The sequence below is a fragment of the Lissotriton vulgaris genome, chromosome 2_1 (genome assembly GCF_964263255.1).
Source record: "Lissotriton vulgaris chromosome 2_1, aLisVul1.2, whole genome shotgun sequence".
NCBI lineage: Eukaryota > Metazoa > Chordata > Amphibia > Caudata > Salamandridae > Lissotriton > Lissotriton vulgaris.
This window is the reverse complement of record NC_141687.1, coordinates 345,020,334-345,092,422: the sequence shown is the minus strand read 5'-3', so window position 1 is coordinate 345,092,422 and position 72,089 is coordinate 345,020,334.

Here is a 72,089-nt window from a genome sequence, read left to right as displayed (position 1 = left end):
ATAATATGGTCTACACCTGCCTCACAATTCCAGTAGCCCTGCCTAGAGGTTTAGAAATTTTTGTCAGGAGGGGGTCCTTACGCCTGAAAATGTTGACAGGGGGGTCCCAGCATCCAAATGTTTGAAGACCTCTGGTCTAGACTGTTCCCTTGGGAACACAGGGTCAAGACTGATTTGCATATGGCTGGGTCCAAACTGGTATGAGGTAGTGGGCAAAAGAACGATGGATTTAACCCAGATCTTTTGCCTGGGGGAGAATGTTTGCATTGTCAGCATTCCGTTCATCATTTGTTTGCTGTAACTGGCATTTTATAGCATCCCACGGAAAATAGCTTGACCATTCCAAGCTTCAAAATTCTCCTTCAACTAAATCAGCCCCTCTTTCACATCTGAAGACATCACTACTTTATCCGCATACCAAATCTCTTTTGAAAGACACTCATTATTCAAATGCTATAAAGCTTTATAGTGTAATGGGCCTGGAAATATTGCCTGAATAAACAATGACAAAAGGCCAATTACACTGGCTAAGTTTCACAAAGTTAGCTCTTGCTGCTATAACATTTGTTTCACTTCCTGTTTTATCTTTTTGATTTTTTTCTTTGTAAGTTGTAATTCTATCTTCACAGTATCTATCATGAATCCTAAAAACTCCAACTTCTGTGTTGATTCTAAAATTGACTTCTCTATATTGACAATGAACCAGAAGGATTTCAACAATTCTTTCTTGAAAAACAACTGTGTCCTTAACACATCTACATCCTGATTCGTAATCAAGATATTGTCTAAATAAACTATCAATCATATTCCCCTCTTTCTCAAAAAGCCTACCATGAGTCTCAGCAAATTTGTAAAACACCAATGGGCTGCCGATAAACCAAAAGGAAGGTAGTGGAACTGCCTTTTGTATCTGAACTGTAAATAACACATACTTTCAAATGGTATTGGTACAGTAAAATATGTATCTTTCAAATCCAATTTCTGTAACACATCTCTCAGCCGATTAATCCCCCTCTATTTTTAAATGTTGTTAAGTCACAAAATAATGTTTTTGTCTCAAATTTATCACTGCTTCTATTCTTTATTTTTCTTTTCCACCAAAAACAAAGTACTCACAAAACTGATCCGACTGTCGCTCACCTTCACTATTGCACCCTTTGTTAACATCTAATCTTCTTCAATTGTAACAAAATTCTCTAATACTTTTTAAAAACTCAACTCCCTCAGTTCCTTTTCCTGCAGGTGTTCTGAATTGAACTTTATTACCTGTCATGTTACTGTTGCTATTACCCAAGGACCTTTCATTATACTCTTCCAATTTTCTTAGAAATGTTTTATTCTTCCTTCCAATTTTTCCTCAATAAAATCAGAATAGTCTTAATACTTACCTTATCCTAATCTGTTATTTTGAACTCTTGATCTTGAGGATCTAGCTCTGCCTTCTCTACCTCTCTGGGGAAAGAAAGAAGCTGGACCTTGTGTATACTGTCCTAGAGATTCAACTATTTTTTGTAAGAACAAAAGATCTCTAGCCTCGTTGCTAGATTATTTCTATCCAATTCATCCAATTTATGACTATTGCACATCAAAACATCCTTGCGTCTCTCAGATATTAGCCTAGCATTCAAGTTTTCCAGGAAACCATTAGCTCTCTGGCACCAACCTCTCAAGAGGTGTATGTCCAGGTCATATCTTTTTCGACCAAATCAAAGATTCTAGCTAATGAAGAAGAAGATCCTAAAGCTTGTCCTCACATTTCTTTAAGGGTCTCAGCAGACACTTATTAAGGTATTTCCTAACTTAAAAAGATATGGTATTAATTCGGGATCAAGGTCTGGGGTCATTGTCTCTTTCTCTTCAATTACAGGTCTGTAGCATTCAGCTCTGGTAATATACCTCCCCTCCTTCTCCAGAGGCCTTCTCATCTTGGATGTAACATACTCCACCACATGGTCAAGATAACACTGATCAAAGCTTCTGGGGGGGTGGGGGGGGCTAATATCCTTTGAATTGAATACTTTATGACCCATTTATCCTTTATGGATTTATTTACTACATCCTTAGCACTGCTACTCACACCAAACACATTTTCTAAATATAAATCGTAATCTAGCTCTAAAACGTATTCCTCATCATTGCTGTCAATGCTTCTTATGAATGAATGATTACGCATTTGTATCGCGCATGGCTACCCTTAGGCATCCCAGCGCATTAAGTACCTAGTCATTCCTCCAGCTCAAGGAAACAAAAAGGTTTTTAACTGTTTCCTGAAAGTAAAGTTATTAGGTTCCCCTCGGATGACATCGGGGAGCTGGTTCCAGAACTTTGCGCATGAAGAGAGAAACGACGGCCACCCATCCTAGTCCTTATAATCCTGGGGATTGTTAACAGCTTCTTATATTTTGATCTAAGGGTCCATGGAATATGGTGAAGTTGAAACATAGGATGAAGTATAGCAGGCCCAGAGTCAGAGTTAGATTTATGGACAGTGCACATAGCTTTGAACCAAATCCTTTGCTGAACTGGGAGCCAGTGCAGCTGCTGTAATGCGCATTTGGCCGAGCTACGTTTAGGCACCTCCATTAGCAGACGAGCGGCACAATTTTGTACTGTTTGCAAACCTTTAATAGTTCTCAATGGGGCGCCCAAATACACTGCGTTCGCGTAGTCGGGACGTGACAGGATGAGCGATTGGACCAACAGACGCCTGGCTACAAAAGGGAGAAGAATTAAAATCTTTCTAAGTAGCTTAATTATGCCATAACAGGTTGCCGCAACCTTGCGTGCCTGTGTCATAAAATTAAGGTTGGGGTCCAACCAGACACCCAGACTCTTAATTTGTTCCTTGGGAGGGGGCGGTAACCCAAGACAACTCGGCCACCAAGGATCTAAATTGGCGGGTGCCATGTGCCCTAGCATCATGATTTCGGTCTCAGAACCATTAAGCTTCAAAAATGATGCGTCCATCCATTCAAGGACTTTAGAAAGGCATGCAGAGAGGTTGGAGCCAGAGGTATTATGTCTGGAAAGGGCGTCTACCAACTGTGTGTCATCGGCGTAGGTGACTTCTTAGCTCTGTGGTATTAAAAAATATAAATAATCAACAGGTAGGGAGGAGGATTAGGAGTCCATTCGTTTCCCCAGTCTCAATCAAACAATCATCAAGGAGGAGAATGGACACTTGTAACTACTTAACCTTAGGTAAAGATGAAACACCCTCATAAACGCAGTGTCTAAAGTGCGGTGTATATCTTTTATCCGCCCCACACTCGCGTTACGGCATTATCATTGGATGTTCCAAAACGTGCTATATGCCAGCATCATCCAGAGGCAACCCCTGGTTTTGGTAGTAGTGTCCAGAGATAAAAATAGGGAGGCACCCCAGAATGGAAAGTAAAAAACAAAAACTTCACCACTAATGAAATTTAATAGAGAAGGTGAGGTTATGTTTTATTAAAATGTTGTCGGTATAACTTGAGGTCAAGTTATTGGATCTCCTTATACCTTAAGTTTAACAAAGTCAACATGTTTCTGCTCCATACTGCCCAGCCGGGTCTACGGAGCATTCGTCAGGACAAACATCACAAACAACAGATAAGTTACTTACACAACTTGTGTAGTAATTCAAAAAAACAAGTTTGTTTTTTGGTTTTATGCTTGTACAGGATTTCTCCGGGAGCTCACTTCCTGTTGCTAATTTCAAGCAAAACCTTGAAATTAGCAACAGGAAGTGAGCTCCCTGTATCCAGGGGCAGAGCTAGCACAAGACGCGGAATCTCTCCACGTGTTGCTCGGGACCAGTGAGTCCCAGTGTCCCCTGTTGAAGCTTCAGTTTTTCGGAATTGAGAAATCCTGTACAAGCATAAAACCAAAAAACAAACTCGTTTTTTTGAATTACTACACAAGTTGTGTAAGTAACTTATCTGTTGTTTGTGATGTTTGTCCTGACGAATGCTCCGTAGACCCGGCTGGGCCGTATGGAGCAGAAACATGTTGACTTTGTTAAACTTAAGGTATAAGGAGATCCAATAACTTGACCTCAAGTTATACCGACAACATTTTAATAAAACATAACCTCACCTTCTCTATTAAATTTCATTAGTGGTGAAGTTTTTGTTTTTTACTTTCCATTCTGGGGTGCCTCCCTATTTTTATCTCTGGACACTACTACCAAAACCAGGGGTTGCCTCTGGATGAGGCTGGCATATAGCACGTTTTGGAACATCCAATGATAATGCCGTAACGCGAGTGTGGGGCGGATAAAAGATATACCCTGCACTTTAGACACTGCGTTTATGAGGGTGTTTCATCTTAACCTAAGGTTAAGTAGTTACAAGTGTCCATTCTCCTCCTTGATGAATGTTTGTATTAAAAATATTTCTTCATTTGCAAGGACTTCCTGCCTTCTTTGCATGACATGTTGAGCCACCTTATCATGTGGGCCACCAGGGACTCGATTCAATCCTTGCTCTGAATCTACATATGCATTCTTTAATGCCTTTTTTCTTTCTACATTTCACATCTGGTCATCTATATTTCTGTCTTCTCCTTCTGAAATAACTCAGTATTCTACATCATTCACATTATTTCCTTTCCTCCTACCTTCCAAAAACAGACTTAACATTCTCCTGTACTGTTTCTTTTAATTCCCTGTTTTTAATTCTTCTGATCAAATCCTCCTGGGAAACCTCTTGGGAAATGTCAGTTTAATCCCCTTGATCTGCCATGGTTGTTTTCATCAAAGCAATATTTAATTTTAATTCTAAAATACTTTGCTTTTATAGTGATAAATTTCAGTCACAAATGATGAATGGAAAAACTATTTAATCCCGAATATAAACAAAACTAAAGTGGTGGCATTTTCAAAAAAAAGGAAAATTGTGAGGTACGAATGGAAGCTGGAAGGTGAGAAACTAGAGCAGGTAAAGGAATATACATATCTCGGCAGAATTTTCTCACACAATATGAGTAACATCAAACAAATTAATCATCTAAAGAGGAAATGCGAGCTGCATGCTGGGGCCCTGTCACGCCTATATACGGCCACTGGAAATAGACATTTCTCTGCACTAATACAGGTTTACAGAGCCAAGATACCACCAGTTCTGTCATACGCCTCGGAATATATCCCTCTAAAACAATGGACCTACATGGACCTAAATGAAGGCAAAATATTAAAGAAACTTATGAAAGTTTCCACATCTACACCAGTACAGGCGTTGAGACTGGAATGTACCATCACGAGTGCATACACCACAGCGGTAGCAAGTATCATCAGGTGGGCTCACAACCTTCTCCATTCAAAAGATGGCACCTTACGAAGTTTGCTAAAAGTTGAGACATTCAATAATGATCCCACCCATCTTATCTTTTCTAAAAATATGAGAGAGGCTTTTCAGCTTGCAAAAATCAGTTTGGAAATTTTGGCAACATGGTCACCAGCCCAACTCAAACTTTTCCTAAAAAACTTTACCCCCAAACTGAGTTACGAGCTTGACCATTTACATTGTAAAAAACTATCTGTGTATAAGACCTATGCAGATTCCCAGGAATACAAGCAAAAACAGCCGTATCTAGAATATACTCTTGTACATGGCGCAAGGCGAGCAATCATGATGCTGCGTTTGGGTATACTTCCTGTATTAACCTTTAGTTCTCCCTGGAGATCAGATAATGTTGAGTTATGTACTCTTTGTCAGGGGGGCAAACAGAATTTAGAACATCTTCTTTTTATATGTCCAAACATCAAAATTGTAAATGCAAGGTTAAAGTGTCTTGAGTCCATTTATCGGTCCTGTAGGATTGCTAACACAAACGATTTCTTATCATTATGTAAAAACCCACCTAATGAATATGTTTGCTACAGAATTTTTAAGTTTTTGAAAATTTCGTTGAATATGTATTAATTTCTATGGAATGTAAATGTATATATTTTTTATCAATTTTGTGGTCCTCAAAAGAGTACCGTTACAAAAATAAAATCTTTTGACTTTGACTTGACTTGAAGCATTTTCCTACATATATAAACTCAGTTATATTTTCTCTTGGTTTATGTTTGAAAAAAGCGCAACTGGCATTACAAATACAACACGTGACATATAAAGTTATCACGCAAAAACATGCAGCACATAGCAAAGTTGGCCCCCACTTCCAATTCTCAGGATTTGAAGCCGGCTGCCATTATTTTTCTCCCTGCATGAGGTAAGAGGGCTAGCATTGTATAAAACAGTCTGCCCATTATATATCCGTATTAAACGTGAGTGCTGATAAATATTAAAGCTCGCCTAAATTAAGATAAACAAAAATCCTTGCCTTGTTTGTATGCCTATGCCTTATATTGTTCAATCTAGAAACAATACAACTGAGGAATTTTTTATTCATAAATTGGGTTAATCAAACTGTACAAATCAAATCTAACAAAAAGAACAATATGAAATATCACCTAACTCAAAGAAAGTACTTATCTGCTCAGAAGTAGCAAACAAAAGAGAAAGAACATGGAGGACAGAGAGTTTTTCATTGGTGCGTCTGGTTATTGCTAACAGTAGACACATAACACAGCAAAAGATGAACAATGAAGGGCAAAAAACGAAAAGGCTTTGCAGTGGCAGTGATACAATGTCATGGGGTTCAGGTTTCCACAGAAACTGTAAACTCAACGACAAGATGTACAAATGTATAGCCACCCACCCCCTGCTCAGCAGAAAAACAAAAAACACCCCAGGTAGATATGCTGCTTCCAGAGGAACGTACCATAGAGCTAAGTGAACTGTAAGAGATAAAAAGAAGAAGAGGTATTGTACAATCTTAGGTACTGAAGGAAGGAAAGGTAAGGTATCTAAGATAGAGAAAATGACCCTGTGAAAATACTGGTGTCAGGGGTAAGCAATCATGTTGGATGGGTGTCAGACGTGGTGCATACTTTAAATGTTTCCATCAAGGTATCCTAAAGACTGGCTATAAAGTACTTCCATAGGCTGGAACGTTCTTCCCGGTGCACAAAAGTGCTCTGCTAGTGGAGCCAGAGTATTGCAATCCTGGCTCAGGTGGCACTAGCTAGTGAAATAGCAGTCGTCCAGTGAATCAAAACGTTGCGCTACGAAGGAGTGTTGTAGCGTAAACGTGTTGGGTCTCAAATTCATTTCTAATATTGAATAAAATTCCCCAGAATAACCTCAGCTACTATTTTCTCTTCCCCTTAGGTCCTCCAACGGATCTTGTTCTGTGCTGAAAGGGACTAGATTATTTAGGGGATGATATTATCACATGAGGACCTGGAATAAGATAATAGTTATCATGTATTCATAAACAAATGGACTTGTCTGGGCATAAAATGTTCAGATCAAATGAATTTGCAAACAGATAACATGAAACAACAAATGAATGAAACAGAATCAACAGAATTATTATCTCAGTTGGTATCTTTATCACATTTTTTAGTACTTTTCATGTCAATTTGATTTATGACTTATAGAGTTTTAATAAGCATTAATAAAGCTGTACGAATCCAGTTTAAAGGAAATCCTTCCTCCGCCGAGGAAGATTATATTGTGAGAAATGTGTCTTTTAAAGCATATAACCCTCACACAAACCCTATAGATGTAAGTTCAGTAATGGCCAAAATGGGCAGTTCCAAATCACTTACGGAAGCATACCAGCCAACAGCAAACACAGTAATTGTCCCAGTTGACGTTAGTCTGTGGAAGTCCAAATCATCAGTCTCTGTACCACAAGGTGAGTCAAGAAGGTGGGCAAGATAGGAACCAACTCTGTCTGTACTTTAGGTAATTATACTCCATCGATTTCTGTTACACCCCTTGACATCACCAATTTGATCGGGCCATTGTGTCCCATTAGTCAGTTTTGATAGGATGAGATGGTGCAGTAGGCAAAGCATACAAATCAGGAAGATTAAGTAATCCATTACTTTGCATTTTTCCATTAGCCCACTGATTTTTATTAATCCGATTGGTTATAACATCTAGGAAGTAGGCGAGTCCATTCCCTCATCCTTTGTCAGTACTTTCCCAAGCATGTACTCCAGAAAGTAACACATTTGTTGCAAGTCCGGTCAAGTAAGCTACAATCGTGAGAGGAATTCTTGAGTGTTAGAGCACAAGTAGAAACTTAACGAAACGTTCTCATGGACTTCAGACTATGCAGTTTATTAGTTCATGCTAGGAAGGAAAAGAAATTTGAGGCCTATATGGAATTCGCTTGTACATGCTGAGTTGTGCTAAAATATGAATTTCACATAATTGAATACAGTATATTAGTTCTTCATTTAGGAAGGTTACTGACTTGCGATTACATCATGTAAGTATAAAGTACCCATTATAAAAAATATATATATTTTCTAATTATTATTTCACATATTAGTTTTACTAACTTTTCCTCATGTTGCAAGTTTAATATATCATTCAGTATTTGGAAGCATACCTGAAGTAAACCTTTACGAAGCATAAACTATTATAGTTATTTGTTTTTCTCATCAATATCAGTGCTCACCTTACACATTCTAATGTTACTGTCCATTTTCATAATACCTTGAACAACTTTACTCATACAAGTATAAGGAAATTCATGTTATTGTTTCTCTGTTATTGTTAAAGTAAACATATACCAATAGCTTTATTAAACTTCTCATTACTTCATCTGTGGTTAGGTATCACCACAAATCTACGTCTAACATTCTGCATGCTTTTACGATGCAGTATCTAGATTAACTTAATTCTGTGCATGTTTTCGAAGCATGATAACTCGACACACATTTGTCATATCTGTAAATTATTGTCACAATCAATTTTTCCAGGGTGAATTCATAGAGATCAGATGAACAATAACATCCAGACTCTATCAGGAATAAAGTGAGTTCTATGAATTTAGTGGAAGCCCTACCAAGCTTAAATGAAGAAACATACCTAACAATACCACTTCCAGGAAGATTGTCAGGGTGCGCCCTGTCGTAACACGCAACAGAGGACAGAGAGTTTATATGGAATTGCAAGATTCTATTCCAATGTGTGTTTATTTACCTTTCTAATACATGGATCTTTAAATTGTGTTCTGCTCAGAAGGAGTGTATAAAAGTAAATGCATAATGCTAGCCTTCTGTCTTGCTAAAAATTGAGTATGGTACACTAATGTGTCGATTGATGTCCATGTCTATGAAGGTTTATAGACTACAGCTCCAACTGATACCCTAGAATGTGAGAGCATTAAATACTTCCCCAAAAGCTAGAAGGGTATTATCTTAATTAAAAAGGCATGAAATGCATGTTGCCGTCCTGAAAGAAACTCCCCTCTCCCAGATAGCTGAGAGAGATTTCACCAGGAGCTAGGGACCACACCGCTTCTCTCTTATAACACTTACTCTTCACACATCATTATCCTCACCCAAATCGGGAGTGCCCTTTTAAATATATTCAAAGTATTGTGGATCTAGGAGGGCGCTATCTCATAGTGCATGGCTATTTATATGACTCACATATAACACTTATGTCTTAGGGACCCGACAAGAATGACTGCTGCTTTTATGAAGAGCTGACTTCCCCATGCATGAGGACAGACCCATGTATGATGATAAGGGGGTGACTTCAATAGGATTCATACTCCTAAAATAGATAGGGTATCAACAGGACTCAACCTTAAGCATTAGCAGCAACATCGCTGGTACAAATTATCTAAAAAGAGGATATGGTAGACGGGTTGAGACTGGGATAGTCCGGCAAAATAGAATAAATGTGCTCATCAATGCATGATTTAGCATCCCGTAATGACAACTGATTGACCTCTCGCAGTGTATACCTATAGGTGACAGACTTCGCCATGTGGCCACATACTTTATCAGACCACTCACCAGTATTACTGACTCTTATGCTGACACAAGCTGACTCCTACTGCATATGTTGGTGCTTCCAACAGGAGGCATTAATGAGTATTTTAAAACAGAGTGGAGGCAGGCCATCACCAAATATTTTGAGTAGTACAAAGGTAATATGGATGGCATTTAAAGGTCTACATGTAGGAGATTTGATTACTTAAATTTAGACTGAATAATTTCAGTGGGCTGAACAATGAAATACATTTTCTGGAAATTATATATGTGCAAGTGAAAGGGAAGAATACATTGGTGATGCAACACACTCTGCCAGAATATACTGACGTACTGGAAAGTTAAATACATTTTTTAAATAAAAACAACACAACCAACTGGTACGGAGATAGAGAAAAGCCTGGGTGAACATTAGACTGATTACTAGGTGCTCACAAGACATCAGGAGACAGGGTGACAGTCAGAGGAGACAGGAGACAAACCTATTTCTATAACCCTGGCCTCCTAAAAGCCTATGCAGATGATTATGCTGACCTTTATATTTCTAGGGCAGACTCCTCGGAGGCCGATGCTTTAATTTTTTTTTAAAGGATAACAATGGTGTTAAAATAACATCCACACCTGGAGAAAGAGAAGGTAAGTTTATTCTCATAGGAATCCTCTGACACACAACCCTACAGGTTGCTGTGTACACCTTTCTACAGTGAATTTCACCTGAAGGTTCTAAGAACGGAATATAACAATAGGAGAGTCAAAAGATGGGGGAATACAGAAGAACAGGTAAGGGAAGGAGAGGGAATATTTCATTGGGCATCACAACACATTTCCCTTAACAACGGGGAGGAAACATTTCTTTGGTTAGATTAATGAGTGAACAATATTTGACTTAGGAACAATGGACAAAAAGAATAATACAATGGAATACAAGAAACATGCATATTTGAAAAAGTCATTTCATTTTATAGTCTGCCTGCCAACAAGGTGGTAGAGGGGGCAACAGACTCTAACATCTTTGGGATTATGGGGACTCACCAAACTTCTAGGCTCATCATCTCCACCCTTAGTAACAAGATAAGCACATCTGGACAATGGGCCACATTGTCCATACTCCATGTATGCCCATCCTCCAACACCACAGAGTTGCGATTGATGCGTTTGATCCTCTCAGGTTTGGAGAAGCAAGATGGTTTAGAGTGAGTATTGATGGGTTTCTTGATTATGAATCAAAAACAGAAGGAGGAGGAGTATTGGGCCAGGTTCACCCTCCTATGTGTTCGGAGTGTAGCAAAAAGGATCCATGGATGACGGATCAAAAGAACCTAGCCAAGGACATACAGGTGGTTCACCAATTGGGTCGAAACCAACCTATGTTAGCCGAAAAGAAAAATGTCTTTTCTAGAGTCCCCTCACTCACCCAGGGTTGCCCCTAGGTGACATGCTTCATCATTGGGGCCATCCCAAGCATTTAGTGCTAGGGCCGTGCTGCGACATGCGGAGTTATGTAGGAGCACTTATTTTGTGAGGATATGTGTAGTGCAGAGTAGGAGGAGTGGTGTAAGTGATATTTAAAAATGTACCTAACTAGTGAGCTCAAGTTTTATTCCTGCTCCCACTTGGCAAGGATAAAAAGGGGTTAATAAAAGGGAAAAATAACTGTTATGTATTATAATCCCTAGCTTTGTGTCGACATGTTTCGAGGTATCCCATAAACCTCTTCTTCAGGACAACAAAGGGACCAGCCTCTTGTGTACCACTCCATGCAGGACCTATAGTTAAGTGAAAATAAAGATAATGAATGCACACCTGTTGTGTGAGCATTTCGGAAAAATACATACGGTTGATTCTGAACACCTAGTATCTGTCATGGAGAAGAAAAAGCAAAATGCAAGTTAATATATACTGCCTGCCCACCACTCCTGTGGGCAGGTTATGGCATTCCTCTGCGCGTAAATGAAAGTACTTCATAAAATGGGGTAAATGCCCTTGAAAGTAACAGTAATTAGTGCTTATATCCTGTGTGTATTAATATACAACACTTGAAATCACTATTGTGAGAAAGCAAGGTTAAAAAATATGTTTAAAACACTTGTGATCATGGACAAAACAGGACGCACACAACATGAAACATAATAACAGTTTATTTTTGCAAGGTACTTATTTTATGGCCAAATTGCGCCTCATGGTCTGTCTGGTTGGAGGGGCCTGTAGAACCCAATATTGTAATAAGAAGAATACACAAAGAAGTGCAATTATAGGGAATTTGTTTCAAAACATTCCTCTCTTTAAAGCATCCCTTGCACTGATCCTAAAAAATGGTAAGAAATGCGGTGAGAATATGGGAATAAGAGTTTCTGGATTTCCAGTAGGGAGAAAAAGTCTCAGCAACCCTCCGTCGATACGACCTACTCGTTCCAAGGGTGCACCGCATCTTAGCATGTCTGTGCCTCGGTACCGGTAAAAAATAGTCTTTCAAAACAGCCAAGTCATGTCCTCATGCTGTTAAAGACTAGTGTGTGTCTCGTTTCACTTGGAAATGGTCCGCCATGTTGCTAGTATTTTTGTGTCTCTTGTCTTACTGAAAAAGCGGAGACACCTCTAAATGTCTAAATTATTTATTTATGTACAGTAATCCCTCCTTCGATGCCAGGTAACATTATGAAAAAATGGGGGGTGGTTGGTATCGAACCATGGTCTTAGGGACATTGTGAGGCTCCACAATGGTGGCCATATTGGAGTGGTCATAAACAGCAAGAGGCTGTTCCTCATACAGCTACCAGTTTAAAAGAAAGAGGTGTAAATATCCTTATTTTTTTATTCTTGTAGAGCGCCAAGAATGCCTCAGACTCTTGTCGGATGAAAGAAACTACAGACACATCAGAGATGATCCCACTGAACGGATCAGGATCAGAATCACCAGCATGGTTGAAGAAGCACTCACACATGACTGGGTAACCGAAAAAGAGGGGGAGTTTATGATCAACAACACCCACCCAACAGTAGTTAGAACAGAGAAAATGGGTTTGAATTGTTAGGACAGGAAGAATTGGCGCTCAAGGCTGTATGATCACTGTTGGTGTAACAATCATGCGGTGCAAACAGGTCAGGGGAAAACAAACCCAGACGGCAAACAACCCCTGCACTGGTATAGGAAGCCCTATGCCAAATAGAAGAGAAACAAATCCTGTGCACACGCTTAAACAATAGAGGATTTATGAGTAGGGTTCCACTACCTGGAGTCAGAACGCTTCAGGTCCGCACCTACGAGTGCTCCTCTTCCTCTCTTTAGGTCCCTTTTTGAATCTGGGACGTACCCGTCTAGATTCTATGATCTCGTAACTAAATCAAGCAGGGTACACATTGATTCATCATATCAATGCTCACACGTGGCCGGCAGTACCATTTGAACCGCCACCACGCTTTTGACTACACCCAAGCTTACAGCCCTGATGAGTCACATCTCGTTCAAGGTGTGACGAAACACGTGTCGGCTGGCTATTATTATATGTACTGACTTAAAATTGACTCATAAATCCTCTTCACATACGAACATTTGGTGGGTGACCTTCATTTCATCATCAAGAAAATGTGCTGCTATCTTTTGAGTCCTGAATTCAGGACAACTTATTGTTTAAGCGTGTGCACAGGATTTGTTTCTCACCCACCCAACAGTACCCTATTTCTACACAATCCCTAAGATACATAAATCAGTGGAGAATCCACTGGAACAACCTATTGTTTCCGGGATCGGATCCATCCTGGAACCACGTTCCAAGTTTGCAGGCGCCTTCCTATGTCCACTGATACAAAACACTAACACCTACCTGATGGACACCCAAGCCTTACTTGGCCTACTGAGGGACCTCCAGTTTGATCCTACATGCAACATCCTGATTGGCCTAGATGTGGAGAGTCTTTATACAAGCTTGCCGGATCACTGAAATAATATCGAGGGACAAAATATCGACTTGCCAAAATATCGTGGACAAAATATCGACAGTCAAAATATCGAGTTTGTATCTACAAACAGGTAAGTACAAAAATATCGAGTACAAAATATCGTTAACAATAATATAGATGTAAAAAATATCGACTTTATTAAAAACAGTGTTAAATTAAATTAATATTAAATTTTAATTACTAAAATATACTTAAAAATACTTAAATTAAATTATAATAATTAAATAATAAATGAAAATAATAAAAATAATTTTTTACAATCTTATTTGTTGACCCTGAACCCTAAAATATACCCCTTTACCCAAAAACCCAAAACTGACCCTGAACCCTAAAAATACCCCTTTACTAGGCATGAGCGAATTTTGCGGATCTCGCGTTCGCGAATTTTGCGGATTTGCGGATTCGCAATCCGCAAAATCCGCGAATTCCCGCGAATTTGCGGATTTTTTTTTGTGTTCGCCCGTGTTTCTGCCAGTTCGCGAGGGTTTTGTACACTTTCGCAAATTGCGAACTTACCTGTCGGGTCGCAAGTTTCGCGAACTTGTTGTTTCTACGTGTCCAGCCTGTTTGGGACACTCTTCTTCATCACTGCCACTCTCTGTCACCACTGCCACTCTCTGACTACTCATGCCACCCTCTGGCCCACCCATGCCACCCTCTGTTTCATCACCACACCCTCTGGTTGTCCAGTGTACATTATTTTCGGCAAAGCAAAGCACACCTTCCCTGCCTCAAGTGACCTGAATTAATTTGGGGCTGATTAATGTGTCACAGAATATTTTTTTAGCTGGCACCTGCTTCCTTAGTGCGCCCTGATTAGTGATCTTTTGCACTTGCTAAGTGCTTTCATTGTTGCAAAATTAGTTACAACACCTGCCCTGCCCCAACTGACAATAATGAATTAGGGGCTGATTAATGGATTTTAACTTCCAGCCTGGCTCCTGCTTGTCTCCCTTAGCTGTAATTCAGGACCTTTGTGGCATATGTGTAACTATTCTGAGGTTCAGAGCAGGGTCACATAATAGTTTCAACTGGCAACTGAACTCTGGAGGGGCCCCTCAGGAAGCACTACAGGAAATGGCTACTAATGATGAGCCTGAACTTTTGAACCTGGTAAGTAGTTACTTTCAGTTTTGCTAAGATCGTATTTCTGCAATTTTGCACTTATTCGCGGGGCGCGAACTCACGCGAACTCACGCGAACAGTGCGAGCAGTGCGAGCAAAATCCGCTGCTCGCGGATTTGCGGATTTTGCGGGAGATTCGCAAATCTCGCGGATTGCGGATTTCCCGAAAATCCGCAAAATCCGCGAGCGGAACGGATTTTCCGCCCACCCCTACCCTTTACCCAAAAACTAAAAACTGACCCTGAACCCTAAAAATGCCCCTTTACCCAAAAACTGAAAACTGACCCTGAACCCTAAAAATGCCCCTTTACCCAAAAACTGAAAACTGACCCTGAACCCTAAAAATGCCCCTTTACCCAAAAACTAAAAACTGACCCTGAACCCTAAAAATGCCCCATTACCCAAAAACTGAAAACTGACCCTGAACCCTAAAAATGCCCCTTTACCCAAAAACTAAAAACTGACCCTGAACCCTAAAAATGCCCCTTTACCCAAAAACTGAAAACTGACCTTGAACCCTAAAAATGCCCCTTTACCCAAAAACTGAAAACTGACCCTGAACCCTAAAAATGCCCCTTCACCCAAAAACTAAAAACTGACCCTGAACCCTAAAAATGCCCCTTTACCCAAAAACTGAAAACTGACCCTGAACCCTAAAAATGCCCCTTTACCCAAAAACTAAAAACTGACCCTGAACCCTAAAAATGCCCCTTTACCCAAAAACTGAAAACTGACCCTGAACCCTAAAAAGACTCCTTTACCCAAAATTTATCAATATTATTTAATTACCAAATAATTATTAATTAACAATAACAATAAAGTAAATATATTAGCACATTAGCTGTAATTATTTTAATAATTAATATTATTTTTTCCCAATTAATTACTTAACAATAACACAAAATTATATATATTAAAATGTACTCTAATTAATGTAATTAACTAATTACAATTAATTAATTACCAATTAATTACTAATACAAAATATGTACAAAATGATATTATTAATTAACTAATTATTATTAATTAATTATCAATTAATTATTAATAATAAATATTTACAAACATATGTTAATTAATTAATTATTATTAAATTACTTTCCACCCTATTCCCCTATAAACCCACAACCCGCTACAGAATTACATTACGCAATTATTAAAAAAACAAAATTCATTTAATAAAATATTTTATAACATTAATACACACTTTTCACACATATTATTACATAAAAATACACTATAAAATATTATATATTATTAAAAATTCGATATTTTTGCTATCTATATTTTATACAGTCGATATTACTTCACTTACCTGAAAAACGATATTTTTGTAGTCGATATTATGTCCAGTCGATATTTTGTCCAGTCTATATTTAAAACTCGATATTATGTCCAGTCGATATTTTAGAGTCGATATTTTGTCTGTGCACCAAGCTTGCCACACAAAGAAACTATGGATATTCTTGAGGAAATCCTGTATGGGTAAACATGGCCCTACCATACACCACAGCATGTGGTCCTAGAATGCTGCAAATGGGCACTGACAGAGAACTACTTCCTTTTTGAAGAATCCGTTTTTCAACAAAAACACGGTACCAGCATGGGTCGTACTTTCACACTGAGTGTGGCTGGATTGTATGTTCATCATCTAGAGGAACAAAAGATCCAATCAGACCAAAAACCACATCACCAGAAGATTGTGGAATGGAAGAGATACATTGATGACATCCTGGTAATATAGAGGGGACACAAAACAGAGGCCAACATCTTCCTGGAGTGGCTCAACCTGCAGGACCCCTTTCTAAAATTCACCCACACAATGAGTAGGTCTGAGTTCGTTTTTCTTGACCTTAACATCTATGCAGTAGATGGTACACTCAAAACCACAACACTTTAAACCAACCACAAATAACTGCCTCTTACTTTATGACAGCTTTCATCCACAACATCTGAACGATAATCTCCCCTTTGGACAGTTCCTTAGACTTAGGAGAAACTGCACAGAACCATCGGATTATGATAAGCAGGCAAAACACCTAGCAGAAAAACTAAAAAAACGAAAATACCCGTTCAAATCATTGCAAACGCAAGGAAAAGGGCATGAAATAATCATAGAGACACCCTTCCCGAAACGTATGACAAACAAGAGAATGAAAAAGACAAAAGACCCATCTGTATAACTACCTTCAGTATAGCATCAGACAAAGTCTCCAAGCTGGTAAAAAAACATTGGCGGATTCTAAACAGTGGTAACTTGAACACACCAAAACCAATGTTCTCACATAAGAGGGGCAAAAATCTGAAGGATATATTGGTACACACACGCCCGTAGCCACAAAACAAAAGTAACCAACAGGTAATTAGTACCTTACCAACAGGCCACCACCCATGTGGTAACTGTAGTGTATGCCATCTCACCACAACTTCCAAGCGGGTCACTTTCAATACGGGGAAATCATGGGAGTTGCGAAAATGTACCGCTTGCAACACTATAGGAGTTGTATATCTGATTACATGCTGCAGTGACCTACACTATGTGGGCACAAGAATTTGCGAACATCGGAGCAACATCCGATGCCATAGGACAAGTACCAGAATTATATCACAATTCAATTAGAAGCAACACACCGCAAAGTGTTGAAACACATTAAACCCTGTGATAACTTGGAACAGATGCTCCTAGAGAAGGAGCAAAGATGGGTTTTCAAGTTACGCATCAACATCACTGGCTTGAACGAGAGTATACCATGGGGCCAATTCACTAGATAAATGAACCCCGATACCTCAGACAGATGGCAATCTCAAATTTAAGATGAAACATCATCAATTAACAAAACTTTCACCCAGCAAGCGACACCCGTAGGACAATTGCACAATATAACACCTATCTTAAGAATAACAGACCTAAGTAACACCCGTATCTTTTAAAGTGGGTCGTTTTGTAAAAACCAAAATGATGTCTGAGAAAACATTGCCAGGCTGTCTATTGATGTACAACCACCCTAAAACAGCCAGTGTTTTTGAGACCCAAATTTGTTTTCCTCTTGTGAACAAAACCTACCTGGCATGTTCCTATACCTCTGACATGTGTCTGTAAAACGGGGACCGCTCTACAAGAATAAAATAAAAGGGAACTTTGATATTTACACCTCATTCTTTTAAACTGGAAGCTGTATGAGGAACAGCCTATTGCTATTTATGTCCACTCCAATATGGCCACCATTGTAGAGCCTCACAGTGTCCCTAAGACCAGGGTTCGATACCAACCCCTCCCATTTGTTCATAATGTTACCTGGTCTCTCTCTATAAGTCGAAGGAGGGACTACTGTACATGAATAAATAATTTAGACATTTAGAGGCAACTCAGTTTTTGCAGTAAGACAAGAAGAGACACAAAAATACTAGCAACATGGCAGACAATTTCCAAACGAAACGAGACACGCACTAGTCTTTAACATCATGAGGACATGACTCTGTTGTTTTGAAAGACTATTTTTACCAGTACCAAGGCACAGACACTTTAAGATGTGGTCCACCCTGGGAACGAATAGTTCGTATTGACGGAGGGTTTCTGAGCAAAGTAAGACTTTTTCTCCCTACATGAAATCCAGAAACTCTTTTTCCCATATTCTCACCGGATTTCTTACCATTTTTTAGGATCAGTGCAAGGGATGCTTAAAAGAGAGGAATGGTTTGAAACAAAATCCCAATAATTGCACTTCTTTGTCTATTCTTCTAATTACAATATAGGTTTCTATAGGCCCATCCACCCAGACAAACCATGAGGCACAATTTGGCCTTAAAATAAGTATGTTGCAAAAAGAAACTGTTATTATGTTTCATGTTGTGTGCGTCCTGTTTTGTCCATGATCACAAGTGTTTTTAACATATTTTTTAATCTCGCTTTTTCACAATAGTGATGTCAAGTTGTCAGGATGTCAGCAGCGCAAGAATAAAAGCAAAAAGCCACTAATCCCGAATATCGGCCAGCAGGGACGATGGCGAGTAGAGGACCCTCCCTACTCCTCTGGGCACAACCCCCCACAGAGAAATACACACTACTATGGAAGGGAGCACCCGGAGGAAAAGGGAAAGGATAAAATAACAAAGACTGCTGTAGTACTAGCGCCTTATATCCCTGAGTCTGGTCTTGGGTTCTGAACATCTCCACTGATCTCTTCATGTAAGGATACTGCATAGAAAGGAAGAGAGATGTGTATAAGAGACTAAACAGAAAAAATATACAAACATACGTCAATGGGGAATTAATGATTCATTCACTCACTGGTTCCACATATGCTATATGGGTTTCTCATTGATTGCAACCCTCATCCTGCAGATACATCTTATTCAGAGACTACCTCCCAGGCACCGCTCCCTAAACGCTGTTTAACCCACAGCGTACAAATAACAGGAGCAGAAAGTACAACCTCAATGGAGGGAACTGCACCCCACCGCTGTTCGGATATCACAGCGTGAGTGCGCGTAGGTCTGGTCTGGGAGCCCAGGAAAACAACGTTAGCAAAATGGTGAAACGCACCAGCCGCTGTTTGATTCACAGTGCGAGTGCGCAAGTATTTCTCAGGAACCCAAAAGCACCCGTCCAGATTTCAAATACACTGCGGAGCTGCTTGTCAGTAATATTCTAATGCAAATGTATTCCTATGACTCTCAGCTGTTTTTTTTCACTCTCTTCAGAAAATAATGACTGCCCCTCTATACTTAAACGTAGACTTGTGAAAATTGCAGGATGGATGCAAGAAAATGTTCTCAAATTAAATGGTGAGAAAACGGAAGTAATGGTTCTGGGAAAAAACAAGGCGTTATGGGGCCCCCAACATTGGCCGCAGGAAATGGGACTGCTCCCGGTCTGGGCGTCATTATTGACGAGTCTCTTAATACGCATCAGCAAGCAGTAAAAACGTCAGCTACATGCTTTGCCATTTTAAAATGGCTAAAGAAGATCTGCTGGATGCTGCCAGAATCGACTAACAAAACCGTAATCAATGCATTGATCACTTCGAGGATCGATTATGGCAATGTATTGTATTTAGGGGCGAAGAAAGCTACGATTCGTAGGCTGTAGACAGTTCAAAACGCTGCAGCCAGATTGTTATGCAAAATCCCTAGCACTACCCCAACTTCTAAATACATTCGGGATCTCCACTGGTTAAAAATCGAAAATCGAATAAAATTTAAATCGCTTTGCTTTATGCATAAAATGTCTACAAAAAAAGCCCCAAAATATCTCCAAACTTTGGTTCATCCTTACTGCCCTTCTCGTACACTTCGGTCGACCACTGCGAAGAATTTTGTGATCCCCAAAATCAAGTTGTCGCGCATGGGCGGCAAATCCTTCTCTTTCTTGGGACCCACGATGTGGAACCCACGATGTGGAACTCTATTATAATCACTGCACGAAATCAGACCAACTATATGAGATTTCGAAAAGCCTTAAAGACCTGGCTCTTTAACATCTAAGCTGTTCTCTGACTGTAGCATCACAGTATCATCTCATGAATGCGCCGGGAAACCCTTTGTGGGTAGCTGTTGCGCTCTAAAAATGTAATGAATAATAATAATAATAAGCGCTGAACTTCCAGCGCGCAGGAAAAGCAATAATAGTCATGGTAATCGGGGAAAGCGTTCCGATGCTTCTCCCCCGACCGAGACTAAAGTACCTGCTAACTCCCCGACCAGGAGTTAAAATCCAAGGCGTTCTGGCAGATAAGAGCAATGCCGTGCTCCACCGGAGTTTTCAGGCAGTAAAGAGCAACGTGTGCTCCACCGGAGTTTCTTAGTTGCTTTAGAAGGCGAAAACAAGCCACAGAGATTTCCTGGAATCCAGGGATGAACCTTCCGCTTGTGTGTCCAAAATCCAGGCAAAATTGTCAAGCACCTCTCTCAGGAAGAGGAGGTGCTTTATAGCGGCCGTTTGTACAAGGGAGTCTTATCCGGTTTTTCATGAGGCGTTCAAATGGCTTCTGGGGGATGTAGTGATTCTGGCGCCTAACACAAACTGACCGGAATGCATTCATACTTGGGAGGGAAACGCTGACCTTGTGTGTTATCCTTGCTCTATCTCTCTGTCCATGTAGCATGCTCTTGACACAAGTGTTGTATATTAATACACACAGGATCTAAGCACTAATTACTGTTAGTTTCAAGGACACTTACACCATTTTATGAAGTACCTTCAAATATGCACAGCGAAATGCCATAACCTGCCCACAGGAGTGTTGGGCAGGCAGTATATATTAACTTGCATTTTGCTTTTTCTTCTCTATGACAGATACTACGTGTTCAGAATCAACTGTATGTATTTTTTTTAAATGCTCACACAACAGGTGTGCATTTATTATCTTTATTTTCACTTAACTATTGGGCCTGTACAGAGTGGTACACAAGAAGCTGGTCCCTTTGTTGTCCTGAAGATGAGGTTTAGGGAAAACCTTGAAACATGTCGACACAATACTAGGGATTATAATTACAGTTATTTTTCCCTTTTATTAACCCCTTTTTATCCTTGCCAAGTGGGAGCAGGAATAAAACTTTGGCTCACTAGTTAGGTACATTTTTAAATATCACTTACACCACACCCCTACACTGCACTACACATATCCTCACAAAATAAGTGCTCCTATGTAACTCTGCAAATCGCAGCAGGCCCCAAGCAGTGGATGCTTGGGATGGCCCCAATGATGAAGCATGTCACCTAGGGGCAACCCTGGGTGAGTAGGGGACTCAAGAAAAGAAATGTTTCTTTTCGGCTAACACAGGTTGGTTTCCACCAAATTGGTGAACCACCTGTATGTCCTTGGCTAGGTTCTTTTGATCCGTCAGCCACGGATCCTTTCTTGATTATGACCCATTGACCTTCTCTCCATTCTCTTCCAACAGTCCTGTCATACTTAGTTTTGTAATCTTGTTGATGGTATCCAACCATGTCCATGACTGAGCTTCTGTCTGCCCAAAACCGGGAATCCTCCATTGAGCTAGTTGGGAGTAAATTTGGGAACCTGGATTCCTCCCTTCAAGGGAAACAAATGGGGATACTCTGGAAACTGCTTTAGGAGTGGTATGATATGACCACAAAATATTCCTTAATGCTTTCTCCACAGGCTCTCTAGACATGAGAGCTAATTGTATAGTGTATTTAATCATCCTGCTGGCTCTTTCCACTATACCTTTGGCCTGTGGACAATACATGTGTAACGGATACATTTTCAAAAACTGTGTCATTTCCTTATAAGCAAATTGTACCCCATTGTCAGTGACAATAGTGCTTGGAAAGCCTTCTTTAGTAAATATTTCACTTAGAAACTCAATAAGTGAAGAAGTATTAATGGTTGTGACAGCCTTAGTGAAAATCCAATGGGTATGGTAATCCACTAACACAAACATGAATTTTCTGAGATAAATTGAGCATATTTTATGGGTCCAGTGATTTCAAGACCTAACTTGTCCCAGAGCTTAGAAGGTACTACCACTGGGAGAATGGGGGATTTGCTTGTAACCTTGGTCTTTTCACTGGAGCTGCATGCAAAGCATTTGTTTACCTTTTTCTCCACCACGGAATCCATGTTGGGGGAATCAGTAATCATTTCTGATTTTACTTTTTGTCATTCTGCTACCAGGATGGCCTTCATGGCCTATCTCTATGATACGCCACTGCATAGTCTTGGGGGGGGAATAATTTTGTTAGATCTAAAAACTCTGTCATCCATTATAGATAATTAATCTTTCACGTTCCAATATGGTCGTAGAATATCCGGTAAGCCATTCGATTTTTTTAGGCCATCCCGAGGCAATGCTTTCTTTAACAGTTAGGGTGGCATCCTCCTTTACACACTTTTCCCATTCTTTTTTTATGGCCGGGATCTCAATGAACGGAATGGCTTTATCTTGAGTGCTGACTTGAGAGTCCTCGCATGCTATAAGGAGTCATGAGAGACAATCAGCAATCTGATTTTTACTACTTGAGACGTACACCATGTTAAAGTTAAAACCTTGCAGTCCAAATACCCATTTGGCCATCCGGGTGTGGTTTTCTCCATATATTTGGATGAGAACATAGGTAGAAGAGGTTTATGGTCAGTTCTTAATATGAATGGTATGCCCCATAAGTAAAATTTTAAATGGTTTATAGCCCAATACCAAGATAGTGTTTCCTTCTCTGTCATAGAATAGTTACCTTCTGCATATTTTTAACATTCTGGAGGCGAATGCAATTACTCTTTCTTTATCATCAATAACTTCTGACAAAGATGCCCCTAAACCCTTAATGTTTGCATCAATGGTAAGGGTGGTTTTAGCTCTGGAATCAAACATGCCTAATTAGGGTGCACTGGAAAATGCCTCTTTAATTTGAGCAAAGTCATCTTGACACTGACTACTCCATTCAAAAGGACATCCCTTCTTAAGTAAGGCTCTTAGAGATAGTACATGAGCAGCAACATTCGGAATGTATTTGGACATACATTTCATAAGGCCCAGGAGAGATCTTAATTTTTCTTTGTTAGTGGGTGCCGGTGCATTTCTGACGTAATCAACTAAATTAGTCTTGGGTTTAATGCCTTCCTCAGAAATAGTGTGACATAGTAGATACTCCACCGATTTAACTCCTATCCTGCACTTTTCTTTCTGTATAGTGAAACCAGCTTTGCTTAATTTCCTCAGGACCTCATCTAGTACCTTATTGTGTTCTTCTTCTGAACTCTCATACATGAGAATGTCATCTTGGAAACAAAGAACTTCACTGGTTCCCTGCAAGATGTGTTGCATTACTCGTTGGAAAACTGCAGCAGCAGATGCTAATCTAAATGGAATCCTGTGGAATTGGTATGCTCCAAAAGGAGTAATAAAAGAGGTCAGAGCCTTAGAGTAAGGATGGAGAGTTACCTGGTGTTAAGATGATGAGAGATCTAAGATGCTAAAATCCTTAGCACCCTGAATAACACTTAACATTTCATTTATGTTAGCGAGAGGAGGCCTATCAAACCAGATCTTAGCATTGAGATCTCTAAGATCAATGCACAGGGGATACTCTTCCATCCCTGCACGGTCAGATTGAAAAGGCGGGCAGTTGGGCATTGGCCGATGGGCTGGTGCCTAAGGGTGACATGTGGGCCAGTTTTTAAGGGCCTCTGAGTCATTCCTGTTCTCCCAGGCCATAGCACTTCAGGTAATGGTGTGCGGGCGAAGGTGTTAAGTGTGACAATCTGCATTAATGGTGGCAAGGTGTTGCTCTATTCGGTGGGTCATTCTTACCTCGGCCCCCAGTGGGGCCGTGCAGTAGTGTCTTGCCCCGGATCCCTCCCCTGCCTGGCCATCACATTCAGGCAATGGTGGGCGGGGGCAGGTGGGAGTATGCAAGTGTTTGACTGGGGAGCAGGATTTTTGGATATGGGCCATCCACACCTCCGGCCCTGCTTGAGCAGCAGTAGCTGTGCCCTTTTTCTTGACCCCTCCCCTGAGGCAACGGAGGACTTGGGAGGGAGTGAACTAAGAGAAGACTTAATGGAGGGTGTGTGTGTATTTGCAAAGGCCTCGTTGTGAGGTAACCTTGATTAGGCTTTTATTAAACTAGAGAGGATGTGGAATTGTGGCCCAAGGTGCCTACTTTGACAGTCGGAGACCAGGTTCCAGGACCAGCGTCAGCTCAACATTCTGTGATTCTGGCAAATCACTTAATCTTCCAAAGCCTAAAGTAAAAATACATTTTATCTTGTGTAGTGTAACTGTTGCTCATGTAAATGCTCCAATGCCCTAGGGCCAAGTTCACCTTATGTAAAACTATTAAAAAGCAATTTGAAAACAAAAGGACAAATTATTTATGTAATAAGATTCTGCAAGGGCCAGAGCATTGATAATTAGAGAGCACTCTTCATATGAAATATCTATTTTTAACATGAACATATCTTTTCTGTCTTTTTCTAGTTTAACTATTAGTCACGGTTGAGTAAAGCAGCCTTGCAACATATTTTAAAGTGCTTTCAACTTACATTGACTGTTTACATAATTGTCACGGGAAAAAAATTGAGACCTTGGCATTTGTTTTCATTTTCACACTGGCCCGGATATTAAAATACAGAAAACAGCCAGGTGACAATCCTAGCCAGATCAGGTATTGTGGCCCTTCGGCCATTTTATTTCACCTCCCCCACATAGCCACTAGTTTTCACCAATCTTTATTATTATATATGCTTTAAAATCGTTAGGTTAATAAACATTTCTCTAAAAATGAGTCCAATGAGACTAATCAAATAATGTTTTCTGAAAGGAGAGGACCCCCGAATGTGGGCCACTTTTTGGGGCTGTCCGGGCCTAATTGCAATCCCAATCCGATCCTGCCTCCCTCTTTGGATGCTATGACGATGGAGGCCAGCCATTCAGAACTCTCAATCTTCTCAATGACCCCACTATCCTCTAACTTGTCCAACTCTTTTTTTAATGGGTCTCTCATTAACAATGGAATGGATTTTGCTTTGTGGATCACTGATTTGGCATGCTCTTTTAATTTTATCCTGTGTAGGAACACTTTAAGTAAGCCTAAATTGTCAAGGAACATTTCTGGGAATGTTTCGCACACTTTCAGGCCTACCATGGATCTGTTGATCAAATATACTTGTTTTGAAGCATTGGGATCTAACTTGATCCCCAGATCTCTTTGGTGTTTCCACCCTAAAAGATCTGAACCATTTGTTGTTAGGTCTCGCCTACGCCCCAGTGCCAGGTTGCATCCGCTTTCGTAAGTGCACGCAGCGGCTCTGCCCGGGTGGCTAGACCTGGTATGAACCTCCCGCAGTACGTTGCCATCCGTAAGAAGCCCCTTACTTCTGTCGGTGTCATCGGTGTGGGGGCATCCTTGATCGCCTGCGACTTCCTTGGGTCCACTTGAATGCCTTCTTGGTTGAAGACATAGCCGAAGAATTCGAGGGATGGTTGGAAAAACTGGCATTTGTCCTTATGCAATGTTGCTCCATTTTCGCTAAGGCATTTGAGGATGTTGTGATGATGTTTATGGTGGTCGGCGGCCGTCTCTGAGTGGATGAGAATGTCGTCGCTCATGTTTAACACTCCAGCAGCTCCCGTATGGTGTTCTGGAATACCTCAGCCACTGAGGATATCCCAAAGTTTAGGCCTTTATATATCCTCAGCCCTAGGTGGGTACTGAACGTGGTGATATACCTGCTTTCTTCAGACAGGGGCAGCTGGTGGCATCCGGCGTTCAAGTCAATCTTTGAGAACCACTTGGATCCATAAACATCTGCGATGATGTCATCCATTGTCGGTGTTATGTGTCGCTCTCTGCGGATGGCCTTGTTTGGGAGCCTCATGTCAATGCAGAGGCGTATGGCTCCAGGCTGTTTCGGATTTTCGACGATGACCATCGGGGGTACCCACGGTGTGGGTCCCGATACCTTTTCGATGACTCCTTGTTCTTTTAGTGCTTCTAGCTCGTTCTCCACCAGTGGCCGTAGGTAGAAAGGGACTCTTCTGTGCTACAAACTGACCGGGGCGACTGACTTGTCTATGTGAAGCTTGATTGGATGCACCCTAGCCCTTTGAAGAGTTCAGGGAATTGGTTGAGTGGTTCTTCTACTTGGTACGTCTCGATCCTTCTGGCAAATGAGATGAGTCTGAGATCTTCTGCAGTGTGACTGCTCAGGAGGGTGTCCGCTTCTCTGTCAATGACATGGATTGTGCTATTACCTCAAGGTCATCTGCTTTAATGGGTACCGATATCTTCCCTTTTAATGGGAGGGGCGTGTCGGCTCCATAAGCATAGATCCGGGTTTTTGACAGCATCACGGGGGGCGAGGTCGTAGGCGTCGGTATTGTTGGAGCCCCATGACGTTCACCGTTGCTCCCGTGTTGCTGACTGATTTCAATTCAGTACCAGCAACGTTAACCATGCATGTTGGTTGTGGCCAGCGGCGTTGCTTAAGTTCTCTTGCGAACGATACCAGCTATACCTCTTCTTCATCGTTGTCTGAGGAATCTTATACTGTCGGCAAGTGTTTTGCGGGCTTTCTCTGCGTGTGCTCAGGTGACGCAGCGTCTGTCACTGACAATTGCCGAACGGCTCGCGTTGGGGGCTTCTTCCCGCGGAACTCTCGATTCCTGTTGCGCCTTCTGCAGACCGATGCAAAGTGATTGGTTATCCCCCAGTTGGTGCAGGTTTTCCCTTGGGCCGGACAGTCTTTGGTGGCATGTGGCTCATGGCCACAGTACCCGCACCTTGATCTCAAGGTGTCTACCTTTGGTCCTCTGAATGTATCGCCTCTGGTTTTGGTCCGAATGGCATCGGCCCGCTCGGTCTTGATAAAGTCTGACTTCCTGTGGGGCTTGGTTAGGGCTTGATCCATCTCATTTGCTCTAGCTGCTGACAGGTCATGCGATCTTGCTAGGATCAGCATGTCTTCGAGTGTGATTCTTGGTTTTCACAAGATGAGTCCTCTTAAGGTTTTGTCCCACACCCTTTAATTAGCTGTTTTCTGATCTCTTTTGGCTGGTCCTCGTCGGTCCATGTGCTGGCAAGTTCTCGGAGACGTGCATAGAACATGTCCATAGATTCTCCCTCCCTCTGGAAATCTTGTCTGAGTTTGAAGACTTCGAAATCAAGGTTTAGTTGCGGATCAAAACGTCCATTTAGCGCTGTTACTGCTGCATCGTAGTCATCTGCCGCTCCTGTGTTGGGTAGATGCTTGAAGAGCTTAAAAATCTCGTCCTCCGCATAGTGTAACAGCAAAGACCTCTTTACTGCGGTGTCCGTCTCTCTCGTTGCGATGAAGTAGTTGTTGAGACGTTCGATCCATATCTTCCAACGGGGGAGGCTGATGCAGGCACCTTTAATTCACTGAAAGGAGGTAGGACTCCTGACGCTGCGAGTTGGAATGTATGCGGGCTGCGGCCTGGTCACCGTCTCCCATTGTGTCCAACGGTGAGTGCCCTTGACTGAACTCAGGCCGGTGGTCTGCCACGTGCTCCGGCAGGTTTTAGGGGAGAATAGCGCGGGCGTCTCACGTGGTGCTTGGTCTTCCTACCAGTCTCTGCTCTAGGTGCTCTGTCGGCTGGTTCCCCCTCTTTCTCCTTGCTTGATCTCCTCTTTTTTTTTCTTCTTTCTTGCATTTACCAATGCTTGATGGCTTCAGGCGAGGCTGGGAAGAACTGCAAGCAGCCGGTCTAGCTGTGCAGCTGAGGCCTCGGGTAGCTCGCCCTCCCGGCAGGGCCCAGAACAATAGTGCACGGCGGGGGCGAGCGCGGTGCGGGCCCCGCTTAATCAGCCCGGCCACGGCATGCTTCAGGGAGGTGTCCGGTGGAGCCACGAACACCTGCGATGTGACCCACATTAAACGTGGCCTCCGCCGAGGTGGGGGCGGGGCGCGCACACTCTGCCAATGCTCGGCTGCCTTTTACACACGCGATACACAGCCTGGTCGGCGCGCAGAGGGAGCAGCTACCTCACGGAGTAGCGCGAGGTGCGAGCGAGGGTCAGGCCCCCTCCGCTCGTCGCCAATGTGGTGTCTAGTCTGGGGCTGCACTCGGCGGGCTCTGAAAGAGGGACAGGCCGTGCGCGGGGGCAGGAGCGGGCAAGGAACACACCGTAGATCACACTAGTGCCCAGGTCGGAAGTGGCGCGCTCGAGCGGCCGCCCCCCTTCCATTTTAACCCCGCAGGCCACGCCTGGCCTGCGGATGTGGTGGGGTATACAGAGTTGGCTACTAGACCGCCAACTGTTACACAGACGTTTTCCTCAGAGAGAGAAAGGTCTCCTAGGCAAAAACAACTCTGATAGAAAGATCACAGGCTCTATGCCACAAAGTGAAACTACAATGAAAATACAGGCATGGGAAGAGGATTCCAAGCTGCACCCTGAGCGGTACGAAGCTCATTGCCAATTTGTTAATATAATAATATTCACACAAGAAGAAGGAGAAGGTAAGTTTATTCTCACAGGAATCCTCTGACACATAACCCTTTGGGTGGCTCTCCACAACATTCTACTGTGAACTTTTCTAAGAACGGAATGTAACAGTAGGAGAGGAAAGAGGGGTCAGTGGTGGCCTCTGGATTAGAGCCGCCCATCGCTGACCCCCTGCCACCACCAGCAAATGAATCGATAATAAAACAGGTTTTAAACACGTTTTATTATCTGGATCCGCCCGAGGAGTTTTGGGGGCGGCAGCATCAGGATTGGCCACAGTGCAGTCTGAAAGCCTGTGCCCAGAGGGAGAGCGGAGGAGCTCAATGCGGCAACATTGTTCAGGTACGTTTTCTTTTTTTTTTTTTTTAAACCTTTATTGGAGCATTCATAAAATACAAGTATGGGCCTACAACCGCAGGGGCCGGCCGCTAGACATAACTAGAACCCATTATATTGCGGTACAACACAGCTCATCAGCCGACAACCCTGAGGTCCGGCAGCGATTTAGGATAGAACTTGTATTAGAACGCGTGAATAGGTCACAGGATATATTAAAGGTTTTATTTTATATTATCTGAATAAACGGATCAGGTGCAATACAATCAAACAGGAGGAGGAGACGGGGACAGGCCAAGAAACAGAATATCCATCTAGAAACAGCCATATGTAGGACTATGGCGCCAATACTTATGAATCAGAGTAAACAGCAATACGATATACATTTTCATGAGCGCCAGTTCTCAGGGCCTGCCCACCCGGAAGTCCGACTAACATAAGAAGCATGGGCACTAAATTCCAGAACACAGTGAAATCAGAATAAATCACAAACCATACTGACCCTAAGAAAGAAAGTGAAAGGAGAAAAAGACCATAGAAAATAAAAAAGGCAAAATAAAAAACCCCTCCAACCCCCCACCCTGCACCCCTGCCGATGGCTATAGCCTAACCCCACTAGCAGCGTACCTGTCGCCCCAAGTAACTAAAACCCTAAAGGAAGGAGAAAGAAGAATGGAGGGGGGCATATTCGTATGTGCTCCCGCCAGAAACAGACACCCCCTATCGCAACAAGATGGGCATAGAGCAACCCTTATAAAAGAAATTAGGGGGCACCGTGATACACCGCCCAGCCTCTTAAATAAAACAATTGCAGATCGAGCGTCCATAATAGCCATTCCAAACAGTCCCGATTTAATTGATCTCAACCTTGACCATTTCGAACTAGCACACGAACCCTCCCCAGCGAGACCCAAAAGCACAGAAACGGACCATAGCGGAGAAGGAAGTCATCGAGAGTCAATCCGTTATCACTTGTAGCTAGTAAGTCCACGAGAATTTCAGGCACAGAAAGTCTCACTCTCCTAGCTGGACAGTCCCGAAGTTCCTTGCCACGGGGTCGTAACATCTCCGGAAAGGTGAGGAGTCGACCACAAGATGAGAGAAGAGTCTACAACACAAGTCTCCGGGGGGGAACGCCATTTGATACCTCCAAAGTCAATAGTACAGGAAGGTGCGGTGGTACACTCACAACCTCGGGGACACCATCTTCTAGGGCACCATCCGATAATTCCGATACTCGCTCCCCCACGGGGTCCTCGCACAGAGTCAAAATGGCCACGTCTTGAATGGCTGCAGATTGCTGTTCCAACAGTGGGGCAGGGTCCGGTACCGCAAGTAGCATCCCAGATAGGCTAGCATCCATTTTAGTAAATAAAACATCCACTTGTGAGTGAAACGCCCAAAGTTCTGCCAATATTGACCTCAGCGATAGCTCAGACACCGTTCGATCCATGGTCGCACGCCCGATACCAGTCACAATCAACCCCCCGGGTGAATCTGGCATCTCCGGGGGGAGCAAACAGAGTCACGAAAGGGCAAGCGTGGACGGTGACCCGTCGTTCTCGACAGCCGCGTTCACCTGGGGGGAACCAACACCGGGTCAGCGGGGTGGGGACCCCCTCCCACAGTCAGTAGCTAGCAAGGTCACCTCTCCATCGATGCTGAGCAAAGAAAACAATTGCCGCCAAATTCGGGCGCAAAAGAAGCCTCCACTACGATTGACTGGACCCTGCCTGGATCTGTCAGCCGATGTTGTTGCACTGCAGCCTGGCCTTGCAGATACTCGAGGCCCCGGCTTCACCGCTGGAATAGGCCACAATCTTCAGCTCGATGTAACTTCGTGAAACCAGCCGATAAAAAGTTTTGGATTTCACCATCGGAATGAGGAACAGTGCATTCACGCAGGGGCTGGGCGTAAAATCAGGATAATGTACAGGATCTTGTGGCGGGATACGGAGGTCGGCGGAGCCGGGAGCCTTAGCAGCCATCTTGTTTGTCCTCGTAGCTCCTCCCTCAGGTACATTTTTAAAAATATTATTTTGTCTTTTTTTTGTCCGCAAATCCACCCTCCCACCTTCCTCCTCCCGCACGGCCTGCCACTCCACAGGGACGGGCTGCTACTGGAGAGGGCACCACTAGTTGAGCCACTTATATTCCTAGAGATACTGTCTGCAATTAAATATGTGCTCAGTAGTAAATCTCTTGGGAGTTACAGATTTACCTGGTGGAAACTTTTTCAGGGATCTCCGGGGAAGCAGGGGTTACTGGGCTCAGACTGTACCAATGAGAACTTTTTATCACTGGTGACCAGGGGCTACTTGGACACAAAAGTGATCACCAAGTGCATGCATTTAGCATTTGGCTTTCAAGGTGGTAAAGTCGAGCAGGTCAAGGCTTACACATGGAAGTGCTGTATGGTTAGAGATTTAGCACAGAATGAAAATCCAGTGAAAAATAATAACTTGTTATTGAAGAAAAGTACTTTACCGCACACAGAAATAGATCACTGTACAGAGCTCAAAAGAGGGCATTTGGGGGGCGTGGCCAAGATGGCGACGGAGTAAGACGTGCCTGCGAGCTCCTCCGGCACCCCAAGCCTTTCATAGCTTTGTTTAGCGGCATTGGGGCGATTTCAGCCTCGGCTCTGACTCTCCTGGGTTCGCTGAGGTGTCCTGCATTGGTTTGCTCCTTCTCCCGTCGAGCTACGACATGGGACGGCGGACTTAGCCGAGGTGTTACTTTGGTGACGCACGAGCATCGGAGCGGCCTACGGAGCTTTGTCTGGGCGACATCGACTCTTCGCACGAGGGGACTCGGGACTTTTGCAAGTTACCGAGTGAAGCGCTTGCATTGCGAGTCCCCCCCACTGGGATGGTGGCGACCTGCCTGTGATCCCGGCGTCCTAGCTGGCTGTTGTCGCCGAGCGGAGGTGACGAGGAGGTGCCGGCCTGCCTGGAGCTTTGCTGGACAGCGCAGAAGACGAACGGACGGGGAGGTGGTGCCATCTTGCCTCTCACCATCTGAGCTGAGGAGTCGCACCATGTCGACGAGGAGTCGCCTGAATAAACCGGGGAAGGATGGTCCCGGTAAGGGGGCATCTGGATCGCCCCCCGGCCCTAGCAAGTCGCCGACCAAAGACGACGTTGATGGCCCGGTCACGAAGGCCTTCCTGATTGAGCTTTTTTCCTCCATCAAGGAGGATATTACGGAGCTGAAAGCACAACTAGTCTCCGACCTCCGTGAGGTCCGCCGTGATGTAGACGGCATCGGCGAGCGTGTAGCGACCTTAGAGGACCACGACTTGGGCCTCAGTGGGGATGTCCATCAACTACAGCAAGATTTGCTCCAGCTCCGCGAGCAAAATCTGGATCTCCAGACCCACTGCGAGGACTTGGAAAACCGGTCCCGTCGCAATAATATCAGAATACGAGCGGTGCCGTGGAATGGAGATGGCGGAAACCTGCGGGAATATGTGGAGGCTCTCTTTTTGCACATTTTGGCGGAGGACGATCGCAATGAAGTCAAGATGGACAGAGTACATCGGGTGGGCCTGCCACGTGGCGCGCGCTCGCCGCCTCCCGACATCTTGGTTTGTGTCCACGACTTTCAGCTGAAGGAAACGATCTTGCGGAAGGCGAGGGATACCAACAATTTGCTTTTTCGTGAGCACAGCCCTCAACTTTTTCAAGACCTGGCGGCTTCCACCCTGCAAAAGCGACGGGACTTCCGTCCGATCACGGCCTTCCTGAGGGGTGTCCTACTCCTGGGGTCACCCCTTTCGGCTTATCTTCCGGTGGCAAAATAGGCTGGTGCAAGTGCGAACATTAGAGGCCGCCAGGGAGCTGCTCGGAATGGAGGAAACATCTGCGTCGGCCAGCGCCTCTCCAAGAAGACGACGCCGTTCCCGATCCCCAGCATGGCAAAGAGTGGGCCGACTTGGCGTAGCAGAGGGGCCGTCTCCATCGGCAAGCCAGAGTGAAAGGGGAGAGGCTTTGGCCTCGGTGGCCCAGGTGACTGAATCGAGCCGAGTGGACAGCTCCTCGGCGGCCTAGGCCCCCTCAACAGCGGCCCGTGGGAGCCGGGGGGCTCTACCAACTCAGGTACTCTGTGGGACAGTTCTCCGCTGGAGGGTTACCCCGACCCTGGATTCGGGGGGGGCATTACCAGGGTCTTCTACCCCCGACCCTTACGGTCATGTCCGACTTTCGTTGTTCTCTTTCCACTTTTTGCTTTCCCTTCTTTATGTTTTGTTTCTGAGGCTCCGCTGGGTTTTGGTAGGCTTGTTGGGGATGGATCCCGGTGGTGGTGGCTGGGGACCTGGTATGGCTGTGGTATGTCTGGTGTGTGTCTAGCGGTGGGCTGCATTGATTGGAGCGATGGGGGGAGGTGTTGGACTCGATGTCGCCTGTTACGATAGGCTCCTGGAACGTTAAAGGCCTTAATTCTCCTCAAAAGCGCCAGAAAGTGTGGAAGTATATTCTTGATCATCAGCTAGATGTGGTGGGCCTGCAGGAGACTCATTTGGCCCGTAAAGATGAATCTAGACTTAAGCACAAGCAGTATCCCCTGATTTATAAATCCTCAGCCACTAATAAGCACTGAGGGGTTGCGCTTTTGTTCCGCTCTTCCCTTCAATTTCAGCCTGTGGGAGTGCGGAGGGACAAGGAGAGGCGGTGGTTGATGGTGAAGGGTATGCTCATGGGTAAGCTTTGCACATGGGTGGTTGTTTATGCTCCAAATACGGGCCAACATGGGTTTCTTGAGGCTCTTCTGAGAGTGATTGGGGACTTCGGGGAGGGAGCCTTGATTGTGATGGGGGACTTCAATTTGGTTTGGGATAAATGTCTGGACTGTTCGCATCAACAGAGGACGGAGACGGGTCTCTTTTCCCCGGAGCTCCGCGATACTTTGTTGAGTCTGGGCCTTATTGATAGCTGGCGCTCCCTCCACCCCTCTCTAATAAAAGAGAGAGGGACCCTCTACCAAAGGGATGGGGTACCAACTGTTGACTTTGTCAAAAAGCAATTCCCTTTGGAAACGTTAATCAAAACAGAATGACATAACATACAACAATAGTGCAGGCAAACTTAGAGCAATGCAAAAGTGAACCAAATTCTGAAACAACAAATAAATTCCAAATGCACAGTTTTATTTAATAATTAAAAAAGTAGTTAAAAACCAAGTTAAAAAGTATATCAATCAGGGGAAAACAGACAATATATGGAACAAAGTATATTCAAAGTTCATCACACAAGTTCCTAAAACTAAACTAAGGGAGAAACACAAAAGGGTATATTCAGCGTTAGTCAGAATAGTCCTTTGATTCTACAGTGAATTCTCTCCCCCAATCCTCAACGCGTTTCGACGGGCCAAGTATAGTTCAGCCGTCTTCTTCAGGAGAAATATTAGCCGTCTTCCCCAGATAACTTAAAAGATGACGTAATAGTCTTATAAGGGGCGGATAGCTCCCGGGTTTCTAATAGGTATAATTCCTATCGCATAGCCGTAATTTTGAAAGGTAATATTGTCAAGTTTTGATTATATTATAAGATCCTATCAATAGGTAGAATACATAGTCTTTTAGGCATAAAGATATATCCGTTTCTTCATAGTGATTCCATCTCATGAAGTCAGAATATCTTGCTTGCACGCGGTAGTGGTTTCTATTTGTTTAAAATTATTTTGACACCAACTAGTAACTTTTATAGGCCAGCTCTTATATGAATGGGGATGCAATCCTCTTCCCACTCGTCAGTCGATGCTGTTCCTTGTAAAAGGGACCAATAAACTTCCCGCGTGTCCTCTCCGTAGTATAAATTCGGCTACCGAATTTATACTGCGTTTTTTAACTACTTTTTAAATTATTAAATAAAACTGTGCATTTGGAATTTATTTGTTGTTTCAGAATTTGGTTCACTTTTGCATTGCTCTAAGTTTGCCTGCACTACTGTTGTATGTTATGTCATTCTGTTTTGATTAACGTTTCCAAAGGGAATTGCTTTTTGACAAAGCTCCCTTCACCCCGCACTAGGGATTACACGTTCTATTCTCATGTTCACCACACTTATTCCCGTCTTGACCATATTTTTGTGCATCAATCTCTACAGGGCGACCTGCGCGATAGCAACATTTTTCCACTTTTGGTTTCTGATCATAGCCTTTTGGCAACGTGCTTGATCTGGGCCCCAGAGTCGTCCCCTCACCGCAAATGGTATTTCCCGGCATCCCTTATGCGGGATGAGGAATCCTGCAAGAAGCTTAGGGCGGCCATTGGTGAGTTCTTTGAGCTTACTAAGATTGGCGACACCTCGATCTTCACCCAATGGGACGCCTTCAAGGCGACGACTCGGGGCACGTGCATTGCATTGAACTCCGCCCTGAACAGGCTTCATCGCGAGGAGAGGGAGGCGCTGGAGGCGGAGCTGACGTCGCTGGAAACTGCGCATAAGCAGAATCCTTCTAGAAAGACCCTTCGCCCTCTTGCTGCGGTGCGGGGGAAGCTTAGGGCGCACTATAATAATCGAGCTGAATATACCCTCCTGCGCCTACGGCGCCTCTCCTATGCTCAGGGCAACAAAGTGGGGAAGCACCTAGCACGGCAGCTCCGTGATAAACGTGAGAGGGAATATGTGGGTGGCATTCGGACCCCCTCCGGGGTGGTGGAACACAGGGATGCGGTTAAGGCAGAGCTCTTTGGCGACTTCTATGCCGCACTATACTCGGCGGACCGCTTGGTGCCGGCCGCCCAACGAGCTTACTTGGAGGCCCTGTCGCTTCCGCAGGTCTCCAAGGAATGGAACGAGCTCTTGGAGGCCCCCTTCACTAGGGAGGAGGTGCTGTCAGCCATTCGGTCCCTCAAACCGCAAAAGGCCCCGGGCCCGGAAGGCTATACGGCTTCCTTCTATCAGACATTCGCATCCGAGTTGGGAGACCACTTGGTGACTCTTTTCAATAACATGAGGGAGGAGGGCCATACTTCGGGCACTATGGCGGAGGCTATGATTTCGATCATTCCCAAGGCGGGGAAAGACCCCTCTAAATGTGAATCGTACCGGCCTATAGCCCTATTGAATGTTGATGCCAAACTGTATTCTTCTATTTTAGCTACCCGGCTCAAGGACCTTATGCCTGCCCTCATCCATCCGGATCAATCGGGCTTTATAAAGGGCCGTCAGACCCATGATAACACTAGACGGCTGATCCATCTGATCGAGAAAGCTGAGCGCTTTAGGATTCCAGCTGTTCGGCTAGGCCTTGACGCTGAAAAGGCGTTTGATCGGGTGGACTGGGACTTTCTCTTTGGTACTCTACATGCTTTTGGCTTTTCTCCCAAATTTATAGACATGCTTCGAGCCAATTATCATGGCCCGCGCTCGAGAGTTATGGTAAATGGTCATGTCTCACCCTTTTTTGCTCATTCCCGAGGCACAAGGCAGGGCTGCCCTTTATCTCCCTTACTTTTTGAGCTCAGCATTGAGCCTCTTGCCATTAGGGTACGAGAGGACCCAGATATTGTGGGCCTCCCCTTTTCGGGGGAACAGCACAAAATATCTTTGTTTGCTGATGATGTCCTTTTGTCGCTAGCTGACCCCGGGACTTCCCTCCCGCGGGTGCAGGACGTGCTGTCCCAGTTTGAAGCAGTGGCGGGTTTTCGGGTGAATCCCGGCAAATCATACATTCTCAACCTCACGCTTCCATCCTCTGAGGTAGAGCGCATTCGACCGCTTACGCCCCTGTCCTGGGCTAGCTCCTCCATACAATATCTCGGGGTCCGGCTGACCTCCTCCATCGCCACCTTGTATGCAGCTAACTTCCCTCCTCTGCTGACTCAGATACAGGCTGAGCTGAATCGATGGAAGCCTATGTTTATCTCTTGGCTGGGACGCGTGCATGCTGTCAAGATGACGCTACTCCCCAAGCTTCTTTATCTGTTCCAGGCCCTCCCCATTACCTTGGACGGGTTTTTTTTTCGTCGTCTAAAGACTATGGTTCTGCGTTACATCTGGCAAGGGGGCCGTGCAAGACTCTCCTTTCTTACACTTCGCCGTCCATTGAGGAAGGGCGGGGCTGGCCTTCTAGACATGCTTCTTTACTATAAAGCGGCACAACTCAGGGTGCTAGCTGAATGGACCCAAATGGAGTCGGAGAAGCACTGGCTGCATATGGATAGAAGTGTGGCGGGTCGCTCTATATGGGACTTGGTTTGGAAGGCGAAAGGGGATCGGCCTCGCAATGCATACATTAGCACCCCTACGAGCACCACTCTAAAGGTCTGGGATTCGGTCTCTAGTGATGAAAGATGGACCTCCTTTCCTTCCCCCTTCACACCTATTCACTTTAACCCAGCGTTTCCGCCGGCTCTTGTTGAGGGGCCCTTTGATGGGTGTGAGGCGGGGGGCTGCCACGCACTTACACATTTGTTCCATGGCTATGAGCCGCTCACCTTCCAAAATTGCATGCGTGACTATGGAGTGCCACCTACTGAGCGCTACCGGCACGCCCAACTGCTGCACTGGGCATTGTCTCCTGAGGTACGGGACGCCGCGACGCGGCCTCCCACGGATTTCGAATCTTACATCACACGCACATCGTCTATGAAGGGGGTGATTTCCTTCCTCTATGACTTACTGTTAACCACGGCTATCTCACCTCGCCCTAGATACATGGGTTTGTGGGAGGAGCACCTGGGGCGGGATATCTCCGACGAAGAGTGGTCTCATCTTTGGCGAGATCTGCACAAATTTAATCATTCTGTCGATCTGCGTGAAGCACATATGAAGACCATGCTAGATTGGTATCTGTATCCGACCCGGTTGAAAAAGATTTTTCCTTCCGCGTCTGACAGATGTTGGCGAGGCTGTGGTCTTCTGGGATACTTTCGCCATATCTGGTGGGATTGCCCCATCATACGCCCCTATTGGGAGGAGATTCTGTCTCATATTAGGGAGATCCTGGGCTACCCGATTCCAGATTCCATTGGCTTCGTGCTCCTGGGCCTTCGGGACCCGCTTCTGGAGCACCAAACCAGGGCTGACAAGCACATCCTTTGGCTCTGTTTGGGAGCGGCCAAATTGACTCTGGCTGCTGCATGGAAAAAGAAGGAGGCCCCAGCTCTTTCCCTTTGGTTCGCTAGGTTATGGAGGTTGCTGAGTGTGGAGCGTATGGCGGACATTTTCAGAAATAACTTTAAGAACTTTACTTTCAGATGGGGCCCACTGGTCCGCTTTCTCTCTCGAGGGTTGCCGTCAGCGGTTTGCCCGCCCACCATACGCGCCCTTCATCTGTTTCAGGTGTGAACTGTGCTTGTGTGAATGGTTGTTGTCAGGCTGCCACCAACGGGGGGGTAGGATGCACCAGGGAGGATGGAGCCTTTGGGGGGGGGGGGGTTTCAGTTTGTTTTTCTTTTCTGGAGGGGGATGTAGACGATTTGATTTTTTTATGGTCTTCTTTGCCTCGTTGCCTTACTTCTGGCCGAACTGCTTGGAGGCGTACATGGACTTGGTCGATTAAGCCACTGACTTGGATAGCCTTGCCCGATGCCAGTGCGGGCTTTCCCCTCCGGGTTTTCTCGGGGGGCTTGACATTGTCCCGGGCAGATTTTTGAACTCTTTTTGAACTCTTTTTTCCTGCCCTGAGTGATGACGCTGTTCGGCCCTTCTTTACTGTTACTGCTGCTAGGCCTTTTGCATTGGCCCCTGCGTGGGCACTTCTTTGATTTGCAATTCATGTGCTTTCATCCCTTCTCTCTGCTGTTTTTTCTATCTTTCTATTCTCTCAATAAAAATATCTTTAACAAAAAAAGAGGGCAGTTATTCAGGTTGTAGTGACAGCAGTACCTTGGTTTTTGGCACTATGCATGTGAATCCTATATTGTTTTGCCAGGATAATGCAATTTAATATGTGAATTGCAGTCCCAACAAGATGTTCAATCATATCCCACTCAAGTGCACCTGCTCTTCCCTCAGAAAAGAAAGTTTATTTCTCTGTCCCTCTTTTAGAGTTTGTAAAGTTGTCCCACTGGCACTGCAATTGAGCGTCGCTGCCACCAGGGCTGACTTGGCTTCAGTGATGAGCACCAGACATGGCCCTCCAAGCAGCAAAGCTTTCTTTGTGGCTCTCACCCAGCTAATGAAGTTTGAGCTTAACGTTGGCATGCCACCCGTAACCTAAGGTAAGTCATAACAGCACCAGCATAAGTTAGTCAATAGTGCATAAGTGGGTTAGACCTCACGGTCGTAAGGATCTTGCTGCTTTAGTCTTCCCCAGGCCCAATTTAAAACCCTTTCCCAAACAAGCCGGTGCCCACCCCGAGTTACAGCAGTGGTGCTCCTCACATGTCCTTGGACTTCTCTTTGGCACATGGAGTATTCCAAGTCTAACCTCTTCGACAGTTACGAATTTCAGAGCGCTTTGGTACTTCTTGGTGCTAAACCTCAGAACAACCTCAGCCTCAGGAATCAAAGCCCCTTTAAAGGGAGAAACATCAAGGCCTCCGGAGCTCACTCTCGGCTTTTCAATGCAAGTTATACCCGGTGTTGCAGTGCTGGCATCACATCACACTGACTGAGCTCCTCACAGTCTCTGTTCCTTTCAAGTGGTGTCTTCTTCATGCTGGGACGCCTCCAGTGGTCCTCTTGAGCAGAAAGTCAGCTTTCTCCCTCAAAGTAGAATGCAGACAGCACCTCCTGGCAAATACTGTCAGTTTCCCCAAGCTACTTATCCAGAACTTCGTAAGGGGAGTTTGCCATCAATACCCCAAACCTGGAGCTCAAAGGAATCTCCTAGTTGCCACTGGTGTTAAGAAATCTTGGCAAACTGACTGCATGATTCAGCATTATATTTATACCAAGGTTGCAGTTCTTGAGCCTTCCTGCAGTGAAGTTATTTGGCCAATCCTGGGAAGTTCTGTATTTCAGTGAATTCTACAGAGACTGGTGCAGCCATGGACTTTTTGACAAGTGTGAGCATCAAGTCAGAAGAGCTGGAAATCTCCTTTTAGAAACAACCCAAAGCAAGAGCACAAATGCAAGGGAAGCTAGCCTGCTTAACTACCTGTTAACCTGATGGGGTAGCCTCTGGTAGGCTACAATGGGTCATTTTCACCTGGTGTTTCATGTTTCTTTAGTGAAACCATTTAATCCCAATACAAGACTTTTTCCACGTCCCCCAGCTATTGAGGTAGATGGAGTTCCAGATTTTGAAGTTAAATCAGTGCTTGATTCTAAACAGATTAAGGGCAAATTATTTTATTTGGTAGATTGGAAGGGATACGGCCCTGAAGAACGTTCATGGAAACCACTAGTCAATCTACAGAATGCCCCAAATGTTCTGAAAATCTTCCTGATAAGCCAAAATCAGTCCCTAAGGTCTTAGGGGGGATTCTACGAGGGGGGTACTGTCATGAATCCACCTTTAGCAACTACGTATGACACCATGCTCTACACATTTGATAGACCTCTTATGAGGTGTTACATATAGCTCCCCATTAAAACGCACCGCTATCCCATGCATCCTGCACTCCAGATGTTTGTGTGTTAAAGAGAGTTGGTGTTTATTCAATTGTTTATACGTTTAAAGACTTAACATGTTTGGTAGACTTATTGAGAAAAAACATGGTGTTTTATTTGAGTTTTCCAATGCTTATTGGTGAAGCATTTGTCACGGAAGCTTCAGAGTTGTTTTCTCTATGTATGTAAAGTATGCAGCGCACCTCAAGCAATTTGAAGAGGCTCGGAAATGCTTGCATGCACATCCTTTTTTCTCTGTGTCTGAAAACGGGAAAAGCATGAGAGGAAACGCTCGCGTAAGCAGCTTCTCTTGCGCTATGTAAATTCTAGAACACAGCGTGAGAACGCTTATAGGCGCTTGAACAAATGAACATCCCTGGGTGTGGCTGAAGTATTTAGAGCCACACCCAGGCTCTAGAAACTGCTTAGCCTTCCAGATGCTTTCGAGGAATCATCGCGCTAGGAAGCACCGCTTACCGAAGGACACCCAGTCCTCTTCCAGACTTTCTGAATCTTCAACTTCGCTTCTATCCTGCAAGATGACACCTAAAAGAGAAAAGAGAAAAAGTTAAGTGAACCTTTTATTTTCTCAAGGCACCCATCACAAGAAAGGTACTTATTTCAAGAAAAGAAAGAACAATTTTTGGAATCCTCTATTGTTTAAAAAAAAAAAAAAGAAAAAACAGTTGGGAACTTTAAGGAATTTGAGGACATTCAATGTGCAGTTTGTACACAAGAAAAGTTTTGTATATTTGTTGGCACTTTTTTCTGCTCATTTCTTAGAAGGTAAATGTCGTGAGAAAAATATGAGCAAAGGGATGTTAATGCAAGTCAAAGGAACAATATTTAGTAGTTATTACTGTTTAGCAGCTGACAAGACTTGAGACAAGGCAAAGGAAAACACTTACAAATTTCATATTGCTGTTTTGTCCCAGACCAACAACACCTTTCCAGAGCAACTACAACTGCACTGCTCAACCAATGCTCTCTCCTAAAGAATAACACCCCAACTGACAACATCTTCAACTACCTGACTCCACTCATGATGACATCTTGGACGCGAAGCCCAACTCTGTAGATCGCAGATAGAAATCTTTTGGATATTATAGCAAACAACCTTTTAATAGTTAGAACTAAAAAAGTGTTAAAGACAAACTCTGTAGAATCTTTGCTAAGGGTACTTCCTGTTGCTTCGCAGGTCGACTACAAGAAGTTCCATTAGAGTCCGAATTCGGCCCTCCTCCCTAATTACTATCATCAACCTTTAGTGTATAAAATAAATCACGGGTTGCAGGATAGGGTTTCTGGGAGTTTGGCCCATAGCGTCTCTGCGAAAAACTACCAAGCGCCTTACAGGTAAGAGTTCAAGACTAATCAGGTAAGAGTGCCTAGGTAACCCTAACAACTTAATTATTCTGATTAATTATCTGAGCTTCTTGCTGTTCTGGAACTTTCACCTGTGCCCACATTGCCTTTCCTTTGAGCTTACGTTGCCATCACTACAATATTTTGCATATCTCAGTACCTTATCTACCGTACTGGATTGCCAACACAACATATGCTGCTTAATCATTTCACTTATCTCTGGTCTCAGCCCAAACACAAATCGATATATAAAGTGACTCATATCTTTTTCACTCAAGGTCTCATATCCACTATACTGTTTGAAAACTACAAGTAGCCTTTCATAATAAGGGTGCACAGATTCTTTAGGTTCCTGAGTATCAATCTTTACCCAATCTGTTTCTTTTGGAGGAATCTTATTTTTCAAAAATGTCATAGCCTGCTCATATTTCCTCATTACTTCCGGACCTGGGGATCCTGTTTTTGCATCTCTAGGGTATTCTTCCTTTGGCCAGTCAATTGTAATTTTACATTCTGTCCATAAATCAGCAGGTACAACAATCTCAAATAATCCGTCCAAATCTTCCCACAAAACCTTTGAAACCTTTACCAACCTTCCTACTTGTCTGTGACATTCTACAGGTTTTTCTCGTAATCTTGGGAAATCATTTATAAATGACAATATATCTTGTCTGGACCATGGGACATGTACATAACCTCCTCCCAGAATTTCTCTCATCGGACATTCTACTGCCACAGATTATTTTTCTTTTAAAGGGAAAGCTAATGTAGCTTTATCAGTCGTTTCGTCTTTTTTCTTCATCCACCTACTTCTCCATCAGTCTACATCTCCCCATTTTCTCAGTAATACAATTAATTCTTTTATCTGAGTTAACCGTCATGATGTGTTCCGATTTTCTATATCTTTCTCTGTGAAGTCTACTCTATAGGGTTTCTGCAATCCTCTTATTTTTGCAAAATCTACTCCTAACTCATTTGCTGTTTCTTCCAATTTGTCATGCAAATTCTTGGCTCTCCAAGTAATACTTTTGCACATAAACATTAATTTGTCATCCTGATTTGTTTTTAGTCGATCTGTGCCAATTGTTCCGATAATCAGTTCTTCCATATCTATTTGTAATCTAACCACATTCAAAAGTTGCGGTTCTTTATCTTTCATCTGCAAAGTCCTAACCCACTTGTTTAATTCTTCTGCTGTTGGACCTACAGGGGTCTTAGTTTAATCTATCCTATCCACACTTTTCTCTGGCGTTTCTATTGCTGATTCCGTTCCCATAGGAATTCCATTTATTGGACTCTGATTTATCGTTAAATCTGTAGGTGGAATTAATCTAACCAAATCTCTTGTCTCACTAAGGTCCGGGTAAATATTTTCTCGTACTTTCTGCACAATGGAATTTAAAGGAATCGTTAAGGAATGTTCATCTATTTTTTGATTTTCAAATACCGGTATCACAGAACCTATAGTTACTGGCACAGTTACAGCTTCTACATTCTTTGTCAATTCTCTTATCTTTTCAGCGAATTCTTTAGTTGATCTCGATAATTCAGATGTATAAGGTTCTATAGTTTGTGGTATCTTCTGTTTATTAGATGGTCTATCTATTTCAGAAAATCGTTTTGGGGTTTTATTCATTTCAGTCTCCATTGGCGGTGCATTCGGTGTCACCACTGCAGAAGCCTGTTGATACGGAGGGTGTCTTCCAACACTTCGTCCTCAGTATCACTAACTTCATATCCACTCCTTTCTGGCAATACATGTTTCTTTTTCTCAGTACACTTTCTTCCTAACATTTCATCAACCGTTCTAATAGGAAACATGCCATCTGACATACCAGGGTACCTCCATCGTCTCATCCTGTTTTCATGGTTTGAAACCCATACTTTTCCTCAAATATAACCATTTTCTTTTATATCTCTGTGTCTCTCTCTCTCTTGCTCATACATCTCATCTTCCCATTCATTTAAAGCTTCAAATTGTGTTGGTCTAGGTCTCGGTTCAAGTTTCATCCTCTTATCTCTTAGATTTCGTAATATAGCTGTGCTAAACGAACCTGTTTCTGGAAATGCCAATACTCCATCATTTTTAGTATGTTTCACCCAATTCTCTAACCAAATACAAGTGTGATAACCATATTTAGTTATCATATAAGATGCTGGTGTTTTTGGCAGAGGAAGTACTTTTCCCTCTCTTGTTACAATCTCTTTGTCTTTCTTAAAAAGATTCTTGACTTTTGTAAACCACAAAGATTTCTCTTTTTCTCATCTCGTAATAAGCCATTTTTCACAATTATTCACAGAAGCAAAGTTGTACACTTTTCTTTAACCTGCTGGAGTATTCAGTCCTATCCCAGCGCGGACCAAGCTAATGCACCAATCAAAACACTTTTCTGTCACGCTCACACTGACCTATCCCAGCCCGAATCACACTAAGGTACCAATCAGAACACCTTACTTCTTCCGCAACTGTCCAATCCCAGTGCAGTTTTTGCTGATGGAAACTCTACTCCTGCCTCTGCTGACCTCTCCTTTACAAAATTATCGACACTGATTTTATAAGCTTTTCTTTGACAAAAATCGGTTCATTACAAAACAAAACACATTTCCATTGTCTGTTTCTCTAAACCAAAGAGATAGTTTGTCCAAACATCCAAGCTTACCATTTGTTCGATAAGTGTAGCACTTCCCTCTACCTTACCCTTCTCTCAAGCAAGAAGTAAACTTGTTTCTCTGGGGATAAAACACATGCAGAGACTATACTGCTCCTGAGAATTAAGGCCAGTTTCACAAGCATACCTGTCGCTAGCTCACTCGACTCAATGCATACATGAATTCCCTATCATAACACAGTTCTGTGTTATCACCAAATTGAAATCAGACAATGCACAATTCCATGTGACTTCTCTTGTCACATATATCCACCTCCTACTTGCTGGAAGCTTTTAAAATTCCAACTACATTTAACGTAATACAAACTCCACAAGTAGTGTAACCCATAGAACATTAATAATCAATATTCTCCAAACTGACCTACAGAAACCATAACTCTGCTACCAAGAAAACTGATGCAGTGGGTCTAACATAAAAACCCTTTCCTTTTGTCACTAACCCAAGAAAACTCTTATAATTTTTTCATCGGTGGGACCCATAACACTGAAAACACTCAATTATTCAATTTTCTCTGGATCAGTGATAATTAGACAAGCTGCAAGACATGCGGGGTACCTTATTAACCTATACATTAACCATATACATTTTAACATTTAACTTTTAATAGCAGTCAGTTCCAAAAACATCAAGGTACTCCGCTATTTGGTCGATGGACCAACTAGTAAGAATCAGTTGATGGCGATTAAGTCCAGCTCAATCACAATTTAAAACCTTCAACATTTATTTGTCATGACTTTTATTCTAATAACCAATAACTCGAGTTTATATTTTCATAAGATTTTATCTAAATTCATTTAACGAGAAATTGTATTACGTACGTTTTATTAGACAAGTACATTTAAGCATTATTTCAATACATTTAAGCAAAGGAAATTAGAAAATGGAAAATACTCATTACTCCTTGACCATAGGGCGATGATGAGAATGGTTCACCAGAAAATGAACTGCAGATCACAGGATAGGTTCCCAAGCTGCCTTTCTGTCCCTCTAACCTCCTTGGAAGTATCCCTCCTGAGATAGGATTCCCGTGATAATCTTGTTCCTTTTCCATATCAGAGTTCAAAGTCCAACATTTTCAAAGTCTCTTGCACCATAAAAGAAGATAATCATCTCAACTGACAGCATGTCGTGCTGAGCAAAGGTGTGAAAAAATAAGCCACACTTCGTCATAAGCACAAGCTCTCTTAATTCCCTTTCACTGACTTTCTATACCCAAAATTGAATCTTTTAGGGGCTACATCCACTACTTATTGATCTATTGGAGGGGTGGTGATGATCACCTCATTGTCCTCCTAACTCGAACTAGTTCCCAAATTCCTGACTCATTCCGGGGCTCACATGACTTCATGAAATATTCACATTTATACTTTGTTAAACTGTTTGTAACATTCTTCCACAGTCATGAATTTGCTCATCCTCTGGAACTCAATTCTTTCAGTCGTTCCCATGCTTTTAGGATAGTCTCTTTGGCACCACTCCTGTTGCAGGCTAGACTGGCCTTGACATCTCTCAGTCCGGGAATAGGCCATACACTTGTGACTAAAACTTCCATTGTGCACATGCGGGGGGCCATCTTAATTTTCTTTTACGCCGTCAGATTTCACAGCAGCCATTTTTCATGCGAGGCCTAACAGACCCGAATCGGAACTAATACGAAAGCAAACATAACAAAAATTAGATATAGAAAAATAAGACCTTCTGTTTACCGCCCAACATTCTAATGACCCGTGTTAGGTATTACCTAGCAAAAGCGACATTCAAACCCATTTTACTTACCATCTGCATTCTATGCCACAATATAACTCTACTACAGACAAAAATACATGCAATTTACTCTTTATTTCTACACAATCACAAACCTTGGTCAATTTAATTCACATTTTACTAATAAATTAGAATGTTTCAAATAGTCGTTAGTTTCCCACGTGTTATGTCTAACTAAAAGGTCCATTTATTGATTAGTTTACAGGCTTCACACAGTTAATATTATTAAAGCTATGAGGTCATTACCTTTGAAGGGGTACAAATAAATGTGTATTTCCACCTGCTCCATCACCTACCCACATAAGTGTTGGACCATTTTTATCGGAAGACTAGGGGGAAGATAGGCAAGATTAGATGGGCAAGAATTTTGTCCTTCAGGAAAAAAGCGTTATGGAGTAACAGAGGCAAATACATTTCCGGTACCCCCAAGCTATGGAACAGAGTAGCCAACCAATGGTAGATGCATTTGAAGAAGCTAAATGCAGATCAAGTGCCGGTGCCGAGCACCAGAAACTACCGGCTCAAATTAAGCACTGGGGTCAGTTGATAGCACAGTGTAGAGAGAAGAAAATTAATAACGTTTGTGGCATCAAAAAATCCCATATTAAGGGAGGCTATAGATATGGCTAAATGTATAGAGCAGTGGGCCTTATGCATGCTTAATTAGAGAGGGAGAAACAAGAGGGAGAGCTTTCTGAAATAGGGGCTATAGGCAAACCCTTATAATCTGTAATTGCACCAAAGCACACCAGCAATTTTAACAAATATGTTGGGACTGCTAAACAAGGCAGTAGGTTGTGCAATCAGTGTGGTAGTACTACGCATTCTTCAGACTCAAAATTTTGTTTTGACAAGGAACAAGGAATGCAGGTGATGTGGCCGTATGGGCCATTTTGCGAGGATGTGTAGGATGGGTAACATCAACAAAGTGTCTTTGGTGTATGAAGGTGGTGTATGTCCTGTTGAGTCATGTGACAGAAATCTTATGGTAAAGAAGGCAGAAGAGATGGTACAAGCGGGGTAAAGGAAAAATCGACCCAAAGCGATGTTTATCATAAATGACTGTGAAGTGGAACTAATGGTGGACACTAAGTCTATGTATACTATTGTTCCAAGGTCTATATGCGAAAAGAAGTGGGCAGAGTGTACCCTGAAACGAAGGGACATTTCAACTGCAGGCTATCAAGGTGAAACTTTTGACATTTTGGGTTTCATGGATGCTCAAATTAAATTTGAAGGTAGGATTACTGAATGCAAAGTTCATGTAGCTGAACGCTAACCGCCAATTTTAGGATGGCTTCGCCAATATGATTTATATATCATTGTTAATCCTAGGGCACCTTCTCAAGTGATGGTGGTTGATGAGGAGTCTATCGAGGATATACTTCTCTCCAATAGTAAAGTCTTTAACAACAGTTTGGGTTTGTTGAAGGGGTATGCCCTCTTTTGAAGGAGGGGGCCATTCCTATCCAACAGAAATTAAGGAGAGTCCCAGTGGTGGTACATGAGAAGGTAAACTAAATAATTCAAAAAATGTTGCAACAAGAGGTCATATAACCTGTGGAGGAATCAAGCTGGGTCTCTCCTGTGGTCTTACGCAAAAGTCTGATGGAAGGCTCAGATTTTGTGTGGACCTGAGGTCGATGAACTAGAACATTGTGGCAGATAAGAACAATAATGAGATGATCTTGTTGTTGAAGGCGTGGGAGATATTTTTCAAAATTGGATTTAAAGAGCGCCTGCCACCAAATAAAGCTTCATGGAGAGTCCACATCACTCGCAGCATTCATCACTATGGAGGGAAATTCACTAGGATGCCTTTTGGACCATCATCGGCTGCAAGTGTGTTTCAAAGGATAATCTCTGAAGTTTTCAAAGGGCTAGGAAATGTCATTTACTTTCTGGACAAAATACTTATTTTTGGCAAGTCTGTTCAAGAACACAATGCAGTTTTAATACTTGCTTTGCAAAGGATTTCTGATGTAGGTCTCACTTTGAGGAAAGAGAAATATAGTTTTCTGGAGGAGCAAATAGAATATTTCAGCTATACTTTATCGGCTGATGGGGTGAGACCGAAGAAAGACTTGTTGAAAGCCATACATCTGGCTTGTTCTCCTCAAAACAAGGATCAGCTGAGATCCTTCAAGGGCCTATTGAATATTATTGAAATTTGTCCAAAGTTTTTCTGATAAGACAGAGACTTTGAGAGTTTTCTTGAATAAGGGAAAATATTTTGTATGGTCACATGTTGAGGAAAAGTGTTTTGTGATGATAAACAATACATTTTTGAGGCTGACATATTGGCACCTTTTGACATTGATATTTAGTCCATTGTGACAGTGGATACAAGCGCTACAGGTGTGGGGGCCATACTCTCCCAAAGGCATAAAAATAGTGAAAAAACTATAGCCTTTGCCTCCCGCACATTAACTGATACTGAAAAGAACTATTCAGTTATTGAAAGAGGAGCCTTGACCGCAGTATGGGGTGTCGAGTACTTTCATACATATTTATGGGCACTCATTTTATCTTGCGGTCAGATAATAAGCCCCTATTTAAAATTCTTTACCCTGGTTGTGCTGGAAAGGGGTCTGCGAAGCTGGAAAGGCTTGCTGCCAGGCTCCAGGAATATCGTTATGTGGTAGAGCCTATTCAAGGTTGGAGGAACATACAGGCGGATTGCCTTTCACACACTCTATGGATCGGAGAATGGTGAAAGGTCATGTGGTGGATGATCAGGAAGGAAGGTGAAGGGGCTGTTGCATCTATACAAGATGTAATGTTAAAAGGTGCTGGTGCATTCACGAACGAAGAGTGGTGGCAAGCTATGGATGTGGTCCTTACTCTTAGTGAGGTTATAAGTATGGTTGTTTATGGTAAGCGAAGGGAAAGTTGTGTTGCCAGCTCTTGGTAGAGCATATTCAAGGTTGGAGGAACATACAGGCTGATTGTCTTTCACACTTATCTATTGATCGGCGGATGGTAAAAGGTCCTGTGTGTGGATGATCAAGAAGGAAGGTGAAGGGGCTGTTGCATCTATACAAGATTTTCTGTTAAAAGTTGCTGGTGCATTCACAAAAGAAGAGTGGTGGCAAGCTATGGATGCGGATCTTACTCTTAGTGATGTCATAAGTATGGTTGTTTATGGTAAGCGGAGGGAAAGTTGGGTTGCCAGCTCTTTATGAGCAGCACAGGATTAGTCATGCTTTCCGTGCTGGACGAAATGAGAATGAGAGCAGATAGGAAGATGCCGTGTGCTCTGGTTCTGCTAGATCTATCCGCGGCTTTTGACACGGTTAATCATGGTCAACTCTTGTCGCGGATTGCTAACCTAGGGATCCAGGGCACAGCCAGCGCTTGGCTAGCTTCCTTCCTCAGAGATCGCTCTCAAAGCGTCCAATTAACAGACCTGGACTCTCACCCTGTGACCTTGGCATGTGGAGTACTGCAGGGGTCAGCACCGTCCCCCTTGCTTTTCAATGTTTACTTACAGCCTTTAGTTGCCGCTCTAAACCACCTGGAATGCAGGGTATATAATTATGCCAACGATACCCTAATTCTGATGCAAATAGACCAGTCGCCTACATTGCAGGCGAGAATGCAAGATCTCTTGAAATTTACGGTGAACTCGATGTTGGCGAATTCACTAAAACTGAACCCGGATAAAACGGAGGTGCAGGCGGTCATGACAGCAGCGAACCTCTGGAATGAGCTGTTCTGGCCTAGTGAACTGGGACAGTCCACAGAACCAGCGTCCGTAGTAAAAAGTCTCAATATTAAAATCGACGCTAGGCTGTCAATGTCCCAACAGGTCTCTGCAGTGGTAGGAACCTGTGTGGGACTGCTACAACAACTTCCGAAACTGTCTTCGTTGCTGTCCTTTTCAACCATCTGGACGGACATCTCAGCCTTGATCCTGGCCCGCCTGGATTATGGTAATTCCCTATATGTCGGGCTGCCAAAAAAATCTCTTGCCAGGCTTCAAGGCGTTATGAACGACGCAGCCAGATTGATTTTCTTTTGTGGAAAACCTTTATTGTTCATTTCAATAACATTACATTTACCTTTTACTGTGTATTGGATTTCTTACTTGTCATAATGAATTATCCGGACTGTTTTTAATTGTTTGTTGTTGATGATATGTACTTTTATGATTGTAATGTTTACAATCGAATAAAGTTATTTGAACTGAACTGAACTGAATAACATTACAGGCATGGGCCTACAACCACAGGGGCCGGCCGCTAATCAAAATAGGAGTAAATATATTGCGGTATACCACAGCTCTTCATCCGACATCCATAAGTTCCAGCAGCGATTCAGGATAAAGTTCGTATTGAACGCAGGATTAAGTCACAGAATGAGATAGACATTTTCTTTTTTAAATTAACTAAATAAACGTATCGGGTGCCACACAATTGAAAATACTAATACGGTGGCTAGGCCGAGAAACAGGTTATGCGGATCAGGAACAGCTATAATTGAGACGCTGGCGTTAAAGCATACTATTCAGGATATAGAACCATACAATGCACAGTCTACATCAAGCGCCAGTCCTGAGAGCCCACCCACCAAAGATCAGGATAATGAAAGAAGCAAGAGCACCCGATACGGATACACAATACCAATCAGAACGTTTCGCCAACTGTACTAATAAAAGGAAAGAAAAGGAAAGGAAGAAAAAGGCCATAGAAACAAAATAAAGGCAAAACCCTGCACCCCTGCAGTTGGCTACAGCCTAACCCCCCTAGCAGCGTGCCTGTCGCCTCGAATAACTAAAACCCTAAAAGAAGGAAAAAGTGGAGGAGGAGGAGGAAGCGTTTGAGCACCGGGTCTCCTTCTCCCCAGCCGGACACCAACCACCCCTGCGATAGCACAGATAATACCAGGAGATATGACAGTGAGAACACAGGGGAATCACTAAACCTCGCCCGACCTCACTCTAATACCCAGATCCAAGTCCCATGTCCGCTAAGGCCCCAAAGTCAAACCCATCGAGGCAGTCTCATCCTTGGCCCTTCCGATCTTGCACGCAAACACTATATGGCAGCAGCACCGCAGTCATTGTAGATCCCGGATACGAGAAGAGTACCGAAGAGGATAGTCCACAGAGGGCCCGAAAAACAAAGTCATTGCCAGCCACGATCATCGATAGTGCCTCTATCCTCGGCACCCTGTCCAAGTGATGTTCCCTCCGCGGAAGTGGTAAAGCAGACGGGGGAGGCAGAGATGTTGTGGGCAATCCAGTCGGCTCCGACGGGAAACTCCAGGATAAAGAGGCCAAGCGGAACCCCAGGCGACAACAATGGCGGGCGCGACCAATTCTCCGGGGAACCAAGTTCGCTACTCTTTGTCGGTACACAACTCAAGGGCTGCACCGGATCATTTTTCCCTGGGCGGTCATCATTGGTCATCCCAGGGAAGCGTCAATATTGGTAGATGTAGTGGAAGATCAGAGCCCGGTCCCAAACAGTCCACGTCGGGCCATTCGGCAAGCATATTATCGAGTCGAGAATCAATATGCGCTTGTAGCTCCATGATGGCGGCCAGCACGTCCGCAATGTCGGCTCTTTATTTGTCAGATCCGCCTCCGCTTTTCCGATCACAAACATAGCGGCAGTCCCCGAGGAGCCCGGTCGTCCTGGGGAGGGTGATGACAGAGCGGAGTGGGTCGCAGCTGAGGGCGTTCTGTAAACAAAGTGGCCCTGGACAGCGGGCGAGGGCCCACCCCGGCGGACCCCGGCGATGTCTAACCGGGTCCCCGGTCCAGGAGCCCCAGAACCTCCAAAGACGCTCAGGTCAATTGTCCGATGACATCAAGAAAACTACGTCGATCGCCATCAAAATCAGATATGGAGACTTGGAGACTTCCACTGTTGTGCCCGGACCCTGTCGTAGCACAACCCGGCTGGGCTCAAACTCGAGGCCCCGGCTTACAAGCTGTGTTAGGCCAGGATCCAGAAGACGACATAACTCCGTCAATTCTGGCGACAAAGGTCTGGGACTTGAACTAAACGATTCAGCAAGGCTTCATCTCCCTGGAGGTCGGGCATGATTTCAGGATAAGTTGCAGGATCATCCGGCTGGAAACGGAGGTCGGCGGAGCCGGGCGCCTATGCGGCCATCTTAGGTGGTGACGTAGCTCCTCCTTCCACCAAATTGATTTTTTAAAAACCCAGGAGGACCCATGTCACCCCGTTGTTGCAGGACTTACACTGGCTACCGATATCTCAGAGATCTAAATTCAAAAGTCTCTGTATCGTTCACAAAGCCATCTATGGCTTAGCCCCGAGCTACATCAAGGATAGACTGGCTTTATACATGCCCAGCAGGAGGCTGCGGTCTTCAGAAACATGTCTCCTGGTCTGTCCACGTTTCCAACGGTCATCGCTGGAAGGAAGAGCCTTTTCGACCACAATGCCGCCAGTGTGGAACAGACTTCCGGAAAGTTTGCGCAAGGAGACCAACTTGCCCACCTTCAGGAAGAGATTAAAAACTGTTCTCTTCCTGGAAGCCTGGAAGCCTGGAGCTCCACGTAAAACACTCCTCCTGACTTTCCGCTTCACCTCATGGTCTCCTCTCAGACAGCGCTTAGAGACCTCTTTGGTGATAATGCGCTATACAATGCACCCCATAACAAATGCCCCCCATTTGTCAAGTTGATAGATGAGTTGTCCATATGTGGCAATCATATCTTAATGAGGGGCGAAACATGTGTGCCACCAGGTAATTTAAGACACAAACTGGTAGTAATGGCTCATGGAGGCCATTTGGGACAAAGTTTGACCCAGAAACGTCTTTAAGCATAATTTTGGTGGCCTGGGATGGATGCTCAGGTGGTGGATTGGGTTGTAAAATGCTGTGTGTGTAAGGAAAGTGAGAAGTGTTTTCGTGTTGGTAATCAAACCACCATGGGACATATTGGAAATCCTGGTTTGCCCTGGCACGCAATTTGCATGGTCTTCATAGGTTCTATGTCCGAGGTACGTAGTGGCTTGTGATTTGCTATGGTACGCGTGGACGCTTATTCAAAGAAGTTGCGGGTGAAATTCATGGATGATATTACTACAAGTACCACCATTCGTGCCTTGAGAAAAGTGTTCCTTGTGGAAGGGGTCCCCTCTGTCCTTGTGATGGACAATGGTATGCAACTTACTTTCCAGGTGATGGAGGAATTTGTTTGTAAAAATGGTATTAAGCACCAGCGCACCTCACTGTACAATCCCCAAGGGAATGGCATAGCGGAAAGGAAAAATAGATTGGTTAAGGGAGTCATTCAGATGGCATGTGTATCTAATCAGGATGACAAGGAAGCTGTTGATGATATGGTGTGGGCTTACTGCATCACTGAACAAGATACTTTAGGTAAATCTCTGTTTGAAGTGATGAGACGAAGGTTTCCAGGCAATAGATTGGTACCAGCTTGGTTGAAAGAGTGTGTTTTGGGCAAAGATGTAAAAGTCGAGACAATGGTTGGCAGGTGAAGGATTGAAGGGGGTGATTGGGTGAGAGTTAAGGCAGGTGGAGTAACTAGAGGGCTGACCAAAATTTAGGGGACCTTGGATTTTCATGTGTTGTTGGGGAATAGAGAGCATTTAATAAACTCAGAGTTGCCTTATATCAGATGGGCAGTGTGTGCTAGAAAAAACATGATGAAGCTGTGGGTGGATTTATGCTTATTGGGAATAGAGATTTCGAATGTTATGATGGACCTTTGTTCAACCACGAACATGGGGGAGAAATGGTTCCTCAGAAAGTTGCGACAGATTTGAATGTTCTTGAGTGGGAAAGGACAAAAGATGTGGGGTGTGGTGAAGGAAAACAAACTAGAGAGCGCAAACCCCCCCCTCCCCCTTTACTTGAAAAATTATGTTTATTGATACACTGTGTTTGGTCTTTACTTGTTTCTGCATCACATGGTTCTTTTCTTTTCTCTTTTCGTCTTTGTAGCCTACTGTGGGACCTTAGCTTTTCCAAGTTTTTCTTTCTTCATTCTCCTATGTCCTGTAAGTGTACTTGTTTTATTAATGAAAGCTGTCTTACTTATTGGAAGAAAAGAAATGTGTTGTAATTCACTTGGACTTATTGAGTTGTTCCATGTGGAATCTCACTGTAGTGAGATTCCACTGGATGGTTTTGTACAAAGAATGTTCTGTACTGGTAAATTGACTACTGGCCATGAAGGAACTGGTCTATTGTCAGATGGCGCTTCAATAAAATGGATTATCTCCTAATATCCTGCTGTCTGCGGAGAGGATTATTTTCTAATAGCCTACCCACACAAGTGAGGTACAATTTTTATCAAAAGACTTGGGGGAATTCTGGGTGGGTGAATGTTTGTGGGTCCCTGCAGATTTCAGAACTTTCCATCACAGAAATGTAAGGAATATGTGTTTATTGACAAAGTTTGAGGTTTGCAAGGGATTCTGGGTAACAGAACTTGGTGAGAGCCACACCCCTGCCTCGATTCCCCATAGTGTCTTGTTTTAAAAAATAGACAGGTTTGCTATGGTTCCCTTGGTGTCGGCTGAGCTAGGGCTCAAAATCCCCTGCTAGGCACAGTGCAAAAAAGAGGTCAGTTTTCTGTGTAAAAATGTTATGTGTCCACGTTGCGTTTTGGGCCATTTCCTGTTGTGGGCACTAGGCTACCCACACGAGTGAGGTAACATTATTATCCAGAGACTGATGGGTAGGTGGGAGCTTGTGGCTCCCTGCAGATTCCAGAACTTTCCATGACAGAAATATGAGGAACGTGTGTTTTTGTTTTTTACAAATTTTGAGGTTTGCAAGGGATTTTGGTTAACAGAACCTGGTGAAAGCCACGCAAGCCACCCCATCCTGGAATCCCCTGGGTGACTAGTTTTTGAAAATGTACAGGTTTGCTAGATTTCTCTAGGTGCCAGATGAGCTATGGCCCAAATTTCACAGCAATGCCCTTTGCAAAAAAAAGGGTTTGTTTTCTGTGGCAAAATGTAATGAGTCCATGCTGCGTTTTGGACTGATTCCTGTCACAGCCACTAGGCCTACCCACACAAGCGAGGTAGCATTTTTATTGAACAACTTGGGGGAATGCTGGGTGAGTGGAGGTCTGTGGCTCCCCACAGATTTTAGAACTTTCCATCACAGAAATATGAGGAAAATGTGTTTATTTTGAAAAAAGGTTGTGGGTTGTAACGGATTCTGGGTAGCAGAACCTGGTGAGAGCCACACAAGTCACCCAATATTGGATTCTCCTGAGTATCTACTTTTAAAAAATGTACTGGTTTGCTAGGTTTCACTAGGCGCCAGCTGACCTAGGGACCAAAATCAACAGGTAGGCACATTTCAAAAAAAGGATCAGAGTTCTGCGGAATAATATTATGTGTCCACTTTGCGTTTTATGTCACGGGCATAGTCCTACCCACACTAGTGAGGTACCATTTTTATTGGGAGACATGGAACATGCTGGGTGGGTAAACGTTTGTGGCTCCCCACAGATTCCAGAACTTTCAATCACATAAATGTGAGGGAAATATGTTTTTTTTTACAAAGTTTGAGGCTTGCAAGGATTCTGGGTAACAGAACCTGGTGAGAACTACAGAAGTCACCCCATTCTGGATTCCCCTGAGTGTCTAGTTTTAAAAACTGTACAGGTTTGCTAGGTTTCCCTAAATAGCAGCTGAGATTGGGCCCAAAATCCACAGCTAGGCACATTGCAAAAAAGGGGACTATTTTCTGTGGAAAAATGTGATGTGTCGACGTTGCATTTTTGGCCTTTTCCAGTTGCAGGCACTAGGCCTACCCACACAAGTGAAGTACCGTTTTTATTGGGAGACTTAGGGAAACACATAATAGTAGAACAAGTGTTATTACCAGTTGTCTTTCTATGCATTTCTGTCTTCCAAATGTAGGTCAGTGTGCAAAAAAGAAGACATTTTGAAAAAAGCCCCCTAATACACATTCTAGTACATCTGCCCACATATAACCACTGCTTTTAACCTCCATATCTTGTTCCCATTTCAGAAATGCACAGGTTTCCTTAAAGCCTATTTTTCACTGTCTATATTTTACCAAATGAATTGCTGTATACCTATATATACAATGGAAAACCATGACAGGGTGCAGCTCAGTTATTGGCTCTGGTTACCTCGGGTTCCTTGTGAATCTACAAGCCTGATGTATTCCCGCGGACGTAACAGTATATTGCTTTAAAAAATATAGCATATTTAGAATAAATTACATGTGAAAATGTAGGCACAAATGGCTGGGTTTTTTTCAATTCAAATTCAATATTTTTTTTATTTTAAATGTTACTTTCCATAGAGAATCCTTTCAGGATCTCCACAAATGACCCCTTGCTGAACTCAGAATTTTGTTGTCTTTCCAGAAATGTATAGCCTTCCGGGATCCATTATTGGCTTCACATCCATTTCTACCACTAACTGGAAGGAGGTTGAAAGCACGAAAAATAGACTATATTTATAAACTGTGTAGAAAATGCTGATTTTCTGACAAAAGGTTACCTGTTCCTGAAAGCTGGGAAGATTGTGATTTTAGCACCACAACCCCTTTGTTGATACCATTTGCAGGGGAAAAAGCAGACACTGTCTTCTGCAACACTTTCTTCACGTTTTTCCCCAAAAACCCAAAATGTTGCTGTATTTTGCCTAATTTTTAATTTCTCGGTCCCCTCTAGGAGAATCCACAAACCCTGGGTACAATTAGAATCCTCATGATGGAAATAAGGCATGGAGACCTTATGTGGACAAAAGTGTATGGGGGCCTAATCGCGAACTACCCCAAATAGCCCAAAAAAAAGGAGGGTAGAGGCCTGGCAGCGAAGGGATTAAGTCTGCATTAATCATTCTTCAAAGCATATGTGTCGAGTCCAACATGCAATATACATACACTACATATATATATATTTTCCATTCACTTTTTTATTTATTGTCTTTTCTTTCAACATATGTTCTTATTATCCACACAATTATTTATCTTTTATGTGAAATAGTATTTAAACAACATAATATAACATCATCTACTACAATGTAATCAAATTTGTTCCAGTAAGGCTATATAAACCTTTCTCCATACATCATGATAAAAAACTCAACATACATCCACACATTAACACAAAGATTTCTCAAACATGCCTCAGTTACAACCAACATAGCAGAACATTAAAAAACCATATAAGGTGACACAAAAAGAATTTAAGAATCATGTACTCATATATCTATTGTTATCAGATGCTGGAGAATAATTATAATTATTATTATTATTATTTATGAGTTTTATATAGCGCTAGACAGATCCGATGGTATCGGAGCGCTATACAGCATGAATCACTCGTAATATACATTAAGCATATATAGAAATGTCTAATAATGAGTATTTTATTATACAATGTCCTTTCTAGAGAAAAAATATATTCCCAATTCTCATGACTTAAAACATTGAACCATTCAGCAGAAATAGTTAAAATTCAAAACCCTGCTATTTAGAATCCTCTTGATTTTCATATGCACATTTTTAAAATAGCATTTTCTGTAACACATACTGCCCACCGAAAGGAAATAGGGCAAGCTAAATATATGCCAATGAATACATGGCGGTCTAAGAAGCAGTGCTTTCACTGATGCCCACAAAAAGTAAAAAAATTAATATATTAAAAAAAGATCTAAAACATATTGTAACATATTTTCTATACCCTGTCATGAAAGGCTGAGTTACTGAGGCTGCGGAGAGGGGCCACTTACCACAATCTATGAGGGAAGCACTAGTGATCCCCCTATTAAAAACTGGGAGGGAGGGTAGCGACGTAACCTCATACAGGCCATTATCAATGTTGACAGTTGACTATAAAATATTGAGTAAAATATTGGCCACGAGACTGTTACCCCATATGACTACCTTGATACACGTGGATCAGGCAGGGTTTATTCCGACACGGAATACCTCGACTAATATACGTAGACTGATACGGGTGCTGGAATGTAGATTGGAGGAGGATATGTTCCCGGCTGTATTGTCGGTGGACATAGAGAAGGCATTTGACAGCCTGGAATGGATCTACCTAGATAAAGTGTTAGAGAAGTTTGGCCTTGGGGAACGATTCAGGAAATGGACGGCCATTTTATATTCATTAGCGACGGCTAGGGTGCGACTAGGGCCTGTTATTTCAGCGCAATATCCGGTGCAAAGGGGCACGAGACAGGGCTGTTCACTCTCGCCTCTGCTGTTCGCACTGGCAATCGAACCTCTAGCAGCCCGTACCAGAACAGGGGAGCCCTATGGCGGCATTTTATGTAGTGGGGGACCACATCATATCTCGCTATATGCGGATGATCTGCTCCTGTTCCTGGAAGACCCAACTGTGGCACTTCAAAGGAGCGGTGACCCTGCTGACGGACTTTGGGGCACTTTCGGGCTTCAGGGTTAACTGGGGTAAGACATGTGTATTCCCTCTGAGAGCCGACCTGCAGCAACCACTGCTGCCCCCTGGACTGATATGGGAGAGGTTGTGTTTCACCTACCTGGGGGTCCGGATCTATCATGACTCGGAAACCATGCTGGAAGGGAATGGAGGCCGCTGTATCAGGGCTTTGAAGGGCTATATAGCGTTCTGGGCTACGTTGCCTCTTTCGGTGTTGGGGAGAGTAGCACTGCTTAAGATGGTGGTTCTTGCAAAAAACACAGTTGATGGACAGAATGTAGAACAATGTCATGCATTCACCCCAGTAAAAGGATCTGGGCCTAAATCCATCGTTTTTTTGCACTCCACACCACCCTGGGTTAGACACTGGCTATATGCAAATCAGCTCTGACCCTGTGCCTCATTGGAACAGTCCAGTCCGAACTACCAAGCCATGTCTTTCCCAGACCGGAATCAAGCATCCAAGGACCGGTTTCTGGCTATCAGCCTTCATCAGCCTAGATAGCTTGACTCCAGTGGTGTGGAGAGCCTGGGACTCACGTCTGAGTATACCCAGCACACTCGGGGTGAAAATTGCAAAAAACACAGTTGATGGGCAGAATGTAGAACAATGTCATACATTCACCACAGTACAAGGATCTGGGCCTAAATCCATCGTTTTTTTGCACTCCACACCACCCTGGGTTAGACACTGGCTATATGCAAATCAGCTCTGAGCCTGTGCCTCATGGGAACAGTTCAGTCCGAACTACCAAGCCATGTCTTTCCCAGACCGGAATCAAGCATCCAAGGACCGGTTTCTGGCTATCAGCCTTCATCAGCCTGGATATCTTGACTCCAGTGGTGTGGAGAGCCTGGGACTCACGTCTGAGTATATCCAGCACATTCGGGGTGAAAATTGCAAAAAACACAGTTGATGGACAGAATGTAGAACAATGTCATACATTCACCCCAGTACAAGGATCTGGGCCTAAATCCATCGTTTTTTTGCACTCCACACCACCCTGGGTTAGACACTTGCTATATGCAAATCAGCTCTGACCCTGTGCCTCATGGGAACAGTCCAGTCCGAACTACCAAGCCATGTCTTTCCCAGACCGCAATCAAGCATCCAAGGACCGGTTTCTGGCTATCAGCCTTCATCAGCCTGGATAGCTTGACTCCAGTGGTGTGGAGAGCCTGGGACTCACGTCTGAGTATACCCAGCACACTCGGGGTGAAAATTGCAAAAAACACAGTTGATGGACAGAATGTAGAACAATGTCATACATTCACCCCAGTACAAGGATCTGGGCCTACATCCATCGTTTTTTTGCACTCCACACCACCCTGGGTTAGACACTGGCTATATGCAAATCAGCTCTGACCCTGTGCCACATGGGAACAGTCCAGTCCGAATTACCAAGCCATGCCTTTCCCAGACCGGAATCAAGCATCCAAGGACCGGTTTCTGGCTATCAGCCTTCATCAGCCTAGATAGCTTGACTCCAGTGGTGTGGAGAGCCTGGGACTCACGTCTGAGTATACCCAGCACACTCGGGGTGAAAATTGCAAAAAACACAGTTGATGGACAGAATGTAGAACAATGTCATACATTCACCCCAGTACAAGGATCTGGGCCTAAATCCATCGTTTTCTTGCACTCCACACCACCCTGGGTTAGACACTGGCTATATGCAAATCAGCTCTGACCCTGTGCCTCATGGGAACAGTCCAGTCCGAACTACCAAGCCATGTCTTTCCCAGACCGGAATCAAGCATCCAAGGACCGGTTTCTGGCTATCAGCCTTCATCAGCCTGGATATCTTGACTCCAGTGGTGTGGAGAGCCTGGGACTCACGTCTGAGTATATCCAGCACATTCGGGGTGAAAATTGCAAAAAACACAGTTGATGGACAGAATGTAGAACAATGTCATACATTCACCCCAGTACAAGGATCTGGGCCTAAATCCATCGTTTTTTTGCACTCCACACCACCCTGGGTTAGACACTGGCTATATGCAAATCATCTCTGACCCTGTGCCTCATGGGAACAGTCCAGTCCGAACTACCAAGCCATGCCTTTCCCAGACTGGAATCAAGCATCCAAGGACCGGTTTCTGGCTATCAGCCTTCATCAGACTGGATAGCTTGACTCCAGTGGTGTGGAGAGCCTGGGACTCACGTCTGAGTATACCCAGCACACTCGGGGTGAAAATTGCAAAAAAGACAGTTGATGGACAGAATGTAGAACAATGTCATACATTCACCCCAGTACAAGGATCTGGGCCTAAATCCATCGTTTTTTTGCACTCCACACCACCCTGGGTTAGACACTGGCTATATGCAAATCAGCTCTGACCCTGTGCCTCATGGGAACAGTCCAGTCCGAACTACCAAGCCATGTCTTTCCCAGACCGGAATCAAGCATCCAAGGACCGGTTTCTGGCTATCAGCCTTCATCAGCCTGGATAGCTTGACTCCAGTGGTGTGGAGAGCCTGGGACTCACGTCTGAGTATACCCAGCACACTCGGGGTGAAAGTTGAAAAAAACTTAGTTGATGGACAGAATGTAGAACAATGTCATACATTCACCCCAGTACAAGGATCTGGGCCTAAATCCATCGTTTTTTTGCCCACCACACTGGGTTAGACACTGGCTATATGCAAATCAGCTCTGACCCTGTGCCTCATGGGAACAGTCCAGTCCGAACTACCAAGCCATGTCTTTCCCAGACCGGAACCAAGCATCCAAGGACCGCTTTCTGGCTATCAGCCTTCATCAGCCTGTATAGCTTGACTCCAGTGGTGTGGAGAGCCTGGGACTCACGTCTGAGTATACCCAGCACACTCGGGGTGAAAATTGCAAAAAACACAGTTGATGGACAGAATGTAGAACAATGTCATACATTCACCCCAGTACAAGGATCTGGGCCTAAATCCATCGTTTTTTTGCACTCCACACCACCCTGGGTTAGACACTGGCTATATTCAAATCAGCTCTGACCCTGTGCCTCATGGGAACAGTCCAGTCCGAACTACCAAGCCATGTCTTTCCCAGACCAGAATCAAGCATCCAAGGACCGGTTTCTGACTATCAGCCTTCATCAGCCTGGATAGCTTGACTCCAGTGGTGTGGAGAGCCTGGGACTCACGACTGAGTATACCCAGCACACTCGGGTGAAAATTGCAAAAAACACAGTTGATGGACATAATGTAGAATAATGTCATACATTCACCCCAGTACAAGGATCTGGGCCTAAATCCATCGTTTTTTTGCACTCCACACCACCCTGGGTTAGACACTGGCTATATGCAAATCAGCTCTGACCCTGTGCCTCATGGGAACAGTCCAGTCCGAACTACCAAGCCATGTCTTTCCCAGACCGGAATCAAGCATCCAAGGACCGGTTTCTGGCTATCAGCCTTCATCAGCCTGGATAGCTTGACTCCAGTGGTGTGGAGAGCCTGGGACTCACGTCTGAGTATACCCAGCACACTCGGGGTGAAAGTTGCAAAAAACTTAGTTGATGGACAGAATGTAGAACAATGTCATACATTCACCCCAGTACAAGGATCTGGGCCTAAATCCATCGTTTTTTTGCCCACCACACTGGGTTAGACACTGGCTATATGCAAATCAGCTCTGACCCTGTGCCTCATGGGAACAGTCCAGTCCGAACTATCAAGCCATGTCTTTCCCAGACCGGAACCAAGCATCCAAGGACCGCTTTCTGGCTATCAGCCTTCATCAGCCTGGATAGCTTGACTCCAGTGGTGTGGAGAGCCTGGGACTCACGTCTGAGTATACCCAGCACACTCGGGGTGAAAATTGCAAAAAACACAGTTGATGGACAGAATGTAGAACAATGTCATACATTCACCCCAGTACAAGGATCTGGGCCTAAATCCATCGTTTTTTTGCACTCCACACCACCCTGGGTTAGACACTGGCTATATTCAAATCAGCTCTGACCCTGTGCCTCATGGGAACAGTCCAGTCCCAACTACCAAGCCATGTCTTTCCCAGACCGGAATCAAGCATCCAAGGACCGGTTTCTGACTATCAGCCTTCATCAGCCTGGATAGCTTGACTCCAGTGGTGTGGAGAGCCTGGGACTCACGACTGAGTATACCCAGCACACTCGGGTGAAAATTGCAAAAAACACAGTTGATGGACATAATGTAGAACAATGTCATACATTCACCCCAGTACAAGGATCTGGGCCTAAATCCATCGTTTTTTTGCACTCCACACCACCCTGGGTTAGACACTGGCTATATGCAAATCAGCTCTGACCCTGTGCCTCATGGGAACAGTCCAGTCCGAACTACCAAGCCATGTCTTTCCCAGACCGGAATCAAGCATCCAAGGACCGGTTTCTGGCTATCAGCCTTCATCAGCCTGGATAGCTTGACTCCAGTGGTGTGGAGAGCCTGGGACTCACGTCTGAGTATACCCAGCACACTCGGGGTGAAAATTGCAAAAAACACAGTTGATGGACAGAATGTAGAACAATGTCATACATTCACCCCAGTACAAGGATCTGGGCCTAAATCCATCGTTTTTTTGCACTCCACACCACCCTGGGTTAGACACTGGCTATATGCAAATCAGCTCTGACCCTGTGCCTCATGGGAACAGTCCAGTCTGAACTACCAAGCCATGTCTTTCCCACACCGGAATCAAGCATCCAAGGACCGGTTTCTGGCTATCAGCCTTCATCAGCCTGGATAGCATGACTCCAGTGGTGTGGAGAGCCCAGGACTCACGTCTGAGTATACCCAGCACACTCGGGGTGAAAATTGCAAAAAACACAGTTGATGGACAGAATGTAGAACAATGTCATACATTCACCCCATTACAAGGATATGGGCCTAAATCCATCGTTTTTTTGCACTCCACACCACCCTGGGTTAGACACTGGCTATATGCAAATCAGCTCTGACCCTGTGCCTCATGGGAACAGTCCAGTCCGAACTACCAAGCCATGTCTTTCCCAGACCGGAATCAAGCATCCAAGGACCGGTTTCTGGCTATCAGCCTTCATCAGCCTGGATAGCTTGACTCCAGTGGTGTGGTAGAGCCTGGGACTCACGTCTGAGTATACCCAGCACACTCGGGGTGAAAATTGCAAAAAACACAGTTGATGGACAGAATGTAGAACAATGTCATACATTCACCCCAGTACAAGGATCTGGGCCTAAATCCATCGTTTTTTTGCACTCCACACCACCCTGGGTTAGACACTGGCTATATGCAAATCAGCTCTGACCCTGTGCCTCATGGGAACAGTCCAGTCCGAACTACCAAGCCATGTCTTTCCCAGACCGGAATCAAGCATCCAAGGACCGGTTTCTGGCTATCAGCCTTCATCAGCCTGGATAGCTTGACTCCAGTGGTGTGGAGAGCCTGGGACTCACGTCTGAGTATACCCAGCACACTCGGGGTGAAAATTGCAAAAAACACAGTTGATGGACAGAATGTAGAACAATGTCATACATTCACCCCACTGAGAGAGCGCAAACTGACCAAAATGTAGAAGTGCGTCACACTTACACGTAGTAAGCACAAGTCATGAAGAGAAATGCCATGAGTGCTGATAGTACCTACATCTATATTCTGAAATGTGTAGTTAATGTAGAGATTTAAGTAGAAGTGGAACTAATACAGAAATGTGTGAAACAAATGATATAATTAAACGTGATTATTCCTGAAGCCATGTTGTGTAGCTGCTAAAATATAAGATGGCATACGGAAACGCTGAACGTGGTAGGCCTCAGGGCCAGAGCTAGAAAGGAGGGGGAAGGTGGTTCAATTTCACAACGTGGCTTGCACTAATGTTTTAGTAATAACAAATAGACCATGATTTATAGATGTGTTTACTGAATAGCAGAATAAGAGTACTAACATGCCATAATTAAAGAAAAAGTCGAAAGTTATAATCATTATGAGAAATGTTGTAGGCCTGAAAAGTTTAACGTTGATTTACACATATTAGTCTGGGCCGGGGAATGTTGCAACGATGTTGGAAGTCTATGAGAATTGGGATTTGGCTGCAACTATCTGTCTGTAAGAGAAAAGGGGGTATTCAATTAGAAATAAAATGAATAGAAGTCTGTTCAAGAAGCGGACCAGACATGGAGGAGGGTTCCGGAATGTTTAAGGGGTATCAGCGGGCCGGAGACGAGTCTGAGAAGCAAGGTCGACTCTAACCACAAGGCCTCATCATGGAAAAAGCCAGAAGCTACACCACGTGAGGGGCGTCTCACGAGGGGCGTCCTAAATGTTGTTGTATTTTTGTATTAGGGACAGCACCCCTGGGGGGAGTTAGAGCAGAAGCCTGAGGACCCTTAAGAGAGCGGATGGGTAGGCAGAGAGGGGTCATGATTGGAGAACTATAGGTTTTCACCAAGAGACTGAGAGTGGGTGACTTCCCTTGGGGGTCATTCACTGCTGACACCTTTGTTAGGTAGGGACCTGATTAAGTAGGGATACCATCTAGATCAGGGTAGGGACAGCCTAACCTGTCTTTTCCCTCCGGCTGTAAATGACTGAGAGATCTCAGTATGTGTCTATGCTAATAGCCCTATTATTTTTAGAACTGGTTCTGGTAGTTTCCGTTGCTCGTCTGAGGGCTTTCAGAGAGCACATGTATGTAGTTGGGCCCGTGTATCTTGTGAATCTCATCTTGAGATGCTTGTACCTGCAACTTATCTTGACTTTATAATAAATCCTTGAAAGCTAGAAGTTGTTTGTGATCCTTTGAAGCGGAGTCCTTTATTGGGTGAACTAACTTGGTAAGAGATGCACTTTCTTCCCTCAATGACAGGCAATAAAGATTCAGTCGACCAGATCGAGGTTTAGATCAATAGTGATAAGATATCGATCAAAATCTCGCCCTTCCAGTTGGTAGCAGAGGATGGTTGCCTTCTTGAGGAAGGTGATCTAGGCCAGGTTAGATTACCCCAAGGCCCCTAGAGATCGATGATCGGAAGAACCGCCCGCCGAAGAAGGACCGGATGACGTGAGACAGAAAAGCAGCAGTATCGGTCGAGAGTGAGTATAAAGGGTCATGCGTGTTAAGATTGCGGTGTTTTGTATTGTATCTATGTTGTACATGTCTGGCGGAGTTGAATGCTTGTAGAGTGACTGTGGAACAGGTTGTGAGCACGCACAACCGGTGGAAATCTTAAGTTCAAGGAGAGCTTAAGTGGTTCGGGTGTATCGGACACCCAGAGTAATTGTTAACTAGAGTGAAGGGGGTCACGAGGTACCACTGATCACCCGAAGGACCGAGATAGGGGGAACGTAAGAGTGAGTGCGTGAGTAACGGACGCTGGTCGGAAGTTACTGTGTGTGTAAAGAACCTATCAGAGAGACGATAGACATCTCGTCAGTTGTGTTGACAATTACAGATAGACTGTGGACGTACAGTCGAGGGAAGTGACCGCTTGGTCGGAAGTAGTCATTTTTCGGAGTATGAATGGGACGCATGCATGACCGCGAAGAGAGCTGAGAAAGGAGGGGTGCTGCTGCGAAGCGGAGACTAGTGACGTCAGAAAGTGCCGCGCTGGGATTGGCCGGCCGGTGAAAGACCGCGCTGCGATAGGCCAGCTAGCAAAGCCGCGCTAGGATTGGTGGATTGTCATCAGGAAGTAAACAGAGTATTCAAGCTGGAAATTTTGCGCATAATTATGAAGTGTTTTAAATGGTTAAGAGCGCTGTTTAAAAGAGAGCGCAGGGGATCGTATGAAGGGGAAGAAGCCCCGCCGGAGGGTACACCAGCCCGTTATATGGGGACAAATGTTGGGCTGCATACGATTCTATGGATCACAGAGTGGAGTAAGATGACAGATGGAAATGAGGAACTCACGTTCCCGAAGTACGGGACGTTCAGATTAGAGGTGCTACACAGATTAAAAGCAATTATGACCTCAACGAGACCCTTGCCTAGACCAACCCAGTTTGAAGCCCTTAATGCATGGATTAGGGCAGCGCATGAAAAGAACATGAACAGACGGCAAGAAAGAGTGAAACGCTCGGTAAGGGCAGTACAGGATGCCAAGTGGGATGCGGATGCTAAAAGATCGAGGGTGCATAACCTGGAAGTAAATAAATTATATCCAGTGTTAGAGATGCCCGGGAACAAAAGCCCCCTAGAGGAGGATGACGAGAGCGAGACAGAGGACAGCCTGATAAACAGATTATTGACAGACAGGCCACCTCCGTATAACAGAGCAGGGGGAGATGTTGAGAATAGTGAGAAAGGGGGGGGCAATGCAGGAGAGCATGGGCCGCTTCCCAGCCCCGATTGGGATCCCGCTGCAAGGAAAGAACTGTCCCAGGCTAGCCAGGTGCAACAGGTAGTTGGGAGGTTTGTGGTGCAAAGGCCGCCAGAGACGGAGTGTGCCACATCCTACGCATTACCTGATGCACTACAGGTACCTGTTACCATAGGTCCTATAGTATCGATATATGACCCAGAGAGAGCTAGAGGGGAGGAACGGGTACGGAGGGACAGAGAAAGAGCAGAGATGGCAAGGAGGAATGATACGATCAACTCCCCAAGCCAGTTGCCGATACCAAGAGAGTGGAGCACCCCAGTACCCACGGCAGGGGATCTGGGGGACATTAGATGGCCAGAGGATATGAGGGGATCAGGACGGAAATCCTTTCAGGAGTTAAATGAGTACATGAAGAAGTGGGATGAGGCAGTAGAGGCTCACAAGAACATCATAACTGCGGAAGCTGAAAGGGAAAGGCAGGACAGCAGAGCCCGGACTCACTGCGGGGCTGTAGAGAGCAGTCCGGAGTGGGACGGGAGGGAGAAAGACAGTAGGAGAGGCACCCATTGGGCCCGGAGTGGAGGTAGATCAGACCTGGAAAACGGGGGGGTGTCTCGCCCAATACGTAGTGATGAAGACAGAAGGGCTCGGGAGTACAGAGACAGCTTTAAGTGTATCCACTGCGTGCCAGACAATAGAGAACAGAGTGGGAGTTGCGAAAGGCCGCACCATAGTCCCTGTGATGACGGACATGAGCGCAGCCCAGGGAATATGGGAAACCAGGAAGGATCGTATCAGATACTGAGTGATACGAGGCCAAGAGAGAATGGGGATCGAAGGGAGAATAGCAGAGAGGCTTACTGTGAAAAGAGAGGAGAGAATGGACAAAGTAAGGTAGGGGGTAACAGGCCCGTGTTCCATCACCTTCCCAGATCGGATGGCCGAGCATGGGACCTGGAGAGATGGGAACAAGAGAGAGCACTCCCCAACTCTCCCGAACCCAAACGTAGGGCCCGAAGTTGGGATGGGAGAGAAACCTGTGAACCCTCCTCGAAGAAGGTATTGCGAGCAGAAATAAAAGCCAAAAGACTCGATGTCTCCAGCTTAAAGTCGGATCTGGATGACATGGTAGACGGTACCCTGCCCTTAGAAAGAATGGACATGTATGAGCAGGATGAAATTCTGTTCATGGCAAAGGACGTAACTCGAAAGGCGAGGGCAACCCATGAGAAATTGGTAGAACTAGCAGGCAAATATATGGTGGACCTGTCAAGAACCAAAGCATTACAGGGCAACCACAGACTACATTACACAGACCGAGATCTAGATGAGAGGAGAACCATCGGATTGAAAACACACATAAGGGAGCTGATCACTGGAATAAGGACGTGGAGGGCCCTAGATAAGTGGGAAGAGAGGTGGTCCAAGAGAGGGACCGTCAGGAGAAGCACACTTGGTATGACACCAGGAGGACAGCAGGGAGTAGACACATACCCTTTGAGGGAAGTCGCAAATGGGACCTATGTCCACGTCCCTTGGAGTAGGGGGGATTTAGCTGCTTTTACCACCTCTTTCCCCAAACTGCGGGAAAAGCCAGTGGAGTGGTATAAGCAAGTTGAGAGATTCGTAAAAATCTCAAAGGTCCTATGGATAGATTTGAACACGCTGTTTGACATAGTAGTGCCAGGAGATTTGTGGACCGCATGCAAGGTTAGCGCTGAGTGGCCCACCATAGAGCCCGAGAGAGATGCTAAGACTAATGGGCCGTCCGAGAGTGTGATGGCAAAGTTCGAGAGAGTAATGACTTGGCTGAAAGATAAAGTGCCAATGCAAGACATAGATTGGGTAAAAATTGACCGAACAAGACAGGAACCCAAAGAGACAGTTCACGAATACTATGAGAGATTGCTGAAGGCGTTCAAACAGTATAGCGGTCTGGATGTAATGGATCCAAAGGACATAGGGCAATTTGTGTCCAAGTTCGTCTTGGGCCTGAGACCGGATATTAGTTTAATGATACAGCAACACTTGATCTGTTGGCAAAATAAACCCCTAGACGAAATACTGAGGTATGCCAGGTACTGCTGTGATGAGATAGACTCCAAGGCTAAGAAACTAAAGGAGAAACTGATGGTGGTACAGATGCAGGCAGCTGGGAAGGGGGGACAGCAGCAACAGCAACCAGGAACCGGTACTGGAGGAAAGAAACAGTACAGTCAGAACAAGGGCAATGAGGAGAACTCCACCTTTAGACCCAGGATAGATATAGCTGCCTTAAAGAAAACAACTAGGTGCCACCAGTGTAACGAGGTGGGACATTGGAAACGCGAGTGTCCCTATAATGTTGAGATAGGAGACCAAGAGGTAGAAGAGGAAGTGACCCAGAGTGCGCCTGCAAGAGGGGTAACGCAATACCAGGGAAAGGTGCTCAAAGGGGGGGGCCCACCTCCCCGAGCTCAGTTCCCGCAGCCACCCAGAGTAGGGACTATGGGTAAGACCTATAGACAGATGCCACTGTTTGTCGGGGGAGAGGAATGCTATTATGTGGACCCACTAACTGGACAGAGGGTAGAAAGGGATGACTGCACCCTCGGGGCAGCCCTGGAGGTAGATCAGAGGGGACCCTATGTTGAGGCCGAAGTGGCAGGGTTCCCCACGACATTTCTAGTGGACACAGGAGCCACCCGATCCACGATCAGGTCAGCCGCAGTGCCAGGCCTGCCCATGTCTGGAGAGACCATACAAGTGGTGGGGGTCGCTAACAGGAGAATGACCAGTCCTCTGACTGAACCCGTGCAGGTGAAAATAGGGAAGTACAGAGATGAGCATCAGTTTGTGGTTTGCGATTCTAGTCCTGTATGTCTGCTAGGAAGAGACCTTTTGTGCAAGTTAAATTGCACCATATATTGCACACCACAGGGCGTGGAGGTATTGACTAATGACGATGATGCAGATTTTAAAGTCGCAAATTCCAGAATATGTGTGGAATTGTATCCCACTCTGACAGTAGATGAGCTCCCCTGGGATCTGAGAGAGACGGTTGCTCCAGAAGTGTGGGATTTCACGGGGGAAGAGATTGGGTTGGTGAAAGGGGTGGACCCAGTGAAAATTGTAGTGAAACCGCATGCTGAGTTTCCAAGAACACCTCAATATAAATTGACTCCCGAAACGATTGCAGGCATCAAACCTGTGATCGAATCCATGATTAAGCAGGGAATACTGAAGGAAATCGTGGGTAGTCCATGTAACTCCCCGATTATGGGTTTGCAGAAACCAAATGGGAAATTCCGGATAGTGCAGGACCTCAGAAAGATTAATAACATAGTCGTTTCGTGTTGTCCAGTGGTACCGAATCCATCCGTGATACTGTTTCAGATACCGTTCCAAGCAGAATGGTTCACTGTAATTGATCTTTGTCAGGCTTTCTTCTCGATCCCTCTGGACGAAGAAAGCCATTTTCTTTTCGCATTTAAGCTGGAAGGTCGCGTCCTAACATGGTGTCGTATTCCTCAGGGGTATACAGAGAGCCCATCGATCTTCAACCAGCTTTTAAAGAAAAATCTTGAAAGTCTAGTGCTGCCCCAGAGGTCAGTTCTGGTCCAGTACATAGACGGCCTCCTTGTGGCGTCAGAAACAGAGGAAGCTTGCAGGGAAGACTCTATTGCTTTGTTAAATCACCTAGCTGAGAATGGGCATAAGGTGTCCCCGGGAAAATTGCAGTACTGCCTGACAGAGGTGCAGTACTTGGGACACAGAATTGAGAAAGGTAAACGAAAAGTGTCACCAGACAGGATAGAGGCCATCATGAAGATGAATGCGCCTAAAACACAGAGAGAAGTCAGGATGTTCCTAGGAATGGTGGGATATTGCCGACAGTGGATTGCAAACTTTTCACTGAAAGCAAAGCCCTTGCAAAAACTGACGCACAAGGAGGTGAGCGATCCGGTACCATGGGACAAAGACTGTTTGATGGCATTCCTGCAGCTGAGAGAGGACTTGTGTCGTGCTCCGGCTCTGGGAATGCCGGATTACGATAAACCATTCTTGCTCTACTGTTGTGAGAGAGAGGGTTGCGCGCTGTCTGTGTTAGTCCAAATTCATGGGAATGCCCGTAGACCAGTCGCTTATTTCTCGGCTACTTTAGACCCAGTAGCCGCAGCGTTGCCCGGATGTCTCAAATCCGTTGCCGCAACAGGTGTCAGCATCGAGAGGTGTGAGAATATTGTCATGGGGCACCCGTTAGAGGTGCACGTGCCCCATTCTGTTGAATTGTTGATGACCAGGACTAAAACACAGCATCTGACGAACAGCAGGCTCACGCGCTATGAGCAAGTCATTCTTGCTGCAGAGAACGTGACCCTCAGGAGATGCTCTGTTTTAAATCCTGCTACCTTGATGCCACTTCCAAACGATATTGAGGATGATGAAGATTGTACAGACCATGACTGCCTCGATGTGACTGAACTATGCACCAAACCAAGACCCGACATCGTAGATGAGCCACTGACTGACCCAGATGAAATTTTCTTTGTCGATGGCTCATGTGTAAGAGACGAAGTTGGGCAGTTGAGAGCAGCTTACGCTGTTTGCACAATTACTGGAGTAGTGGAAGCTGGATGCCTGGAAGGAGTACACTCCGCTCAGGTAGCCGAGATTATTGCCCTGACACGTGCCTGCCTGGCAAGCAATCAAATCCGAGTCACCATATACACCGATAGTCAATATGGTTACGGGGTAGTTCATGATTACGGGCAGTTGTGGTCTCAAAGAGGTTTCATGACCTCTTCAGGCTCTCCCATTCGCAATGGAGAATTTGTGCGCCTGTTGTTAGAGGCATTGCAATGTCCAGCAGGTATCGCAGTTGTGAAATGCACCGCACATACCAGAAATATGGACTTCGTGTCACAAGGCAA